We start from the raw sequence: 53937 nt of genomic DNA on the forward strand, positions 1-53937 counted from the left end.
TACATTATTACTCATGCATTAATGTAAAAACAGGATTTTACTGTTGTAGCTGGTTGTGGTGGAGCTCATTTTGGATTATTTTATATAGAACTGATTATAGACGAATCTGCTGATCACCTTCTTCTTTAACCGGTTTGTAAATATTGTGAAATAGTGAAAGGCGTCTCCTTGTTGCCAGGTCTGTGCCTTTCCCTGGCTCACCTCAAGTCGGCATCCGCTCGCTGGTGGTGGCTCTGTGCCTTGGCCGGGCTGAGAGAGGAGCCTGTGTGTTTACGATCTACAATCTGTCCCTCCGAGTCCTGTTCAGCACGAGGATAAAAATGAATGCCAGTTCCTCCCCTGCCCTCTGACATTAAGATTATACGTGATATTATGGATCTCTCAGCTGACAGAAATCCTTGGTGGATTGTGGAACGTTTCATTAGCGAGACGCGAGGGTGAAGCCAGTGTGTAAAGTAGCGTGAACGGGGCACTGTCAGCTAGGCTGCTTTGATTTATTTAGCATTCTGCCAACATCCACTCATCAAGTCAAGTTAATAGAGGCCATATCAGACAGCACCAGGCTGCAGTGTTGCCTTATGGCAGTCAGCAGTTAGATGTGTTTGTGCCTCCCACAACAAGCCTGAGGACTGTGCGTGTTTTGTGTGTACTGTATAGGCGTATGCATCTGAGTGTGTGTACGTGCGAATGAGCGAGAGAGTCCTAACTGTGATTTGGCTCTCTGCTCGAGTGCAGATGTCCCAAGAAGAGCACAAAAGTGAGAAAAGCCTTGTGAGGGCCGCTTCCCACGGAGGAAAATTCCACGCTCACGTTGTATCACTACTCCGAGATATTTCATCCATTGTGAGGATCATTGTTGTTATTTATCTGCAGTACATTCCCTCAGCCTGTGTTACTTTCACTCAATTACTTGTTTCCTACATATCCCAGAATGCCTTCTGGCAGCTCCGGGGGAACAACTCCAGGCTTGTTGCATCCAGATGTCTTTTACATGGAAATGCAACAGTAACATCACGTACTGTTAGCAGCTTGAGAGTGTTTGCGGTAGGGAAAAAAGCAATACTCAGAATACAATAACTCTTGCAGGTGTGTGGCATTATGGGGGATTCAGGGTACACAGATATGTAGGCTGTTCCTCTGTTCTACCAGATTTCAGAATCTGAATCTGATGACAGAATATGAATGCAAAATAATAAAAAAGTTCATTAATTTTTAATTGTGAAAGATATTATTAAACATTTAAGACTGATCTTGTGTTCTTAGTGCAACACACATATCTTGCAGTATATGTCCTGTTTTGCTAGTTATCACAAGAAACACACAGTATATACAATACACAAAATGCACAAAAATTGGGCTCAGTAAGAAATATTCAGATCCTTGACTGAGAGTAAACCAGCTATTAAATGTCCCAAGCAACAGTTCTGTATTTAAAATGTTAATGTAGAAGCAGTGAGATGCTTCTACATTAACATTTTATGGCATTAAAATCTACTCGCATAAAAGTACTTACTGTACTTTGAAACATTTGTGTAAGCTGTGTTTAATACTTTTAGTAATCCAGGAGCCAAACATAATACTACATCACATTGTCAGGGAGTGGAATGAATCTTTTTTTAATCTAAAGCAGTATAGCAGATTTCATTTGATCCTCTCATGTTGAATGAACAAAGTAATCAATAACTACAGCCATCCAATAACAACATGGCATCAACATGGTAATGCCCAATAAACTACAGTACTTCAGCAAATGTACTTACTTCACATTTCTCCCAGTAATCCTACATACATTAATATCAACAGCAGTGTTTTATTTGTTATTTCTTTCACCATTTTTGGCATTAATTCCACTCTTCCTTCAGCTGATTCTGTTTCTTTGCCAGCAGTCTTTTGTTAATATTTTATTTCAGTGTAAAAAGGATGTGGTTTAAAGGGGAAAGCTGGTCGGCTCTTCCCACAGAGAAGCCCTGAAGATACAGAACAGTAAAGTGCTCCACTTGCCCTCTTTTTATTGTCTGGTAAAGAGAACAAGATACTCTATTGATTGTACCATGTTGTACCATATATTAGCCAGGTTGTCTCACCTGTGTGAGAGAGTAGAGCAAGGTGATGGAAAACCAGTAGCCATTTTAACAAATGCTGATCACGCTGAGATGAATCTGTTTGGCAGGTACTTATATAATAAAACCATCCATGAGTGATGATGATCATCATCAACACTGTAACCCTGCTGCTTTCCAGGAGGATGCGGACACAAAAGCTCTTGAGCTTCACACAAGACGTAACTCAGACAACAACACACTTTCTGTGTCATAATTCCTCTCATCCTTTCACAGATACCTGGATTTACTCTCAGACCACCAATTTCAAGGCAACACAGTCAAAAGTGGCCCTGATTGAAATCTATTAAGTTCGTCATCAAACTGCTCTTCTCCTGGCCTGTGCTTGTCTTTATGGACACAGGCTGAGGCAGGTGGTCCGCGTCTAATTTACTTTGGATGCATCTCAAGTACACAGGTCAAAATAAATCTCAGTGATGGGATGAGAAAGTCATGGTACACTGTGTCTCAGCGCTTGTCCTCAGGAGGGCACAGAATACTACTGCTTTTTCTATCCTTCCAACCAGATAATTGCATTCACAAAGAATCCCATGTGTGAACTGACCCCTGAGTGCACGACTGGAAGCCAGCAGAGCTCTGAGGACTGACAAGTCAGTTAGTAAATAAAGACAGGGTTCATTAATGGAGAAAAAAACAAACAGATTATTGCTATTCTGAGAGAGAGAGAGAGAGAGAGAGAGAGAGAGGGTTGTTAATATAAGCGCATGGGTCCACCTCTTCCTTTAATTTCCCACTTCATTACCAGTATTGCACTAACGCACAAGTCTATCACAGGCCTCAACGCGAATGTGAGTTCAAACTATTTTTCCTTCAAACCTCGCTCAGTTTATACCATCAGACTAGGAGTAATTCACATTCACGTTGCACCTTTTTCCATTTCTTACTCATTACTAAAAAAAAAAAAAAAAAAAGCGCAGCCCGCGGCGCACAGCAGAAAGCGGAGTAGAGAAAATGTGAGGCAAACACAAGGTAGCTCATTTAAGGTTTCACCCATGCCGCCAGTAAAGGGAACATACGTGCCTGATTTAAAGATGTAACCCCGCCTTGATTTCCCAGTTCTTCACAATCGCCGCGTCTCCTGCCTCCGTCAGTACCGAAGGTAACTCCGTGCGTAAAGCTCCTGGACACCAGACGGACACCGCACAGTTTCAGCCTCTGCTTCACTTCTCTGAAGACCGACGTTGAAGAAAATCACTCCTTCAGCTTTCCGGGAGAAAGTTACTGTTTTAAAGCACTTTTGATATTTTTCATTCGTCTGTATTTTTTTGGCTCTCATCGGCGCAGTTTTTTCCCTGACAGCCTGTACTAATGTCTCGCACACGAGCCGCTGCACCGACTCGGTTAAATTCGAAAGAGTAAACAATGTGCAGAGCAAATGAAGGATACAGTGGGAGCTAACTGTGGATGCTCTTGGATTTAACAGTCGCTGCCTGTAAAAACAAAGATTCAGTCAAACTTATGGCGTGAAGGTAAGACAATTCTTTGTTTTCTGTGTGATGCGCCAAACTTGGCAAATAAACAAGATAACCTATAGCTTCAATGAGTCTGCCGCCCTATTTACTGCCCTAAAATCTACATGTAACAGTATTTCTACCCGGCTGGGATCGCTGGTCCAGTGCAGCCTGCCTAATGGGAGCTCCGGGGTGGCTGAGGCTGCAGAGTGATTTATTGGGTGTGATTCCTGAGATATTAACTTTCAAGGTGAATTTGTTGTTGCCAGACTATTCATCGCTTCACCCTAACGCGCATTATTTGTCCATTTCCAAACAAACACTTTGAGTCAGTCTCGGTGAATTAAGCCGGTGAGTGCGCGCGCAAGCACCCTCACTGCGCGTCAACAAGGTGTGCATTATAGAGATGATTTATTTGTTTAACAGGTAGATTGTTTACACTATTGATCCGGGTTGATGTAAAACAGCTGAAAGCAAACATTTGGCTCTCTCCCGTCAGCCAGCCTCGGAAAAGTGCGCTGAGTGAGACGCAGTTTGATTCTTGGGATGTGGCAGCGCGACTGTCAAGATAACCCACGGAGCGCTGATTTCAGATCTGTTTGTGCCTTCCAGCTTGTAATTAGCACAGGGCTCTCCGTTCTCCAGAGGCAGCGCGTCCTCCACACGGCGCTTCGTGCGGAGCAGGTGACGGCTGCTCTGGCTGCACACACCGTTCTGCATCCAATCAACACGCGCTGAGCAGCTTTAACAAGTTAACACGACAGGCAGTGTAGAAGAGATAAAGAAGGAAAAACGGCTTTATCTGCAGCTATAAACTCTGCAGAGTTTATGGTGAGCTTGTTAGGATTTTAACTGCTTGTGCGTATATAATCTTATGTTGCTGCACTGTTTCATCTTTGTTCAAATATATGAGCTTGGCCCCACCAAACTTCACTGCAATTTTACCCTGTTTTAGTGCGCTTGCCTTTGAGATATTTATGCAGCCTATGCTAAGTTTGCCATTTTTCCAAATAACAAAGACTGATTATCATGATGTTGCTGATACTGATATCCAGATATTCACTTTTGATAATAACTGAAAACAAAAAGGGGTAAAAACATTGAAATGTGAAACCCCCCTCTCTAATAAAAAGTGCTTTGACATTTGGTCCGCAAGTCAGCAGGCATGGACCTCTGAACAGCTCGATGCTCATAACAGTTACCAAATTGGTGCTGTCAATAAAAAGGATGCTGTCAGGTTTTATATGACAAGGAAAACTGATTACGTCAACTCCTCTTGGGCAGAATTAACAAGCTGGATGCTTTCTTAATTGAGGAAAGTGGACAGCATCCCACAGCATCTTTAGTTAAATATCAGGCTGTCTGATGAGACTGGACGCTGTGTCTGCCCAGTGATAGTCTTCGGACTCTGCTCATCCACATAGATTTTGCACCTTCGCGTCTCTGATCCGTCAAACCTCGCTGTGGGTGAAAACAGCCTTGCTAAAGCTGCCTGATGCAGCACTTGCATGTCCAGCTGTTCGACACAGACAGCTTCATTGAATCAGATCTCCTTGACACATCCAGACCACTGTCCATTTTAAAACACACATTATTCTCAGCATGAATTCTTTGAATTAGTATCAGGAAGGACTCCGATTCTGGACCATGCCATATGCAGATCTATTGCTTTACATTCAGAATGATGGCCTTACATGAGAATATTTAAATTAAGGCATTACACAGTCTGGATACTGGATAAATCACATTATTAGCACAATAATTAAGGGGTTTAAAGCCAAATCACTCAATGCAGCTGGCCAGTCAATAGTGATATTTAAATTCAACACACTGCTCCCAAGAGAGATGACATGGATTCAACAAAAACAACACTGTGTCGCAGCCTTTGCTTATTAGAGCCACTTACAAACCCAAACAAATGTTGTTTGCTCATGGGGCTCTGGCACCTAAATTTGATCCAGTCTGTGAAATCACAGCATCACTTATTAAACATCTGAAAGCTTTTCGCTTGAGAAATCCCATTTGCGCCAGACTGGGATGGTGAAAGTGTGCTCAAAGCCATAAGAAAAAAGTACCAAATCGCTTAAACTTGAGACATTGCATCTACTTTTAAAAGATGGTTTAAAAAAGCTACACAATGTACAAAAAGGCAGCTCTTGGCAATGTAATTTTTTTTCAGCATTGTGGCATTGCACGTTTGAGAAAAAAGGTAATTTCCTGAAGTAAAATAAGTGTTTAGTGTTTGCTTACTTTGATACGTGATACTTTACAGGAAAGTTGAAGTATAGAAATGACAAACACCTTGTGATCATGATTCACAGATAAAACAGCTCATACAGCGGCAGTGGGTGTTGCCACAGCTGGAAAAGCAGGAGAGAAAAAAGCTGAGCAGGACCAGACCTGTTTGGACCAGAACTATCAGAGCTTCACTGACCTTTGCGTATGGTTTGTCTTTTTAGCAGGAGCTAAAGCATCCTAACTGGAAGCTCAAAATGGCCTCCAAATCACGGACAGTGTAGACAGAGTCTATTCTGACTGGCAGCGTAATTATTGTACGTCTGAGTAAGATTGCATAAAGCAAATGTAAGCTTGTGTAAAGCACATGTGACAGCCCACCGGTTCCAAAACACCATTACAGTTCCTCCTGTGTGTCTTAGAATACACACAGTGGTCATGTGGCTCAGCAGCCCCATTGTGTTTTGACAAGTAAATCATTTAATTGTATTGGCTCTCTGTGGATGTATCGGACTGGCCTACATTCTCTCTCTCCTGAAACCCATTCCCCAGCATGTCAAATGCGTCAACACTCTAGGGACCAGCATCATCACTGAAAGGGTGGAGGAGCCAATTAGGTCCAAAAGCCAATAGGAGATCCATCATGATCTGGTTATGCTCCAGGTTACAGTTCTATGCTGAGAAAGTTATGTCAGCTGGTTGGTCTGTCTGTGCATTAATGGTGTGTCCATGTTACATATCGATCCACAGTGTATATAAACAGCATGGTGCATTATGTATGAGTAATAAGTGTTACCCTGAATGAGTATGTAGTGCAAGTATTTGCTATTCTAGTTTTGAGAGCCTGCGGTAGTTACATGGTGAGGTGTACTCACACAGCACTGTATTCCACTGTATGTTATCTACAGCTGATAACATTTGAATATCAGTAATTCATCTTTAGATCTGGAATGCGCGCCACATGCAAATTCACAAGGTTGCCGAGTGACTACTTTGACTGTAAAAGCAGACCACGATAACTTCTGCACACCGAATGTTCGCATCATCACATATTTTTAATTAGAAAAACAGCCCATTGGTCGGAAGCATGAGCAACAGGCAGTCAAAACCCAGCGTGCCTAGAAACCTTTCTATGACTACCTTACTGAGCTGATGTGCAACCACACACACACACACACGTTTATCCTTGCGAGTACCCCATGACATAATATATTCCTTAGCCCCTTACCCTTAACCCGAAATATCCTTAATTTCCAAAAATGCCCTCACTTCTAAGGTCTAAAACGCAAATTAGTTCTCACAAAGATAGATGCACAAGAACAAACACACACGCGCGCACACACACTCTCACACACACACACTATATTCCCCGGAGAGGTGTGAAAGTGCTTTAGCTACAGTTATACTGCTCTGTCAGAGAATATCAGGCACCTTCTTGGGCCACGTATGTGTGCATGAATGCACATGTGAACTGCATGCAGACACACATGCACAAAGATTTCATTGGACAGAGAAGCTCCTAATTGGCTCTGGTTTCTGTAGAGCCTGAGAAAACGTCAGAGGTAAATGGCTAAAAACTACATCCAGGTTCTCGAGGGAATTCTTTGAATGATCCAGTGAAAAATCTGGACCAGTGAGGTGACAGACAATGCGAAGCGATGGATAGAAGAAACTTAAATTAGGAGCACTAGCTCCAGATCATTCCAGCTCCAGCAGATGGTGCCTGACACACACACACACATCCTCGGGGCATGAAGAGAAACATTATTTACACCGCTCACTCAAAAGGCTCTTTTAGTTTTGGCCGTGAATCTCATCCTTAAAAGGTCGAAAATTAAAAGGTGGAGATGAGATGAAGTGGGGTGATGACTCGTGCTTCACATTGAACAATTTTTTCTTCATCCTCTCGTGTCAAGTGCCAAATAAAAGTTGGGGTTGCACTAAAGAGCCTTTACAGTGGCAGCTTCCTTGACATTTTCCTCAATAGTCTGGGTGTCTTTTGTTTGGTGAACAAAGCAAGCATAGATCCTTCTGTCTCAGTGACCTTTTGGTCTCAGCTTTGATGAATTATTGTCCAATAGCATACTTTCTCAGCAAATACTAATCTCTGAAAAAGCCTCAGCTTTGAAATAAGCAGCAGCAAGGTCTTCAGTAGATGAGACAAGGGAGTTATTAGCATCCTTGACTGCTATTAATGCTGTGCTCATGATGGTAGCGTCTTACAGGAGCGATAATGAGCTCAAAATAATTTTACCAAGAGTGCAAGGAGTGCAAACAAACCGTCTGCAGGTCAGAGAAAACCACTGGACTATGAAATTTAAAGCCCCATTAACTGATCAAATTCACATTGACACTGAATCAAATGGCTCCTGGTTTGTTTGCTCATAGTGCAGAACCCACTGAGGTTTAACCAATCCTGCAGTTCCGTCATGCTCGTAGACACATTTTAGCTCATTGCTTTGGTTATCTGGTGTCGGTTCTCACAGCTGCAGCCATTTGCAGCACCTTGATGTTTTCCCTCTAGATTTTGTAAGTCAAAGCAGGGATAAAAAAGCTGCGAACTTTGCCAGGTGGCAAGAAACAGGACTCCAGTTGTTCTGTGTCTGCAGGAAAAAATTTGCTGCTAATGATATGGGGCCTTTGCCTTATTTTTAGTAGTGCCAAAGCTCTTTATCAGCATCATGTGTGATGCCACTCAAGAGGCTGCAGATATACAGCTGAAGTGCACAGTATCTTCTTTTTCCTAGAAAGAAGTGTACTGGCAGTGTTAGGCACCCTCTAATAAGGGTTTTTAGGGTGAATCCATTTCACCAGTTTAATGTTATGGCACATGGCACATTCAATTCCAATCACTTGAAGCTCCCACGTACGAGACCCTGCAAAACCACCACTTTAAAAAGTGCCTAGCTATTTCAGTGGGAGCAGTGATTGATTGCTTCTTGATGTATTCTATCAAACCCTCACAGCTCAGCAATTTAATCTATCCTGGAAATTGTGGACTGGTTTTCTCCTCTTTCACATCTGATCACAGAGCACCTTGAAAGCAAACAGAGAGAAAAAAAAGCCCACATGTCTTTCACATACCTGGTAAAAGTGACAACCACGAGACAGGATTACGGTTTCTGTTGTCACTACCGATCCATCTGGCCATGTGACCTCATTGCACTTGTTGCGTCTCAAGTCCTTGTGCGGTCTTGTTGATTTTGTGGTTGTGGAACTGATGGAGGCAGCTGCTCAGAATCTGATTTTAGCACGTTGGGTTACACACTGTGGCCATGAAATATGACACACACACTCATTATCCTACATAATCCCATTTCCCTTTGAAAAGGAAAGCCATATTTGACATATACTAAGTCTTATTAGTTTATACGACAGGCACCTGCAGTTACATGTGTTAAGTCAAGAAACCGACACAGACACTGAAATTTGTGATTGATTAGAACTTTATACTTTTGTGGAAGGGAGAAGACTTAAATAATATTGATGTTATTGGCTGCCGGTAATAGTAACTCATTAGTGACTGAAATTTGTGTGGGTCACACTCCTCTTCCTGCGAATGCAACCCTGTATGTCCGCTATTAATTAAAGCTGACAGCTTTGCTGCAAATATTTTGGCTGGCAAAAATCTCGTTAAAGAACAAGAAAAGCGACTAAATTATGCAGCATTTTCACCTCCTGACTGAGGGCTGAGATGTTTGGCCGTGTGACACATGGCTTGGTCGCAATTTGTGTGCGGTAAATGTAGGGAGAATGTATTGCTCACATTTAGCTAATATTGACACTGCTGCTTTGGATCTGCTGATCACCTGCAAAAAGAATCTGCAAGCTTCACTGCATCTCTTGTCCCACCTTGGCTGACAGCACCGTCCAGCTCGGTGCAGGATATGCAGGATATAACGGCCTGAGATGACTGTGCAGTAAGCCACAGTAAACCACAGTTTTATTAACCTCACTTTTTTATATAAAAACAAGTGCAGCTGCAGACAGGCACAGTGAGGCCTGGTGTTTGATTTACCTGGGGCTTACAAGGCTCTGTTGAACAGAAAAGGCGTGTCGGGAAGAAGCAGGAGCAGTGACGTTGTGTGTGTGTGTGCTTGCGTGTGCACACACCTGCGTGTGCTCCTATATGTGTGTCTGTGTGTTACATGGTTTATAATGGAAAAGGGGTGTGTGTGCAGCATGCAGCCTCACAAGAGACAAGACTGGTTGTTAGGTTGGACCTTCCCCATGACCTAATGAGGTTGATGGAGGCTTGTTGCCAACCTTCCTCTCTGCTCTCCTTCCAGTGGGAGGATGCTTTACCATTTTTACCCGAATGGCTTGATTTGAGTAGGTAATGGCTGAAATCGCCACTACAGTAACCTTTATGTCTCACTGTATCAATAACATTGATGCATAGGTAGGAATTTGTACCCTGAGGGCTCTTGTCTTGGTGGATGATGCATCAGGGCCTTTTATTTAGCCCTTTATGTCCCTCTTTTCTTTATCTCAATAAGACTTGTCTCAAGATTTCCTGGATGGGCTCCAATATTTCATTGTTTTCACCTCTTTCTGACAGCAGTTCCTCAGTGAAAAGTCCCCTGTAAGCATTAAAATTTGTACTGTGAATGCCGTTTCCAGTGATGCAGGTTATTGCATATGTCGATCAAATAAATGACTGAGTGGTCCCTGTTGTACCTTTTTACAAGTCAAGAGAGGGAGTTCAGCATCCTGTAATAACAAAATGCGGTGTTTTTTCTTATTTTTCCTTCTGTCCTTATAGAGAAGTGAATCAGATGGAAGCTCCTTTAAAAGATAGACTTGGCTTATAATTGTAGTTATAAAGACTCCTTCAAACTGTGACTACTGTTGTTTTATGAGGATGTTAGTTCACCGCTGACAGCACAACAGATCATGAATGCGAGTTTTATGTGTCACATGAAAAGGGAAAAACAGTCTAATGTATATTTCTTATTAATCATTTAACATCTTTCCTTTTTTTATTGTTATGTGCTCAACTCTCTGTCTCAGGTGGGAGCCAAGCCAAACTGAGTGCACTTTTACCAATACAGTAAATCATGTCACAAGGAAATATTCGGAACTATAAGTGCAGAGAGAGAGAGAAAGGGGGCATAATTGCAACAGCAAGATAATGACACAGTAATTGCTACTCTGAATGAGCAGGTTTATTTGCGGCACTCTAAAAGTCATAGCAGCTACCACCTACACAGCAAGCCTGTGGAAAGCCGCTCCACAGTTGTGATGACTAACGGGAGCTACTTTTCAAGAAAGGGGATTCACAAGATAGTCACTGATTTGCCAGCATCAATGATTTTGACCTGGAGACTAAGAGGGCTGTGGCAGGTGGAAAACTGATTAGGATGAAGGCTATCGCAGGGGCAATCAACACTTTGACAGTATTGACGGAGTGGTATCAGCTCGAGGTTTTGCTTTTGCATAGGCCGATACTGGGAATTAGAAAAAATAATTCATGTTCCAAGACCTGGAGAGAAACTAAAGGCCCCATTTGTACTATTAGAGCTCCATATGCTTATTACCTTATTACACAAACAGTACATGAGAAAAATCAGGTGTGAATGATAGGCATAATCAATTTAGAAAGGACAATTACCCTGATAGATCATCCATACAAATTCGATTTCCTGTTATATTAGTAGACACTTTCAGCTGGTTTCACTCAGGATAGTTGCTTTTTGAAACAGGTCTTAAACATTTGACATTGAAAAGCAATTTGTGTTGGTATCAGAGCATTTCAAACAAGGCCCAAAACGTAAAAGCAGAAAAGGGAGCAAAACAACACTAATGGGATGTACTGCGTAGTGTAATGAAGGGAACTGTGTGTGTGTTTCTGTGTGTTTTAGGGAGTTTAAACAATCAAATTTCAGGACCCTACAGTAGCAGTGATTCAGTACAACCAAATAGTTGATTAAATGGGGCTTATTGTGAGATTAACAGTGCGGTTTATTGCAAGGTTTAACAAACTGATGACTGCATCACTGCTGCATGATTGGATGAGATTAGTGCTCAACGGCAACATGCCTGATTATTAGTTTTTCTCCGTCTGATGCCAGCTCATATTATTACACAAATATTACGGCAGATTGGACTGCAGTTACAAAAAAGCATCTGTGTGCGAAGCAGTGTTAATGTAGCAATGTTAGAATACCTTCACCTTTGTTGAGTGACATCAAGATGCCCAAAAATGATGCTGTTTTTTGTGATTAAAATCTAAAATACTACAACTACTATAATGTAGATACAGGGAAAGAAATATAATAACAATCTGTGTACTTATGAGGGAATTATAAAGTAATTATGTCTAACTTTTTAAAATTAGTGTGATTATAATTACTGAGTAAAGTCATGCCTCTTTTTCTCCCCCATAGCTAAATTATTGTACCTCATAATTATTATGTACCCTATTATTAACATAATATGCTGGCAGCAATCTCAAACAATAACACTGCAGCTAGTAACTCTAACAAAGTACACCTATATATATATATATATAGACACACACACACACACACACGTTCACAAAGCGGACATCTCTATAAGTAAATCTATAAGTAAATCTCTGTAAGTAACATTACTTTTGTAAATGTTTGTGTCAGAGCAAATGTTGGCTGTTTTCCTTTCGGAATGAAATTCCTGACATCACCCGATGAAAGAGAGAAAGCAGCCAAACCCGACATGGAAGACATGTAGTTACAGGGTACAAGACAAACACCCTCATTTGTGCGTCTTATCGTTTTTCGTGGGGCAGTTGACGTGAGGGAGCTCGCCGGCCTGCAGATAAAAGCCTTGTCAGTACTGTGGAAATCCAGGAGAGCCAGATAATGCCTCCTGCTTTCATAGATCACTGCTGGGGTCACCTGGGAATAAGAAGATGCGGTTATATGTTAGACTGAAGGATTGTGGGTAAAAAGTGAGGTCAGGCTATTTAAGGATTATATTCAGGACAGGTCAACTGCTTGCAATCCAGAGGTCTTCTGGTCAGCTACAGCACTATTTAACCTATTTAATGATGGGAGGTGGATACTCTGTAGCTGTTTCTCTGTGAAGCATCTGTTTGAACATGAATATGGAGGAAAGAATACCATATACATGATACATGAACCGCTGTCAGTGTGGTTATAATATTTTAGTGTCTTTTTTTGATTCTGGTTGTGCTCTGCGTGTGAGAATAACAGGGCATTTCCAGCACATGCAGATCAATTAAACTCACTCCAGCTTTAGCGAGCTAAATAATGGCGTCCAACAAGAGGCGGGACTTCAGTTTGAACTGTTTGATGAGTATTTTTTAATGTGCATTGTTTTCTTTAGCCTTCTTTTTGAGGTACAGTTTCTTTTTTAGGACGTAAACAGTAAATCATGAAAGCTTTATATTATGTTTGTATGATCATTCTTCTGCTCTGGAGGTTGCTGCTTGCTGTCACCCCACATAATCATGTAGTTAGTTAATAATACGGTAATGCTGGTTACTGGTGGTAGAGTGCTTGAAGCTGGGCTTTGCTAGAGTTTGCAGCTTACATTAGAGGACACACACACACACACACACACACACACACACACACACACACACACACACACACACGCACACACAGCGGAACAGATTCCTCACTCCTCTTCTCTTGTGCTTTTTCTCTCCAGTCAGTGGGAGGCTAGTTTCCTAGCTACAGTGCAACATGTAAATAAGATGGTGATGACATTGTCACAAGGCATGTGTTTTCACTTTTGATAGAACAATGGAACAAGCAAGGTTCACTTACTCAGTTGTTCTGGAACTTTTGAGCACATCCCACAGTTTTCACAGGTCGATGGTTTTAGTTGGTGTTGATTTGAAGGGTTTGCCCTGCTCCCAGTCTCTGAACTGAGCCAGGCTCAACATGCCTTGGGTCTATGCACCCTAGTGCTAGGTATACTGTTAGAATATCTTTTCATCCAACACGGAATAAAACAGCAAACAAAACATTTCTCAAAAAAGTGTTCCTGCTGCAGCCTGCAAAGCATTTAGAACATTTTGTAGCTATTTTGTGCATTTTGTTTACAAAGCCTTTATCTGCCCACAGTGAACTTTCCAAACTGCTGTGCATAAATCACCAGTGCTGATAGTTTGAAAAATAGCGTCTGTAAAAGAGCATTACAGTTATTTCTTGGAGCCACTTCGGACAATTTGTCTGCACACGTATTAAGAATGCTTGTAGCCTAGACTGCCTTTTTTAATGAATTTTGCAAGTCCATCATTCTAAATATTGTCATGATGTTTTATTAAAGCATGGCATTTTGTGGTCTGTAGTCTGCAGCCTTGTTTTTCCCTAGCGAGTGAACAGGCCACATCTTTGCAACCTTTCCCATCTTCTGTCAATTAGACTAAGAACAAAACACAACAAATTAAATTGTGGAAGTGGATTTTATAGCACACTGCTTGCACAGTAGCAAACATTGGTTCTACCATGTTTAATCAGTGCATGTGCATGCATTTGCGTGCATGTCTGTGCTCCCTGATATTTGCGTATGTACGTGAGTGAACCTAAAGTTAAACCGTTATTTAAGCTGGAAAGAAAAATACTATGTGTCCGATTGTGCTGCATATTTTATGACTTTATGGTTCTCCAGCTGGCAGCGCTGATCTCCAACACACAAACCCACAATGCCTGAAAAAAGGTCCAAGAGCTGAAGCCAAAATAAACAAAGCACACACTCACACTTGTATTACACATCAAATAACTGATGCAACTGGCGCAACAATTTTCACATAATTTCAGCAACAATAGTCCATTTGAAGCATTTTTAGCATCGCTTTCACACTTTGCTTAATTTGCTCGCTGCCAGGTTTGTTTAATAGGACATGAAGAACACCCACTGGGCTACTTCAGTTGTTATCCATGATTGTAAACTCCACTTTGAAGTTAAAGCCCCCAACTGCATCCTGGTCATTTTATGCGTCCGAGTTTGTGTGCGAGTGTTTTCTAAACCAGCAGCTTATGGACTGCTGTTATATTTACACTCTGCATGACACACGGCAGGGTCTGAGCCGAGAATAATGGAGGATTGCGACACCACTGACAGGCGCCTGGCACTGCTTACTGCGGCCCCAAATAGTCACGACTGAGACAGTAGACACAAATGTAAGAGTCAGAGAAATGTAATTACTGGAAAGCCTCAAAAGATGACTCAACACAATGGACTACAGAAATATGTGTCGGGACAATGGTCGCCTGTTTTTAGCCCCGTCCTCTTTGTTTAAGAATTAAAAAGTGTTGTGCTTGTTCTAAAGCAGAGAGCACAGAGTGAAAGTGTGTTTTCAAACCAGAAATCACAGCTCCTAGAAAAATAATTACAGCGAAACTGGTATTGATCAGCAACACAGTTAAACCTCGGCAGATATGGTAAGGGCAGTTTGAGCTCCGAGAGTAAACCTTCCATTTACTCTCGGTTGCTTCTATAAAATGGCAACATTCATCACGATTATTATTTCGTTTTCTAATTTGTGTATCATTTAAACCTTTATTTGACAAAAAACAATTGACAGCACCAGGACTTGCTGTTGTAAGTGTCATTTTCATGCAGTGATGGTTGTCTGCTCCATAGACATGCATACATGCATACATACATACATTGACGCCGCCACTATTTGGATGTGGCAAAAGCGAATGGTTGGTGCCTCGGTGTGTGCCGTGGTAGCTTGGTGACTGATGTGTTCAGCACAGATGTTTAATGTAAATATTTCAATATTTATCATCACAATAGCAGTGTTACCTACATTGGTAGCAGTAAATCTCATAAAATCTTTAGAAAAATACATACGTTGGCTTGGTGCTTACCTATGTCCTCCTAGTTAATTTAAACACAAGATACTTGTGCTCAAAAAGAGGATTCATTCTCAGTGAAGAACCTTGGAGCTCTAATCTGCCTCTATACCTGCCAAAGAGCAGTGATTCCTAACACGTCTCTGGGGGTCATCAGGTGGAAACCTCCCTTCAACAGTGTTTCGCCTACTTAGTCCCACTACACCTCCAGGAGGTTAGGCAGTGAACTCCGGCGTCCCAGAGTCACCCCCCCTAGTGCCAGTTCACACTGCTCCTACACAATCCAAACAGCACCGCCACGTTCAACTGACCCAGAGATGCTCCAGGTAGTGGCCAGTACCGATGCTACCATTTAACTATTGCTTGTGCTAATGCTAACCGCTAGGAAGAACAGAAGAAGACAATACAGTTCCGATGCTACCATTTAGCTAATGTTACGTGCTAACCGCTACCTGCTAAGAGGAACAGAAGAAGACAATAAAGCTAGATTCACCTATACTGTTAATGTTAATTGCTAGCTACCAATACTAACTGCTAAGATACTATCATACTCTCACCGCTTTAGCTATTGTTAGCTGCTACAATGCTACCACAGGCCTAGATGCCACATGTAACTGCCGATTGCCACACTACCATCATCTACCCCTGCCTCTCACCAACTGCACCAAGAAAAAGCGGGGTGGGAATACAAACCCTGGTTCGGGTAGGGGATAGAAAATAAAGAGGTAGAGTCAAAAGATGGAAGTAGGGATTGGATACAGACCCTTGTTCGGGTAGGGGGTGGAAAATTTAGAGGGTGCTGGAGGTGGAGGCCTAAACCACAGACTAGATTTAACAGCCTCTTCTAACATTTCCTTCAAGAAGCAGCAAACCCTACCATTTCCTTCAAAAAGCAAACAGAGCAGGAAAACAAACCCTAACATTTCCTTCAAGAAGCAAACAAAACAGGAAAACAACCAAAAAGATCAAAAAACAAACCAACTCTGTATCTTACCACGCAAACTCACCTGAACAGGCCGCATGGTCCCAAAGAGAGACTCTAGCTGGCCACACCCCCACCTTATCTAAACTTCCTGGTTCTCTTCCTATTGGCAGAGCGAGAAGATGGGGCGGGGAAAGCAGAGCAGAGGAGAGGTGTCTTGTTAAGACTTTAACCTCTTCTCTTGCCGGGTTAGGCATGCATGTCCTCTGCCACCCCCCCCCCCCCCCCCCCCCCCCCCTCACCGTCCCTATTTCACCCCCCAACTACTATTATTTCTCCTGATCCATATCCACTGACTAGACCTAGCAGCCTCATCTGACATCTCCCTCACTGTCTTCCTTAAATTTTGCCCATGCACTCCCAGCTCCCTCAACAGTGAAACAGCTGACCCTGCAACAAAACCTCTACACCCCACTTCAACCGGACAGACCCTGGTCTTCCATCCCCTCTGCTCAGATTCTGTCTTTAAATCTGCATACTTAGTCTTCTTCCTTTCATAAGCTGCCTCCACTGAATTTTCCCAAGGGACTGTTAACTCAATAAAATACACAGTCTTTTTACTCATGGACCATAAGACAATGTCCGGCCTCAGATTACTATAAACTATTTCCTGGGGCACAACTAGCTTTCCTCCCAAGTCGACCTGCATTTGCCAATCATCAGCCCCTACCAGGCAGCCACCTACCTGCTTTCTCCCTGACTTAGCAGCTCTATTTTTCTCCCCCTCTCGAACAAACTGCACATCTAACCTCTCCTTTCTAGAACTTCCAGTATTCACCTGCTTCCTTCTCTCCTCAATGCCTGCGGCTAAGCTTCTCAGCACCTGATTATGCCGCCATGTATACCGGCCTTGTTATAAGCTAATTCTACAACCTGACAAAATGTGCTTTAAACTTGCTGTACCTGAGCAGAGTGGGCACGATTGATCGCCCTGTACCCAGAGACTTAGGTTCTGCGGGGTTGGCAACACATCGTATGTCGCCCCTATCAGAAATTTAATACGGCCTTCCTCCATATTCCACAGGTCCCTCCAACTAAGTTTCCTCTTCTCAACACCTTCCCAATTCAACCATTGTCCCTGCTTGGCTTGACCAACTGCTTTTGCCCCCCTTAACAACTCCTCCTGCCTACGCACCTGTTCCACTACAAGCTTTCTTTTCTCCTTTAGACCTACTTTATTCCACACTGGTTTGCCTGGGCCAAGCCCCAAGCCTCCCCGGCCAAATTGAACATTTCCTACTATTTCTGCATGCCTAAGAGCTGCCTCTGCCTCCTGCACTGCTGCCCTTGGGTTCCATTTCCTCCCCCCAGAAGGATTCGGAACCACATTGCTAACTAACATGTCCTTACTCCCAGATAATAAAAGTTCTGTCCTAACCTTAGTGCATTTAAACTCCTCTGTTAGACTGGATACTGGCAGCTGAAGCATTCCTTTCCCATACAAAGCTACATTGCTTAAGCACCTGGGAGCACCCAACCATTTTCTAATATAAGAGCTAACTAGCCTTTCCATTCTCTCTGCTACAGATAATGGGACTTCATATACTGACATTGGCCACATTAACCTAGGATACAAGCCAAACTGCAAGCACCACAACCTCAGTTTTCCTGGGAGCCCTGATTTATCTATTCTCTCCAGCCCTTCTGCAACATCCTTTCTAAATTGCACAACCTGTTCAACATCATTCAGGTCCACATTGTACCACCGTCCTAGACTCTTAACTGATTTCTCCCTAATTGTTGGGATTTCCTCACCATCTATAGCGAACTTTCTATCACTTACTTTCCCTCTGTATATTGAAATTCTCCTTGACTTACTAGGCCTAATCTTCATACTAGCCCACTTGAGATTCTGATTGACTTTATCTAACAACCTCCTTGTACATGGCACTGTTGAAGTTAGCAGTGTCATATCATCCATATAAGCCCTAATTGGTGGAAGACGCATTCCATTCTGCCGTCTCTCTCCACCTACGACCCACTTGGAAGCCCTAATAATTACCTCCATAGCCATTGTGAAAGCTAGCGGGGACACTGTACATCCTGCCATAATACCAACCTCCAATCTTTGCCAGCCTGTTGTGAGCTCTGCGATACTTGCACACAGTCTGATGTCTTGGAAATATGCTTTCACCAAGTTAACAACTATCTCCGGCACTTTAAAGTAGTCAAAGGAACTCCAAATAAGGTTATGTGGCACTGACCCAAACGCATTAGCCAGATCTAAAAATACAACATTCAAGTCTCTTTTCTCCCTCTTAGCTGTCTGAATCTGATGCCAAATCATGCTAGTATGCTCTAAGCATCCCGCAAATCCTGGTATCCCTGCTTTTTGCACTGTCGTATCTATCATACCATTCCTTTCTAAGTATTTAGCCAGCCTCTGTGCTACGATACTAAAGAAAATCTTTCCCTCAACATTTAGGAGAGAAATCATCCGAAACTGGCTAAGGTCCGATGACTCCTTCTCCTTAGGGATGAAGACACCTCCTGCCCTGCGCCATGCTCTTGGAATACTTTGTTTCTCCCAAACTATTCTCAGGTATCTCCATAGTGTCCTTAAGATGCCAGGTGCACTCTTATAGACACGGTAGGGGACTCCATTAGGCCCTGGGGCCGAAGAAGCCTTTGCACGCCTAACCACCTCCACCACTTCTCTCCACCTAGGTGGGCTCACATCCATCTCCTGCTCCACTTCCCCTAATGGTGGCATGTCAGGTGGAAGACCTATGTTCCTATTCTCCTTTGAATCTGAATACGTCGACTTCAAATACTGTTCAATCTCTGATTTCGTTGCCTTAAGTTGCCCTCCTTTTTCTTGATTAAACAAGCCTTTCACAAAATTAAAGGGGTTCCTAAAAAATGCTGACCTTGCACGTTCCTTCTTCTTTCTCTTCTCCCTAAGGTGTTCTGCCCTTCTGAGTACTGCTAACCTGCTTCTCAGTTCCTCCTGCAACACCTTAATGCCCTCCCTTTCTTCTTCTGTCGCCTTCCTCCACTGCTTTCTTAACTGCCTCCTTTCCTTTACTAACTTCTCTATTTCTCTTTGCCGCCTAGACTTGCCGACCTGCACCCTCTCGCCTTTCCTTTTGACAAGCACGCCAAATCTCTCTCGACCATAGGAGTAGATCACATCTCCAATTTTATCCAATTTCTCCACTACATCTCCTCTAAGCCTGCTTAATATGACTGATAAATCTCTATCAACTGCCTCCCACTCTTTGCTATCATTAGCCCTCGGCCACCTAACTCTAGCTTTCTGCTCCATGCTTCTCTCCTTGGCTGGCCTGTTGACCTCAACACCAACTGCATCCCCTCTCCATACCTCCTCCTCTCCAGGGATAGTGTTACTGATATCCTGCGAACTGTGGGTTTCTACCTGTCGCTGGACTTCATCCGACTGATTCGACTGACTTCTCAAGAAATACTGGTCGATGCGGCCACTCTGCCCTTCCACCGCTAAACACTTCCTCCTTCCCTGATGGGTTCTAAGGCCTCGGATTGATGTTATTTTCTGCCAGCCACATGGGCAAACTTGAAGCTTCTTATCCTCTGCTGCACAACTTTTGCTCTCCTTAGTTGCCTTCCCTGTCACCTGAGTACTGCTACCTCTGGTCCTAAGAGATGGGTCCGTGCCCCCATCCCTCACTGAGTCATGTATCCAAGGCATAGTCATATCCGTTATCCTGTTCGTTACCATGCAATCCACCTGTGAGTCATCTTCCACCCCTGCTCTCGCTGACTCTTGGGGTATTATCCTTATAGACCTAGACCTAGACCTAGACATATAAGGAGTAATCATTTGTAATCATCACATTAAACATTACATACATTAAAAGTTACATAAAACATTTTTATGAACTTGAATCACTTTGTAGAAAGGCACTTTATAAAGTCCGGTCCATTTCCTTGCATTAGTTTACGGGGCAGGTCTGCCTCATCCAATATGGAGGACACGCAGCAACGGGCCAACCCGGTTGATGAGGCGTCTATGTTTATATGTCTATGGTCTGCCCTTCCTGCAGCAAAGGTCAGGATGAAGTCTGTTGACTCCAGTGCATCTTTTTTCAAAAAGTAAAATAAAATCAATAACGTATGATATCAATGAGATGAATTAAATTTCTACCACATACTGTGAAGATGCTGTATCTGTTGTTTCATTTGTGAGTTACGGAGCAGCCTTAAAGACCCTTTGACACCTCTAATTATATGAGGCAGTTTTTTGCATTCACATATTAGCTCTTATATCTATCGAGGTTCTGGTTCACTTCGCTACCTCTGGCATTGCACCTGTAAATGTTTTCCACCTCCTTAAAGTGGTAGTAGTTTAACTCTGATCAGTTTGATTTGTGCTGCTTGAAGTCTAGTTTCACGCCTTTATTGTTGGCTCAGTGCCATGACCTAATCATGCAGACAAAGTGACACCAGACTGGACAGAGCGCCTTTTGCTCAGACAGTCGGGATCACTGCAACTGAAGGATGCATCAGCTCTGACAGACTCTGATCATTACGTGGAAGGATGTAATGAGGTCTGAGATAAAAAAAAAACTGCATGTTCTTCTAAAAACTGGGAATGAGGACCAGGTGGTTTACAGTGTGCCGACCGTGTTACTCACTCTGATGAGATTTTAACTGTCAGTGATTTCAGTATTCAGTTGAATAAGTCTTTCAGTCCTTGTCTTTATGGCCTCCGTGGTGTTTCTGCTTTCACTCAGCTTGTGCATGAACCTGCTCACTACCATGGTAACACCCTTGACTTGATTTTATCACACAGGATTTCTGCTCTGACTGTCTCACTTGTCACATCTGTGGCGTCAGATCGCTTTCTTATTAGATTTGAAGCAACACTAGCTTGTCCTTGTAATGTCCGTGCTGTTGGATTTACCACCCGCTACAGTGGTCAGTCCACTTTAACTTCACTTGGTGAGCAATTGCCCGTGGTCCTGCCTCGTTTCACTGCGGCGACAGGCCCTGCTGAAAATTCTGTCAGTGACATAAACGCAGCCGTTTCTAGCCTCAGTTGGGTCACTTTCTACAAAAACAATACAGTCAAAGGGGTCTGCAACCTACTGAAGGAACGCATGCTCTTAAGCAGGTCTGCAGATGATTGGAGCACAAATGAATCGATATGTTGAGTCCCTGATTGTGTCCGTTCAGACATTTTTGAGATTATCTCTCTTGAAACATCTCAGCTGGTGTTTGCTTCCAAAGCAACTTTCTTCCTCCTCAACCTCCTACCAACTCAACTTTTTAGAGATTACTGGCCAATTCTGGGACCTAGAATGCTGAATATTGTTAATTTCTGACTGTATAACATACCTAGAATTATCCACAGACCTTAATTGAAGCCTAACTTTGTAAAAACAAATTGTAGCTGGGCTCCATGCTTCATACCTGTCTGATCTCCTTAAACTGTATATTTCAGTGAGTAAAGAGCTCCTGTCTGTACCTGGGGTTAAAAAGAAGTCCTCCTCCCCTTAATCTGGAGCAGTCGGCCTCTGTTGTGACCTTCTAATTCAAACTTCAAACTCTTTTCATCTCAACTTTCAGTTAGTTGCTTATTCTTGGGTTATTTCAGGTCATGTAGCTGTTACCATTATCCTGCCAGTCGGTTGTTCTCAGTCTCAGCGCATCCGTTAAACTCAGTGTTTATAATCAATGAGATGAGGTTTTTCATGCACCTTCCAGCAAAATGCAGCTGAATCAGGTGCTTCTCAGCTCGAGGACAGCAAGCGTCCAGAGGACAAAAAGGACTGGAGCGCACAGACTGATTCACAGTGCAAACAGACTAACGCTGGATGAGGACATGGTAGTGCTGAAATGCTGCTCTGTCTGCACTGTTGAGGGCCGTGAATCAATTAGTGTGCTCCAGTCCTTTGTATCCTCTGGTACTTATAGTCCATGTTTGTACTGCCGACGATAATACCATAAGCTTTGTGAAAACCACTGCATCTCTCTAACCCTCTGTTTGTTGTTCCACAAGCACAGCTTAGTGCCTCTCTCTCTCTTCCTGCCTGAGCTTTGCCTCTTATGTGTTTGTGTCATCCTTGTCATAGTTTTGTGTTTTAGTTTCGTCATTACCCGTTTTATGTTGAAAACGCTTCCTCATGTGCTGTGTTTTGTTTCACTTCCTGCCTTTGTCTCTTTCCCGCCCATGTGACCGCACATTAGTTTCACCTGTCCCTCGTTAGTCTTCCCTCTCTTGTGTATTTAATCACCGTGCTTTCCCTTTTCCAGTTGTCAGGTAATCTGCGTTTGTTCCCTTGTCCTGCATTTGTTTCCTGCCTGTTCGATCCTGGTTTGTTAGTACTTTGGTCATGTCTATTTCTTCTTTGTTGTTTAGGTTTTGCTCCTGCCTGCTCCTGCAGTTTTTTACCTGCCTGTTTGGTTAGTGTGTGTTCAGCTTTGGTTATTAAATACTGCTTTTTTCCCTTCAACTTGGGTCTTTTTGAGCTGTCAAACATACCAGTTCTTCCTCTTTCTGGGTCTCCACGGTGGAGTCCTCCTCCTCCTCAGTTGCTCTTCCTGAGGTTTCTTACATTTTTTTTCTCTGTTAAAGGAAAATTGTTTTAGAGGGGAATTTTTCCTTATCCGACTCGATAAAGAAAGTGGTACGTATGCAATTTCAATGCACCCTGAGCTGTGGAGCTGGTAAGTTAAGCCTCGCAGCTTCTTTTCCTAAGTCCTCTATCACGGCAATCAAAGGAGAAACAACTAAAAGCACCAAATCCTCTTAAATTATTTTCTCAAGTACCACATTTTAATTTAATTAAATGTAAGTTAAATTAATTTAAACAGCAAAAACATTGTTCGAGCACACACTTTCTTTTGTCTTCTGTTTTAAAGCCTCTCTTTCAGTCAATCAATTTACAGTAGCTGTGTACAACTGGCACCAGGACAACAGCCATTCATGAGAGCAATATTAAACATTTCAATCATAATTTCAGGTGGTGGCAGTTAATTAGAGGTCGTTAACCAGGCTAGCAGAACTGCTGTCTGATGATCAGCTCTTTACCTCATCCATCAACCGGTGTTTCCTGCGTTGTATCTCGCTGCTTGCGTGACAAATAGCTTAATCATGAAGGAACGCTCATATAATCATAGACAATTTCTGCAAGCTAATTTTATTTCATTTGTACAAACAGAAACAGCAGAGGATGCTGCACAGGGCCCTGGGGAACCCCACAACTGATCATGATAAAAGCCCACCAAACTCAATCCACTTATGCCCTCCTGACATATTGTCATTCACAGCATATGACTGTGACTTAATGATGATGATAATGATGAAGGATATCTGTGAAGTCTAGTTAAACAATAATTTCCCTTATGGAGGGAGACAAGTTGAACAAGATTTTTCAAAACAGATTTTGCACCTTTTGCTATATCCTTGATGGTCTTTCTTCATTGTTATTTCACTTTACTTTGGCGTAGTTTCTCCATCTTCCTCCTCAGATCTGATCATTTATAAGGAATGAATCTAAAGAAAGGGAATGAACATGAATGGTTGCCCTGAAAGAACCTTCTTGCACACTTTGACGGGAGAGATGCTGCTGCTGCTGATTCAATGCTTATTCACCGCATCACGTGATATGTTTGCTTTTCAGGAGAATAAAATCAACAGAACTGTAGAATTTGTCACAAACAGAGGCTGGCTGGTTGGGTCAGGCCAAATCATTTCTATAAATTTGCATAAGAAATGTAAATAGAAGAGTGCAGCCCCCAGGGCAGTAGGTGGTCTGCTCTCTTCAAATATCAAAATATATTGAAAAGACAAAAAAATAAATAAATAAAAATCATGAGCTTACCCCTATAGACCAGTTACTTGGGCCAGGTGCCCCTGACTATTAGAACTATTCATGGGTGGGTGTTCTCGAGAGTTTAGCACTCGCTATTCCAACTGGATGGTAAGTGCCGTCAAAGGCGAAAGGGATTTGGGTTACAATAGTATTCGGAGGAGCAGCATTAAGGTACTGGGCAGCCAGTGCACAAAAAGTAGAAACGCTGCTAGAAGATTGCCATGGTGACACTGCATTTAAACAGGGGACAGTGGTTCACGTTTTAGCATTCATCAGGTCTCCACTTTGTTAGAGAGTCCTTGTTAAATCTATGGCGTTGTTCTGCTCGCACCCTCTCAGAAACATTTCAAGGATTAGACCATTCTTTTGCACCAACAATCTGGAAACTGTGCCGTCAGTCAACTAGACGACTGTGGTTCCTCACTGTCAGGCATCAGGAAACAATCCCTCTCCCCAGTCCATCTCATCCAAAAGTCTGCTGCCAGGAGTCTGACGAGGAAACACAGCTTTAAATGGACCATAGAATCATCAGATCATCCACAACACTCAATTTTACACGCAATGCTGTCAGGAAAGTTCAAGGTTGGAAAAAGACACAGACAGGCAGAGTCAGGTGCAATTCTTAGGCTTACTCTAAATTCAGCAATGTGCAGCACAACCGACGCTGGTTCATGAACACAGACACTGAATCAGAACACACCAGCTTATCCCCCCTCAGTGAGGGGTCTCTCCAGGGTCTCTCCTCTTATCTGTTTCTGGGAATTTACCACCATTAGCTTCTGACCTTCTATTAACTTGCACTGGATTCCGCCCACGGTGACCTCACAGGTCGTCAGTGATCCGATATATTTTCCTAAACATAATGGTGTCAGAAAGCTGCTACATAAAATACAGGCCATGAATCATACACATCAAATCTGGCTGACAGTTTTTGACATCTCGATTCTCATCAGCTGTGCAGTATTCTCCGTGTTCTCTGTGTTGACCTACAACCTTTGTTGTTTGTGTCCATCAAACATGATCACATTTCACCGATCCTGGCTTCCTTATGTGGCTGCCTGTTGCTTTTAAAATTGATTTAAAGCTTTTTTTATGACTTACAAAGCCCTGACTCGCCCCAAGTTATTCATCAGATCTTTTATTGCTCTGAGTCCCTGAGATCCTCTGTTGCGTTGCTCCTTGTTGTTCCAAGGTCTAGATAGACAAAGGTGACAAAGTGTTTGCAGTTAGTGCTCCTAGTCTTTGGAATTACCTGCTTAAAGATGTCAGGCAAATTCTGTCTCATCTTTTAAATCACTTTGAAAAACCCACTTAAAAAAAACTGTCTTTCAGTTATGTGTTTTCTTTCATTTTTCTTTACATTTTACTCTTTATTTCTTTATGATGATGTGTTTAAATGTGTTCTCTGTGCGTAACACACCTTGTAACTGTGTTTTGATAGTGCTAGAGGTTTATTATTGTTATTATTGTCAGACACAGGTCATGAAGGATATCATTTGAAGAACAGAAGATACTGAAGGCAGCAATGAGAGAGCAGAGGTTCATGTTTATAAGCATCAGGCCAGCAGTGAGAACAGTCTCAAGAACTGTAAGTAAGGAAGTAGAGCAGGCAAATAAATAAGATTAGACAGCACAGGGCATCTGCAGGGTACACAAACAGACTGGTGCCCCAGAGCAATGCTTCCACATCCTAACAGGGGCACTCTTCCCTAACTCACTCCTTTACCCCCCTCTCTCTCTTCTCTCACTACTTCTCTCTAACCCCTTCTCCTCCTCCTTCTGCAGAGGAGGGCAGAGGCTTTCCTCTGCCCTCCTCTGCAAACTTTTCTTATTATTTTAGCTGTCTGCTGAGCTCAAAGGATGCTCAGTCTTTGGTGCTGCAGCGTACTCTGTGATGCTTACATAAACGCACTGCACAGTATGGGCATAACTTAACCGCCTCTGCACAAATCCAAAGCAAAATGCATCTATTTGTGTACATCCTTCTGTTATGCATTTACCTTTGCACGTGGTTTATGCACAAAGGAGTTACACGTACTCATCTTTAGTTGGCCCTAAATTGTGATCGGATCATCTCTGTAATGGCAATCTGAATTAAAACCAGCAGACAAACAATAATTACTTTTTTAGGTTTTAACGTTCACAATCAAAGCTGGAAGTGTGAAAAACCTTTGCGAAAGTGTTAATCTAATAATAAGGTTCGAAGGTAATCTAATAAGTGCACTGACATTCAGATGTAGTGTAGGTTAGATTTACCGACCCTATTAAAAAATCACAAATTGCCAGCAGAGTCTGTCCTTCGCAGGTGCAGTCTGTCCTGAAAATCCTTGAGGTCCTTGAAAATCAACAGAGATTGTCATGGACGTCTGAATAAGAACACTTATAGGTCATACAAGGCAGGAAACAGTACCTCTAAAGAATTTACCCTTCACAAGTCAACTGTGTGGCAGATAAAATAACAGATGAAAATGAAAAGAATCAGCATTGCTTCAACACTCGCTCCAAGAGCTCCACATTAAGGTGGAGGAGGGGGACAGAAAGCTGCTGGGTTATCTACAATAACAATAAAAACCTGAGGAAGATATGTTGTTCATGAAGGATACCATAAAGAGAAAACACTGCCTGAAGAACAAAACATGGCTTCACATGTCAGGTTTACTAAAGATAACCTGGATGTATGTCCCATACTGCCTTCGGTGGTATAATCTGTGGATACATCATGTTTTAAAGAAAGAACCCACAGCACACAGGGACTTATGGATACATTAAGTCTTTTTTATTACATACTCACATGCCCAGTTCAGCTAAAGCAAGCATGAGGATTTATCAGCTTCGTTTTACTAAATAAAGAGGATATCATCCTGTAGTACAACATCCCCTCTGTGCTTGCAGAGACAGTGCTGTTTCCTTGCTGAGCTGAGCCGTAGTAACACAAAGAAATTTTGTTTTAAAGTAAAAGTCACACTGGAATTGGATTAGGATGCACAGGCTTCATGCTCCATATGGAGAGCAATTACAGCTGCCAAACACTATTTTGAAACAAAAAAAAAAAAGGTGAACTCATCCTTTAATCATGAGGCATGAAGCAGGGAGTAACCTGGTTTGTGCCTTTTTTGGCTTCCCCTTAGGGATCAATGAACTTCAAATTAAATCAGAAAAATTTTCATTCACTCTCTAAATGTATTCAGATTTTATTTGCGGTAATGCGCTCGTTTCCCAACAACTACAGCAAGGTAAAACTGCTAAGACTAAAAGGATCTACAGAAACACTTAGAAGGGTAAGAAAATAATTGTCAGGTTGTGGAAATGAAATTAGGTGCAGAGATAAAATGAGTTAGAAGAAGATGGGGATTTGAAGTAGATTCTAGTCAGCGGCGACGGCGGCGGCGGCCTGGAAGCTGTAGAACCAATTAAGGTGTGAGTGAGCAGGAAAAGAGGGAGTGAGAACGGAGCTGGGAGATGACATCCACATTAATCTAGACAAGTGAAAGGCGCCGCTAAGAGTTTTGGAAAATAAGATGTGTCTGTGTATTTCTGACGGGATTCTCAGGAGGACGAGACGTACGGCTTCATCAGGTCTGCAACGGTGGCGTTACAGTGGCGAATCAGAGAACGCGCTGACATGGACTGTCAAATCTGATATAGATAAAAACTGAAGAGTCTTGTGTGATGCAAAATATAAAACAAAGTAAACAGACTTCAAATACTGAAAACTCAGGAACATCCAGGCTGTAATCACGTCCCAGTTGTCACACTGTCATATACATTTATATACATTTGTATAATGTAAATAATGAATGCGTGGTTTCGCTTATCATTGATAAGACAAAATGATGTTGTGCTTTTCTGCCATAATAATACTAATTAGGGTTTTCTAATATGGTGATCTGACAGACAGCCCCACTGTTCATTTGCCTCACCAGTACTGACACCTGACACTGCTTTTGTCTCTTTGTTTGTTTGCTTTTAAAAACAAACAAATCTGGCACTGAGATTTAAAGGCACTAATTGCAGTTTTTAAATGCAAACCTGTCAACTACAGCCCCTAAACCGTACCACTTATCTTAAATATACCCCGCAGAGTTTTTTAACAAGCGTTTGTTGAGCGTGTCCCCGTTTTGTTTGTACCTCACGCTGTATTAGCATGCACACGAGGATGCATGTATGCACACGGGCGACGTGACTCAAATACCTGCAACCTGCAGAAGGCTGGAAGACAAATTTGTGGTGCGTTCAATCTCACTCATCCACTGATCATCAGTCTGGCTGCTACAAATCCTAAACCTGGATGTAAACAGTACATATTTCTACATATAAAAATATGTTTAGCCAGTTTTTATGAGGAGATAAAAGCATTTAGCATGTTTGCGAGGTCTCAAGGATGCACAAAATGTGCACACACAAGGATGCACACTGAGGGAACGCAACTGTGTGTTTCCTGAAATCTCTTTGGTGGATTGCTTCTTTTTTCACCCACTTCTGTTCTTACACAAAGAATGATATGAAAAGCACATTTAATATGCGTGTTGCAACTTCTTGATAGCTGCAAAAGAAAAAAACTGCGTGCCGTGGGAAATACGTAAGTGTAATACATCACAATATGTTGTGGTGAATGTAGACTTTGCATTTCAGTAGTTTTACGCCGCTCGCCGGCAGTAATAGGACGCATTTGAATTCCTGCCAGTTCCTAAAATGAACCTGAAGTCTTGATCTGAAGCTCATTAAAGATGCTCGGGTTCTTTATGACTATAGTTTAAACTGATGGGAATATGGTCGATGCCTTCTACATCATTTAATACACAGCTTGAATCTCCACCATAATTTAAAGTAAAGATGGACCCATTACTAGGTGCAGTGGGACATAAAATATTCTGCAAGGCAATTACTGCAGGAATACAGATAATCCTGAAACATTTATTCCCTCCTTAACTCTATGCAAACATTCACATGAGTACAGCTACATTCCACATGCTGTTTCCTCTCTGTGTGTCTTTGCAGGGCCCGTTCTTGGCCTTCATCACTCACAGCTAATGGATGTCTTTACCCAGTATGCCTACAATGACAGCTTCTACGATAACGGAACATGGAGCTTCAACGGGACGGATCAAGAGCAGAAGCACCCGTACAACTACTACGCCATGCTGCTGACTCTGCTCATCTTTGTCATCGTCTTCGGCAACGTGCTGGTGTGCATGGCCGTGTCCAGGGAGAAGGCTCTGCAGACCACCACCAACTACCTGATCGTCAGCCTGGCTGTCGCTGACCTTCTGGTGGCCACGCTGGTTATGCCCTGGGTCGTCTATTTAGAGGTAGGACAGCAGAGATGCATAGACATAACCCTCCCTCTCTCTATATGTACATCTCTTTTTGTGTTTATCTTTAGAAAATGAAAGTAAGGGATTTGCAGACTTGGTAGACTAAAGAAAATCATCTGTTTGCATCTGTTTTAAAGACAGGATTCAGTCAGAGGTTAAAAAATACAATATATTATGCGTACGACAGGCATTTATATGAAATCTGGTGCCAGTAAAAATGCTGGTGAAAAGGGTTTGAGCTGAGCAAGCTGGCAGCAGTTATCAGCAGGTCAAAGGCTCAAGGTGAAACAAGGGTCAAGGCTAAAATGTTCACATCAGCATTGTAAATATCAGTGCTTCAGTGGTTAACGGCCTGTGATGTAGCAACACTATGTGACAACATCAAAATGTCAGACCAGTCTGTTCAGTCAGAGGTCAGATGTTTATGAATAATTCTTCCTAATTCTGGCATACATCATTTTGCATGTGTGTCCCGTGTGGGACAATGCAGGCCTGTCTTTTTTAAGCGGTAATGACATATCAGTGCCCGCTAACCACCGCAACCGAAAACAGAGCAGAGGCTCGGGTCCAGTATAAAACCATCTCCAATCTACAAATCAATAGCAAGCAGGATGCGGGCTATCTTCCTGCAAAAATATCTCCCCACTGTTGCTGCGCGTTTCTTCTGTCTATCTTCTCGGCCCTGGGGTTATTTCTGACCATCAGGCTTTAGGTCACGCTGTCTGATGTAGAGAAAGGCAATCTAAGACTACAGGGACTCTAATCCTCCTGTGTCTCTCAGTGAGTCATGATGATTATCACTCTGATCAGATTACAGCGTATAAATCCATAGGATGTCAGGGGCTCTGCCCGTGTCCATGCCTTTTTGTTTGTACTGCACAGTTGTGGTAGGAAAAGTGTCTCTCTAACAGTAACCTTACAGCACAATGAATACATTTTTAGTGGCAAGTGGGGTAAATTACGATTCCAAGGCTTTTGCTTTTGCTTTTACCAATAGATGAAAAAAAATGTGATCATTGGCACCAATTATGAGACAGAAGCTTGTTTATTATAAAGTATGCAACCTGCCCACTGTGTTTGTTTTCATCAGAATGATTTACTTTGCCTGTCAATGTGGGAGATGGGTGCACACAGAGCCCACATCAAAGCATTCAGCAAAAGTGGGAGTTGATTTGTAATCAGCCTCCTATCAATGCTCCAAATTATTATTTTTATATCCTAGCAAGCCTCTGATGTGTGTGAGGTGCTGTAATTGTGCGGGTGTTTGGAGAGCAGCGAGCGGTGGAACCACTCATGCTTTCTTCAAATGTTAATCCCAGCACGTCTTTGGATACAAATGTGACAGTGACAATGTTTCCTGTAACTTTATAGCGGCGGAGACGTGCAGACACAGCATCAGGTTACAAGAAGACTTATTCAGCAGTCAGCTGCTCTCTTGTTTCTGGTGGCATCCCCGGCATCTTTGTTTATCTTTGGAGAAAGCCGCTATTGTTACGCAGCCCCATCCACAAAATGACGACAGGAAAAAAGGGGGCTACCTCAGGGTCGGGGGTTAAAGGGGCACACCTGTGATTTACTACTGCAAATCCATTAATTTAGAGGACTCACAAGAACCAGATTTTTAAAAGAATGGTAAAAGCAGCAGCAGCTTAGATTCGTTGACTTTTATTCCCTCACATGGGTCAAACCCTGTTATCCTACATTTCCCATGATGCAAATCAGTAGCACCTGGTAAATAATCATGCTTTTCAAACTCCACGCCCACGGTTTGTAAAGCAGGCTTTAGATTTTTTGTCTCAGACTTTATGAGACGCTCCTCATGACGATAAATTGTTCATCTGCAGCAAAACAATCTTTGAATTAAATGTCATTAAACGTTGAGCAATCTGGTGTTTCTAATATGTTCTGCTGGATAATCCTTGAGATCGTGGAACTGGACACCGCTGAGAATGGACCTACACTCTCGTTTTCGCTGTTTTTGTTGATTTATTATTATTATCGGATGGATAAATTTAGACACATTTAAATACAAATTCTCTAGCAAAATTATTTATGTGAGCCACAGGAATTCAAATCTGGATCAGAGACCGCCATGGTTATTATTTCATTAAGGTTGGTGGGATGCACACCAGTGTTTATGGTTCCCTGCCCCAACTGATTCTACGACAATAACACAACATAGATAAAGAATACTCCAAGCTTCTTCCTTTCTCATTTGTTTTACAGACATTTTATCGCTACACACTAAAAAAAAAAGAAAATGGGCGAAGTCCTCCTCAGATTAATGCGCTGGGAACTAAGTATAGGCTGCTTGTCAAAGTCAAAACAAATTACCCAGCGTGTGTTTGGAGTGGGATGCTCATCTGATTTTGGCCCCCTGCTGATAAAGCGGGAAGTGGGATAAAGCAAGACAGTAGCAGTCGGGCTGGTATAAATCCTTGGAAAGGAGAAATTGCTTGGTGGAGGTGGGAATGTTGAAATTTCTGATTATCTACAGTAAGGTAAACACGGTTCATATGATCCAGCTAAATACCAGCCTGTTATGTGTTGTGAAAGTGAAGGTCACCTTAACTACGCTGTAGGAACAGCTTCGGCTTCGAGGCGTTTTCATTTCACATTCTTCAGATGATGCACATTATCAGATGACAAGGAACACAATGTTTTTTTTTTTGTCTCTTCTTTATTACACCTGTAACCCCACCGCACACACACTCCTCTCTTTTCTTTATCTATGAGCAGACATTTAGATTTTTTTTTAGTTTCACGTCACAGACCGCGGCCGTGACCGAGTTTCTCATGTTGATAAAGCATCCGAATGAACTACAGTGAGAGCTTAGTCACAGAGTGTGGGCAGGGCATTCAGCTTGCCCTTTATTATTAAATGCTGAATTAGCATGAATTACCACGGTTTTCGCTTTCTGCCAAGTGTGACGGATTCTGAGAGCATATGGAGGGAACATTATGCATGACTTGAGGTCCAGGGCTTGTTTTAAGTGAAGCTGAATAAAAATGTCCCTCCCCTTTGGATGGACTTCAGAACTGACTCACAAGCAAATGATGCAGTTCAGATAACATGAAGAAACGTAATCAATAAATGTTGTGTTCAAACTATTCCAGATCAAAAGAAACATTTACAACCACAAAACATGCATACAGAACGACAGAGGTAAAGCCAGACAACAAGCAGTCATGCTACAAAACAGGACTGATAGAAGCAATTAGAAAAATCATTAATACACCAGATAATAATATTGTTGTTATAATAATATTTCAGTGAGCCTCAGCACAGTGTACAGTTCAATTTATTAAAAATATGCATAATACACAAAACCAGTTCTGCCAACATTAGTGTGAGGCCCTTACCCTCTGAATATGACATGATTATTCCTTGTTGTTGGTCATCATGTCCATCCAGCATTGTAATCCAGAGATAAGTGGTATTTGTCATTTGTCATTATGTGTTATGCAGCTGATGTAATATATGCAAATGTGCTTTTTAACAGCTGTGTGAGTTGTCTGGTTTGTTATACTTCATTAGGTTATTTTATGCATGCATTTCTGCTATGAATGGTTCTATATTAATAAAGTTTGTTGTTTATTATTATTATCATCATAAATGCCATAAGAAAAAGCAGAGGTTTACATGAAAGGGCGAAGTGCGTTAGTTTCATTTAAGTGAAGTCTTAAATTGCACTCGCCACTTTGTCATTTCCTGAGCCGCCATTACTGCATTTTCAATTTCACAACACCTCACCTTTGCAAATTAAATCAGAATGCTGATACCATCTGATTTGCCATGCACATATGCACAGACTGAATAAGTATAAATGAAGCTCGAGAAGTGGCTGTGGAGGCAGGAACTGGATGAAATAGCATGGACAAAATATGTATAACCCAAAGCCAACAACTGATCAAAATTACGTCATTGCCTGAGACATGATGCTGTAAAAAGCAATTTAATATCTACTAAATGTGTTTCCCCACACTGACACGAATGGACTCGTGTTGCCGCCATAAGGCCACATAATGGTTTCAGGCTGTTAAATGTGTTACAGCTTGCAGCACTGATGAGAATGTAAAAAAGGATGTTTTATGTCGGTGGAGCTGGTGAGAGGAGCAACCTGTGGACTGTCACATATGGAAGAACAAGAAACTGAGTCAGAGAAACAGAGGCTAGTGTAAAGATACTGAGAAGACAAATGTGTCAGGAGCAAAGGGTTGGAGAAATGAAAAAAAAGGGTGGAAGAAATAAGAGGTTGTGACAGAGAGAAGGCCGCTCATTATGCTGTCAGACCGTTCAATCACCACAACAGCACACAGCTCTTTAAGATGGTGCTAAGTTTGATGACGACACTTGCTGGGGACAAAGATTAATCATCCACAGAGAGGCAGGAGTTGTCCCCCGACGCACACATCTCTCTTACCCTTTTCAGAGCCGTGGGAGGAAGCAGGTAGGATGTAGTGTCAGCCGAGGTGGGCGGCATTGGTCCTGTCAGAGCATCACTGATGATGTTTCATCATGGGCTCTGACCATGTAACAGGGAGCTACAGAGGAATGAGCACAAATAGGTTTCGATCATGCCTTTGATGGAGAACCACCTGGGGCTGCAGAGCAGGATGCACCTTAAAGGATGATTATCTCGCCAACGCCGAGGGTGGCTTTAGTTTTGCGATAATCCATGCCGTTTAATTCCGACTGTTGTCAGTGCCGAGATCTAAAGAGTCATCAAGTCACTGAGCAATCAAATCAGATCAAGTCGGCTTCCAGCATGCCAGGTGTGACATTCATTCATAAATGCGAATGTAATGGACTTTTTGCATACTGTAAAATGTGTATGCCAGCTGTTATTCACCAGCAGTTTATCTGTTCAGACGACCGATTACACGTCTGCACTCACGATTCGCAGCGCTCAGGTGTTCTCTGAGATTCTTTATGCGTATTCATTTGAACCTCATTCCTTCCTTCCTCCCATGGCTCAGTGTTGCTCTTTATTCCCTCTGTGTATCTGTCACCGGTGTGGAAATAATATGAAAAAATACACAAGGAGACTCAAGCGTCAGGATTGCCTTTTGTTGCAGGAGGAAAACACATCATTTCTGCCGAGGTGCTGCCTTTGTTAGGCAAGTGCGTCTTGGTTCTGTTGACTGTTGCTGTAAGCTGCCATTTGTTGATGTTTTTCACTTCTAGGTGGTGGGAGAGTGGCGCTTTAGCAAGATCCACTGTGACATCTTTGTCACTCTGGATGTGATGATGTGTACAGCCAGCATCCTCAATCTCTGTGCCATCAGCATCGATCGGTGAGTTCACAGATTGTTTAGTCCTGCCTGTCATGCTTCCTATATTGATTTTTAATGGAAATCTTTACCGTCTGAATAACAGAGGGGAACTGCTACCTTTTTAATTGCATGACAAAAGCCTGTATGTCTATATACAAACCAAGTGTATTTTCCAGACAAGGATTTCACACCACAAACCTTTATTTATTGTATATTCATATGGAAGCACATACCCATCCTAATTAGTGGCCTCCATATGTTTTAGGGAGTTAGAAATGTGAATTTCTCAATATGACATATGACAAATTGACATTTTGGACCTGAAAGCATACAAAATCTAATGAACACCTGTAAGACATGTGTGTATGAGGATTACATCTAATGGCAAAGTTGTGAACACCTGCACACTGTTAGCACAAATTGATTTAAGTTATAGTGACAAACCATTGTCTGGTATGACACAAGAGGGAAAATCACAGCAAATGTTTACCCATTCAATAATTATTCTAAATGCGTACATAAACTAAAAATTGCATGCTTGAAAGGATCATTTAACACAGCTTGTGGTAAAAATGTGAGATGAGGAAAAGACAGCACAGAAAAGCTACAAAAAGTATTTGTCAACAAAAACAGTAACGGCAAAGGAGAAAAGATGCTGTATTCAGTTTTTGGTGGTGATGGTATAAACAACAAATGCAGTGATAATATCACATAATAGTAACATATATAATGGCAGCTTGCAAGAATTGAGTGCATCATAGATCACTTAAAGAGAAGTAAACATAATTGATCTAATTTTCATATATTGAAAACGACTTTTTAGCCTGGCGTAAAGTTTCTCTTTAACAATGACAGAAAGTAGAATAGTTAGTAAGGGCATGAGTACACAGCTCCATTCACAACTAATGGAAGCAAGTTTAATTATACAGTCAGCAGACAACAAATTAGCATTCATATGCCTCTGGATACCAAAACCGACTCTCTTTTCAGTTCTGTTTTCCTCGCTCGCAGCTCCTGACTAATCCTGAGTATCTGGCTCTTCAGCTGCTAAATGCTCCACTGTGTTCACGAGCAAGTCGCTAACTAAGATGCTAAAACGCTCTGTCGAGCCTCTGTGAGTTTGTCATTAAGAGCGCCCCCTTGCACTTATACGTGGTCCTCTGATTTATTGTGAGTACAAACATTAGATCACAGCAGCTATAAATATGTAGGCTACACAAATAAACAAAGTGCTATTTAAAGCACCAGTTCATGACAGCGCCTGTTTTATCAGAGGACCTCCTCCTCCTGGATTCATTAATGTCATGTCCAAAAATAAATTCACTCATTTAGTTGTGTAACTGGCATGATGACTGTGATTAATCACAATGCCTCTATTAAAGTAGATCACAGAGCAGGGTTACGCTGGCGAGCTGTGTGTCTGAAGGGCATGTAAAGCTCCAGCGTTCAATAAAGAAGTGTAGGAAGTAATCATGTAATGCTGACAGCCAGAATACGTATTGAAAGCATGAGAGATGGGTGTATTCTAAATGAGGCACTCATGGACAAGTCTAAAAAAAGCCAAGGACATGACATCAGCCATATTTTCATTTTATAGTATTCTGTCAAGTTTCATTTTACGTGATTTTCTGCTTGGCTGCGTTTTCATCTTAAATCCACATGCAAAATAAATACTCACCTCGGTCACACACGGACACAATTTCAACTCCTACTGAAGTGATTGAATTAGAATGCAAATGTGACTCATATGTGGAGAAAACCTTATTAGTTTGAATAATCCCACGGTAGATGATTGCTTGTGTGTATTTGAAATGAATGCTTCAAGCAGAGAGGAATGACAGCGGAATTAACATTTAGATATTATGTATCTGACTCGTGCCTTCTTACTGCGTATTTGTGAATGCAAATGGAAAGGAAGGATGAGCCTTACACCATCCATAGTGTCCACCCTTATGACGCTGATTTATAAAAGTTCAGATGAGAGCACAGATAAATTTGCAGTTTCCTTTTATCCGTTCAGCAGCTCCAGGCAGCATCGTAATTTATACATCAAAGGATTGTTTTTCTCTCTCTATGAACTTTCTTCTTACTCAACAATGTGGAGTAAATTGAGAGGGTTATCATAACATGGGCTGTTTTGGGGGTATTCAGCACATACGAGTGTCAACAACTGACCACAGGGCACGAGAGACAATAGCTAGTGTCTGCACTGTTAAAGAGATGAATATATTGCAGCCTCCAATAATGGCCAATCAAATCATCCGCTCACATCCTCTGTAAAAAGCCGAAGATGAATAGGTCTAAAACACCACTGCTTTGGTGTAGGAGGTGATATAAATAAACACATGCCAAATGAGATTTAACAGAACTCCAATTATGTTGCCAGACTGTTTAAGTGGAAGCACAAGACATTTCCCTGCTGCGATGCTCTCAGCGAGTCATAATGTGCACTAAATGGTTTTACAACACAATGATGTCAGAGCTGTTAGCCTTCAACGGTAGCGACACGCGGTGAGGCAGAGACTTTTTCTGTCATTTTTGTTCATTCAAATACAGAGAGAAAAACTCAAGTCTGAAACTGTTCACATAATTACATAAAGTCACAGCTCTCCATAATAATCCCATCAGTTGGATATAACATGTGCAATTGATGGGAAGAAAATGGGTTTGGAGAGAAAAACAGATATCTATGCACTTATTGCACGCCAATACGTAACAATGTATCGATTTTGCCTTTAAGGTACCAACACTTGATGCAGCATGCAAAATTAAACATCCCTTTAATTAAAAACTGCCGCTGTCATATCATCCCTGCTGCCATTTATGGCCTCTGTGATTTAATCATCAGAGAGGAAAAGGCCTTTCTGCACATTTTTATACTACTGGTAACAATCAGCCATTAATCTCACGCAGCGCACATTCTTCCACATTAAATTATGCTTTGATGTGCGTGTAGGTCTAAAAGGGACCCAGTGAAGTTTTCTTGTTAATAAAGTTTCCATTCAGTGTTGCTCACCAAAACCCATCATGTGTAACCTTGAGGCCTCGCAAATGTGCTGAATGCATTTCCTTTCTCATAAAAAACATTCATGAAGCTGATCTTATAGACATTTTCTTGTTTAGTATTCTTCACTGCCCTTGTTGGCATTAACGCCTGCAATTGTCCATCAGCAGACTTGTTTTTCAGTTCAGTAGTAGTAGTAGTAGAGGAGGTACTGACCATACTCTTTGCAAAGAACCAACAATTACCACATGAGCAAGCACTTGGCCATGGAGGAGAGGAAATAGAGTCTGGCTGTAGGTGGGCAGCCCTCAGAAAACACACTGAATAGTGTAAAACTGGCAGCAGGAATGTGCATCACGAGCATGCATGATACATGCAAAATGCATGCCCTCTAGTAAAACCTTCCTCCACAGTGCTTCTTGTAACTTCACAGGGTTCCTTTAAAGACAGATCTGTATACATGTGAAGGAGACAAAGCTCAACATCAAGGCCTGTGTGATCTAAGAGAGATGTGTGTGTGCAGCCCTACAAACTAAAGCCATGGCAGAGCGACTTTGTGTTAAGTTTTCCTCTTTGCGGGAAATCTGGGCTCAGTTTAGCAGTTTAATGTGGTATTTTTTTTTCTGTCTTTCATCTTTTCTGAGTCTCAGCTGTACTATCTTGGTGCAGCCAACCCTAACCCAAAAATATGATACGGGAGCCAAAGGACAAAAAAAAATGTATCTTAACTCCCAATGAAACCAGACATATTTGGAAAACACGCTCATTTTTTTGGCCTTGTACCCGCATTGTGCACCATCACTCTTGCGACAAGCCTTGGGTATGGAAAAACCTCTCCATACCAGTTGCTTACATCTTGGTGCAGTGTCTTGCATAATCCACAATAACAAACATGGAGTAACAGAATTGCCTGGCCATCCCCGCTTCCCTTGTGTGTTTGTATGAAAAAAACCTGATCGAAGTAGTCTCTTAAAAGCCTCACCCACTTGGCTTGATGTCAAAAGTCCTTCAAACTGAATTACACAGAAATCAATGCATGGGACACTGTAAAAAGCTGTGCATTTCCCGGTGATTGCAGCAAGATCACTAATAAGGTCAACTAATGTAGCAAGGTTAAATGATAAGGTGTTTCCTGTGAGACACAGCCTTCCTCACAGCACCCTCTCTTCATCATTTGCCACTTGTACACTTCATGTTCTTTGTCCTCCTCCAAGTGATAATGATGAAGAAAAAAAGCTGGTAACAAAAACATTTTTATTGAACTTGTCACACCTCTTGTAGAAAGATGTCATGTTTTCACAGATTCCAACTAAAATTTTGTTTTTTTTTTCTTCTTCACCCCTAACAGTTACACAGCGGTTGCAATGCCAATGCTGTACAACACTCGCTACAGTTCCAGGAGACGGGTCACAGTAATGATTTCTGTGGTGTGGGTGCTGTCTTTCGCCATATCATGTCCCCTGTTGTTTGGCCTGAATAACACAGGTAAGAAATGCATGATGAACATCGGCTCTACTGTCTTTGAAACAGATGTTTTTCATGTTATGTGACTAATGGCTAGTACGTATGAACACAGTTGCTTTCTACATGATTACACATAAATGTACAGTTACTCTTCCGCTACATCGAGCAGCAGAGGCGTTAGAATGTGGGGCAGAGGTCACCGTTACAGAATCAGGTAGTTACAGGTAAAAATACATATGTATGTAACTTGGTAGATTAACAGTGGCGCTGTACTGTATTATTCAAGGGTACATCCGCTGCATGCAGTACATAATGTATACTGTGGACTATCTTTCAAATGCTCGCCCACATTTAAATTAACATTGCATTAAAGCAGAATGCCAGTGCCCATTAGCAGTTATAATACAGTACAGCACTGAGTGATGAAAGTGAATATAAGCTATAAACAGGCAATTGCCCATCACAGAAAAAGCATCACTTCATACTGACAAGCACCTACTGTTAGCAAGCCTTTGCCCTTTGGGTTGCTTTTTCGACAGAACAAGGGCTTGAACGGGGGATTAGAGTTACAGCGGTTTCCAATTGAGGGCTTTTTAGACTTGTTGCTGACCGGCTCCTGTGGCTCACAGCCTGTCACTTTAAAGCTCCACTCGTCCCTTTGAGTGTCTTGATGTAATGTCGATTCTGCCAGGACTCAGACGCTGAGATATGTGAGCCCCACAACTGCTTTCAAGTGAGCAGCGGCTGCAGATCTAGCCAGTGCGAGCTGCGGGAAACATGAAAGCAGAGACCGCTGTGAGGAACCGCAGGAACGGAAGCAATTTGAGATTTTGTGTTTTAAGCTGAAATATTTCTAGCATTTGATTGAAAGCTTGTAGAACTGTGGAGGACAGCGAGTTTGTCAGAGTGTCTGTTGATCATTTCAAATGTAGATTATCATGTCAGATGTGTGTAAATTGAAATAGACTGCACTGTGCATAAAACAGGATTTCACAGTGCACCTCACACTCACGCACACACACACACACTCACACATATGTCGTAATAGGTTTGAGTGCCCGAAAGTGAAAGTGTGTGCCAACTGAATTGGGGTTCAGTGACGTCTGCAAGGACTCTGCAACATGTGGACATGAGATTGAAATGAAATCCCACCAATTTAGTGTATAACCTGCACAAAGATGGGGGCGTGCCAGAGGCGGATTTACAAAATAATTGAAGCTGCGGAAGCTGAGATATCCTGACTTTTATTGTCTATTGTGGGTCATGCTCCAAAAACACTGGATCCTACATTTCCCATAACGCCCACTTCTCCTCCACCTCCAGCTCTTAACTCGGTTATTTTAGAGGCTTACTTGTCAGGCTTTTGAAAACTCCTTCCCGAGCTACAGAAGATATTACACAACTGTTTTCACAGGCTGCGTAGTGCTCCTCCTCGCAAGTAAACATAATGTCATATGTCAAATTGTGATGCCCTTTTAATGGCCAGGCTCTACACCCTGAAGCACAGCCACCTTGAAGTGTGAAGATTGCAAGTTGTTAACATGACCCACACAATTACTGTGACATCTACTGTATCCATGATGACTCAGTTGTTATCTGTGCCTGTGCGCAAACGATTGTTGCCTAATCTGAAGCTGCCTCTGGGGTCTGAACTTGGCCCATTTTGGTAGTGAGTCCAGGACGGCTCTGTGCAAAGGCTGTCACCTCAGTGTGTCCGTTCTGGTGTGAAGGGGGGAAAAAAGTCAGTGATGTTGCTCAGGGCAAATTTAGCTGGCTTTGAGAGTCAATCAGTGAAATGTAAAATTAATAAGCAACCAGTGCAAGGAGATAAGAATTCGGATGATATGATCTCTGCATCTGGTACCAGAGAGGAGCCCCGTGGCAGCATGTGTGTGACCTCCAAGTGAGGCAAAAGGTGGAGTGAATTTTCAAGAGATATAAATCAAAGAGCAACCCTTTGTTCTGACAGTGGCTGCAAGTTCAAGCCAAACTAAATTCCCCATTTTATTGTAGAAAGTTTTCCAAGAGTCACATTGACAAAAACGGCAAATAAAAAGGATTTTGAATGTAACATAACATGCAGCCCGAAGCCTTTATTCACCCTGTGCCTTTCTCCACAGCTACTCGTGATGAGTCTCTCTGTGTGATCGCCAATCCAGCCTTTGTGGTATACTCTTCCATCGTGTCCTTCTATGTTCCCTTCATCATCACTCTGCTGGTTTATGTGCAAATTTATGTGGTCCTGAGGAAGCGCAGGAAACGCGTGAACACGAAACCAAAGCAGCGCCTCTGTCAGGCCGTTGACACTGATGTGGCCACTTCGCTGAAGGTGAGCTGCTGTGGCTACACGGTCGCTGTTTACGACCGCTTTTATGACTTCAATATGAAACCGAGATTGATTTATGCTTTTATTATAGCAGAGCTCTTTATCTCTCTGTACTGTCTGAACACTTAAAACGATGTCTAAATCAACATCTGGGCCAACGCATGTCATCTAAGAGAGGGCTGTGTGTGTGCATTCCCAACATCTAAGGCCATGAAAGCAACATGGCAACATTTAGAAATGCATATTATTAAAACATATTATTATGAATAATAGTCTCTGAATGTGTTAAAATAATATCCTCTTCATCCAGTGCAAAAAAAACCATCTTGCCCTTTTAGTTTGTTTGCTTCTTTATGAAACTGCAATCAATGATTTTCTCAACCCAATTATACTTGATGGGTTTGTAGACAGGTATTGTATTACAATACAACATACCGTGAAGGGGAAAACGCAGACAAGAGGAGAATTGATTTTCTATGAAAAAAGAAAAACAATGGATAACATTCAAAGCAAGAGATTAAAAGGGCAATGCTCAGGTATACCTAAAGCATTTTAAATGTCTTTTCTCCCCCGCCCCAACAAGCAAACGACTCATTAATGACTTAATATTAATGTTGCGTTCACTGGCAGGCCTCAGTGTCAAAAGCCGTCACGCAGCTTTAGTTGCGATGGCCCTCAAATGACCTTTTGCTTTTCTGGTTATTGATTTTACTGACATACTGAAACTCAATGGGATCTGCACAGGAAGCCAAGTAATGCTTTTGATCCAGCGCACAACATTACTCATGTTCATGCATGGCTTTACAACATGGTTTGTGTGTGTGTGCGTGTGTGTGTGTGTGTGTGTGTGTGTGTGTATTATAGATTAAGGTCAGGAAAAATATTTATAACAGGCATGAGACTTTACTGGGAATTTAGATTACACATTTCCATATAATTTAATGATCTGTGAGGATGTTATATGGCAGCATAATGACAGATTATTTTCATGGAGTAAAAGAACATAATTTCCATAAAGTTTCACTTGTACTGTATAATGTTGGATGGGTTTGTATCGTCTTGGTGAAGCAACCTCTTTGTGCCAGAGCTCGACGTAGCCTCATATGACCTGTTAGGCAGTCCGACCTGTGCTGAAACAGCCCTTTTGTCAGTCGTGCTTTCACTTTCTACCCTCTCCTTGCCTGACACAGCTGTTTTCATTCCAGGATAAGTGCACTCATCCAGAGGATGTGAGGTTGTGCACCATGATTGTGAAATCTAATGGGAGCTTTCCTGTCAACAAGAAGAAAGTGGTGTGTGCTCTTTTTTTGTTCTTTGTTTACAGCCTTTTTTTCCTTCCGCCTAAAACGTTTAATTGTTTGAAACATATTTGTTTTGCCTATAAAAGATTCAGCAAGGTGTCACCTTGGAAGTTTTCCTCAATTTCTTTGAGGAAATAAAGCTTGCAAAGGCACCTTTCTGCCTCTGTGAGCACAGAAAAACCTAAAGACTGAAAGCGTGGTAATCTTTTTAATACCTTTTATTTCAAATGTCACCCGTTGTGCAATAATCTGAATGAAAAATGACCACATGAATCCATGTGTTTCTGCTCATTCTGACCTTGCTCAGATATTCATCAAAGATGGAGTCAACGAAGGGGAAGATCTGGAGCTGGACGAGCTGAACAACAGCGGCAGCAGCCAGAAGCAGAAGCAGCAGCCGCAGTGTGCTCTTGGGGACACTCCTGCCACCAGCCACCAGCTACTGATGCCCAACAAGGCCAACGCCAGCCCCACCTCCACACCTCCCACACCCCCTGAGGAGGGCCAGAAAGCAGAAAAGAATGGAGATCCTTCTCCAGAGGGTCTGGGGGATCCGGCTCCCGTCGTGGCCAAAGCCTTCCAGACGCAGGCGTTACCTAATGGCAAGACTCAGACCTCTGTAAAGGCCATGAGCAAGAGGAAGATCTCCCAGCAGAAGGAGAAGAAGGCCACTCAGATGTTAGCCATCGTACTCGGTGAGTTCGTTCACGTTATTGAATTGAAAAAAATGTTTTGGGGTTTTTTTTGGAAATGTGAATCGAAGTGGAACTAACACTGTGTTTGTTTATTTATATATTCATTTATTAGTTTATTTGTCCATGTATGCATGTGATCATATGAAAATGACACCACATTACAGTCATTTTACATGTGTATGTGTGCACATGGGTATATTCCCTAATTTTAGGAAATATATTTGTATGTTCATAATGTTTATGCGTGTTTGTGTCCATGTGAAGGCATGCACATCGTCCTTGTGCGTATGCATGTATGTCTGTCTGCGTCAATCTGTTCCTCTATCTGTATGTCCATGGCCACACATGTGCACAAGTACAATGTCAGTGCTCAGTGTTAACAGTTTTGTTTTTGTTTCGCTTTTTCATCATTCATTGACCGTATTACAATTAATCAAAATCTTCGTTAAGTTAATCATTCATACGTCCAAATAACTGTGATTCACGCTGTGACTACAACTTGAAATCAGCGGGGGACTCTGAGTATTTGTCTCTGTTGTAACTTACCACAAGCTAATCATGAAATGTACAATTTAGAAAACTGCTTTCCGTTTGCACAAGCTCCCAGCCATGTTGGGTCCTTGGCTGCCTTTGCATGTGTTTTTATTTCCAGCTCAGATTTTTTGGGAGGACCTAAAACTGAGCTTGAAAACACGACCGGCTGTGATGCAACAGAAGGAAATAGTTCTGATACTTATATCAGTATTTTAGTCCAACTCCTCCATACGGGACGTCGCCCATATTTGGATGTCTAAGATAAGAGCTTCGTTCTTCAATTTTGTGACTGTCTCTCTTTTTCTAATCTAATTCCATTTTTCCTGTATTTCCTCAGGTGTATTCATTATATGCTGGCTGCCATTTTTCATTACGCATATCTTGAACACCCACTGCACAAAATGCAAGGTTCCCGCTGAGATGTATAATGCTTTCACTTGGCTGGGCTACGTGAACAGCGCCGTGAATCCCATCATATACACCACCTTTAATGTGGAGTTCAGAAAGGCATTCATTAAGATCTTGCACTGCTAAACGGCAGCATCCCTTGTCCGATCAGACTGAGGGAAGAATGATGAAGCGAAGCATCTCTTCTGGAAAATACCTCATCCTGTTAAGGAAAATGCACCACAGGGGGAAACTGCAACGTGCTTTTTAAAGATATGGAGCTGAGTGACTGACAGTGTCTTATTGCAAGGCATGTTGGCTCTATATGTGAATTGTTTGTGGAGTCCCTGTTCTCCAATTCACTGAATGTAAAACAAGGAATGTCTGTAACAATGACCTGTTTCATGGCGAAAAGAAAAAAAATGTAACATTGTTCTCTAGAATCATTGTGCTTGTCACGTAAGGAGCCATCTGTGTATACCACACACATACAAGTTGCAAACTGCTATATATTGTGTGTGTATGTTATGTTTTGATGATGGAAATATTCTGCAAATCTTATTGATATCAAGTCAGTGTTCATCGCAGTGTTCAAACTGATACGTGAGCTCTTAATCTTTAATCTAATCTTAAAATTATTGATTGGAATGTGTGTCAAATACAAGAGACAATTTACTTGCTGTTTAATGTGGCTATGCCAATATCCACATATTTGCAATTTTATAAATTGAAAAATCATGTTATTATTATTACTATATTATTATTATTATTGTCATTTGCTGTACATAGTCTTTCTTAACACATTAACTGTGACTATATGCCTGCAATGGAAATGTGATGCATGCTACACTGCTCCTCTACTTGACTTCTCATGAAATGTATGTTTAACAAAAAAATGACAAAAGATGTCTAATAAATGAAATTATGAGACACTGTAAAGTGCCACATGAATATCAGTGTTTGCCGTGTGTACACAGATACACCCATAAATGACTTATCATTATTCTGCAGCCTCTCTCTTATTCCCAAGACCGGTTTGCAGTTAATGTTGTTTACTGGAAGTGATTCTGAACACTGCTGCAGTGTTCCATAGCAAACTAATGACCTGTATGTGGACTTTGCAGCTTTCCAGGTATAATCATGTGGACGTGCGCAACCCCTGAAGCAGCTCCCCGGGGGCCTTTGCTGAGTGAGAATGAGGTGAACTTGGCAAAACCGAAATAATAGTTCCAGCAATACATCTATCTGTGTTTATTTGGGCGACAAGTCCTGCATTATTTTCAGTTCAACAATGAAGACATCATTATCAACAGAGATATGTTAATGTTTTGATGAATATCCACCTCAGAGTACTGTAGCTTAAGTGAAATCACAAAACTCTGTAACTGTTGGGCCCTATATTAAGATCTAGACAAGAAAATAAAGTCTGTAAAAAGTGGATTTTGTTATGATGGAATATTTGTGGGAAATCAATGTGCAAAACACACGCACATGTCCAAAGCTTTCCAATGACTCGTAATACTGTCGAATGCTCCCTTTATAAAAGAACTTTATTACATTTGGAAAAAGTGGGTCCCCAACATGTGCAGCAGTATCAGAGTAACAGACAGTGCATTTATTTGATGACACACACCTAATTAAATAACATAATTTTTTTTTTTAAAGGGAGCATTCTGCAGAGTTGTGAGTCTTTGGGACAGAGAATATTTTATCTAGTATTTGTGTGTGTGTGTGTGTGTGTGTGTCTGTGTCTGTGTGTGTGTGTGTACTGAGAAGTGAAGAGACAGTCTTATTAGTAAAGGTCATTTTGTTGTTTGCGATGGAGAAATAAACATGGCTCAGGTCTACGTGTTTGACGTTGCCACTCGGACACATTCTTCACACATTTTACAATCTATCTATAATTTTGTCCTCCTGATTGTCCATGCTGTAATTTTACTGTATTGGTCTATTATGTGCACATCTATTGCATGTCTGCCTGTCTTAGGGTCCTTCCTCTGTTGCTTCTTTCTTTCTTTCTTTCTGTGTTTTGGGGAGTAGAGAGTCCGAATAGAGTCAGTCGTATACTGTGCAGATCATAAAGCCCCTTCAGGCAGATTTGTGATTTGTGAAAATGGGCCATATAATTAAAATTTGCTTGACTAGACTTTAAACATTTGAACATAAAACCTTACAGTCTATGTGGTGTCATGGAGGCATAGCATACATCAGCATACACTGTCAGTGGATGGATATCACTTACACATGTCTTAGACAAGCCATGATGCAATGCCTTTGTTGTGGCTGTGCACTGCAGTTTTTCATGAGCAGTTTGAGCATAACATCAGTCTTTGTGATGACCGATGTCAGACCAAACAGCACTGCATCAGTTTCTGAAAAAAAAAATCAGTATTACAGCGAGTTAACATGAAGGACAAAGCCAGCAGCAGCAGCAGCAAAAACAACAACATGATATTCCTGTAATGCCGTTAGCAATCACTGAGTCCAGCCTCAGTGACAAAGGTAACAAAATGAAAAGTTCTTCCTTTTCAAGGCAATTCATCACTCTGGTGAAACTGCTGCTGGTGGCTGAGGATTCTCAGGAAATGCCACCTGTTTTTCAGTGCAATGCAGCTGAATCCAAAGAAACTAAATTGTTTTCCACTGCTGGCAGAAGACAACAGTTTTCTCCAATATAGCAACAGTAAATGTGTCGTGAAAAGCAGCATCAAAGTGAATATTGATTGTTAAAACGTGAATGTGTTGCATTCGTCTACATCGTGGAACATTCTCTGGAGGTATAAGGTGATTACAGATGGTAGCCCGCAGAGTAATAAAACAGTTTGAAATTTCTGAAAATTTTTAGAGAGAGTTGGGTGAGGAGATGAAGCTCAAGATTAATCCGGTAGATGCTAGATTATTTTAGGATAAACTATGGAAATGGGGGAACAGTTAGCTAGTAAAAATTCAATCACTGTAAATCTCACTCTAAGTCTCATTGTGCATAAGATAAGATAAAAATCTGCATAAAATATGCAGAAAAAAATATGTATTGCCCCAATAGCTGTGGAAAAAGACCAAAGTAAACTGCCTTCAGATTAAAAATAATAATGAATTGTATTACTACTATTGCACAGGAGAATAAAATGTACAAAAGAGTAAATGATATGTAATATTGCACAAAATGTATGGATATGAGCTTAAGTTGTCAAACAACATCAACACAGTCTTATGTTAAGTGGTGCTGGAGTTGAATAATCTGCTGTTGGAATGAAGGACCTGCGGTAGCATTCCTTCTTACACACTGGATGCAGCAGTCTGTTACTAAAGGAGCTGCTAAGGGTCCCCACTGTGTCATGCAGGGGGGGGTTGTCCATGATCGATGCCAGCTTGGCTAACATCCTCCTCTCACCTACATCCTCAGTGGTGTCCAGATGGCAGTCCAGGACAGAGCCAGCTCTCCTGACCAGTTTATTGAGTCTCTTTCTGTCCCTCTCAGAGCTTCCGCAGCCCCAGCAGACCACTGCATCAAAGACTGCAAATGACAACCACAGAGTCATAGAAAGTCCTCAGTAATGTCCTACATACTCCAAAGGACCTCAGTCTTCTCAGTAAATGGAGACAACTTTGGCCCTTCCTGTACAGGGCATCAGTGTTCGTGGACCAGTCCAGTTTATTGTTGAGGTGTACACTCAGGTGTCTGCACTCCTCCATGATCTCAATGTCAAATCCCTGGATGCACACTGGTGTAGTTTGTGGTGCTTTCCTGCGGAAGTCTATCGCCATCTTCTTGGTCTTGTCGGCATTGATGTGCAGGTGGTTTAGTCCACACCAGTCGACAAAGTTAGTGATGACTTCCCTGTATTCCAAATCGTTCCCCTGCGATACACAACCAACGATGGCTGTATCGTTGGAGAACTTCTGGAGGTGGCAGTTGGTTGTGTTGTGTCTGAAGTCCGATGTGTAGAGGGTGAAGAGGAAAGGAGAGACCACAGTACCCTGTGCCACATCCGGCACACAGTCGCGAAGCCTCACATACTGTGGTCTGTTGGCGAGGTAGTCGATGGTCCATGCAGCCAGGTGATAAAAACAACTCAGTTTTATGGGGGTTATGTTCCGGACTATTTCTTGTCAAAGAAATGAGATATAGCGAGTTAATCTGTGATCTTAAGTGGCTGCCTTTGGACAGAGCCAGGCCAGGTGTTTCCTGCAGATTCCAGCCTTAATGCTAAACTAAGCTACTGCCGCCTGCTCTTATAGCAAATTGACAGATATGAGAGTGATATAGATCTTCTCCTCCACCTCTTGACATGTAACTAAACACACAGTTTCTGTTATATCATATCGTTCTGATGAGGATTATTTGTAACCCGAAGGACTCAGTTTTCTTTCTTCCCTGCTCTTTGCTGGTGTCCGATACCAGCCAGCGGCAACACACAGGGAGTACAAACTGTTGTAAATTCCTGACTGCAGCTCCAAACTTTCTAATCTCGTTTAATTTCCTCTTTCCTTCGTCGAACAACAACAGCATCAGAGAGAGGGTGTTTCGTCAGTCCCTTCGGGCAGCGGCTGACTGATGTGATGTACTGTGTGACACAGCTTAATGGACTTCCACCATCTCCTAGGACATTTGGATTCTGTTTGCCCGGTGGCAAACACTATCAGATGGAAGACCCAGGACGAGAGGTTTTTTTTAACAACAAAGGAAAGAAAAAACAATCACTGCAATTATCGCAGCCAATGGAGTCTGATTCCGTGCCTCATATCTCACTATGGGCGCTCCCAATGGGACACAAGGAGGTACAAATCTTAGTTATCTGAAACATTCATGTGTGAAAAGTATGCCATTTTGCTATGTTCAGTCACTTGCAGTCTTCTTACACCCTGGTTTATGTGTCTGTGTTACTGACAGAGATTCATAGATGGTCCATGTGTACTCTCTCTGCTCGATATTCTCCCTTGTGAGACGTGTATTCATGGTGTTCACATAATAAACTCCCTAGGGAAAATTTCCCACATCTACATACTGGATACTCCATGCTAGCACTCTTCCTTTCTTCATAATAGCTCCTGAATCATTTTAATTAGCAGGTGTACAGGTTGACAGTTTGTATGTATGAATCAATCACAGGGTGCACGCATAAAGCTGTAGCACAGCCCGAAAGCACTCAGTTTCCATCTTTGTTGAAAATTTGCGGTGTCTTGGTGTTTAATCATCAACAAAATTTTACTTGAGATTCCAAACCGGTATCGCATCTGAATTTATGAATAATTAAAAGCTTGTAAATACAGCAAATGCAAAAATCACACACCTTAACGCACACTGACAAACACTGGCTCGCAGACACACGGCCACACACGTATCCAGTATGAGCATGTTAAGTGGTTATTCCTCACAAAGGTAATGCAGCCTTTTTATGCTCTTTTTTGTTGGTCTGCAATTGTCATCGTCGCGGGGCAGCTCCATGTTTCTGATTAAATCGGGGGAAATCCCCAATGTCGCTCCTTCTGCTGCTCCCTGGGGCTCCGACTCGAGCATCGCTGATATACTGAAGAATCCATCCCATTTTGTTGCTCACAACACAGGCACACACTCTGAGAGCAGCACATCCACATACCCTATCTAGACCTCGTCAGTCTCTGGCCTGTCGCTCAATACCGCGTCTGAAACGACACAGGACCTGGCAGTCATACTCTTAAGTGATTTATGACGTCTCACTCCATATCAGTGATTCTGCTGCAAGGAATATCAACAAAGATGTCGAATAGAGGTAACCTTAGCACTCAGTTTTGCGAGACGGGAGATTTGTTTCTTTTGTTTGTTTATTTGACAAAAAGGACATTGTCAAGGTGTGTGCCCATACTTACGTGTGGAGATGCATGAGTCATTAGCAGCGTACACAAGCACAAAAAACATTGCACAAAGCATGCAGATGATATTCTGACTGTGCATGAACAGGCATTATTCAGCAACAGGGCATACACACTTCTGAAACTAGTCTATTAAACCCTGCCTATGTCACAACCGAACTAGGACTAGAATCCAAAAGACAAATAAACAATCTTTAATGACAAAGTATCAAAAGAAAGTTACAAGAATCGCTCTCAAGGAGGAAAAATTGTAACCAAAATCACTCTTTCGAGGAAGACAACTATGACAAAGGAAAAGGTAAGGCAAAGTATCAAAATAACAGAAGGCAAGACTATGGCAAAAAACAAAGTATCAAAAGAATACAAAACCTGATTTCACAAGAATGTGGCATGGGCTGGCATGGGTTCAGACTTCACAAGACAAGAAAAACTGGCACAGGACAAAGGGAAACACAGACTATACATACATGAGGCAACAAGGAACAGGTGGAAACAATCTAGGCGGGGTAGACAGTCAGACAGGCGTGAAGGTTGCAGGAAGTCAAGGGTCTGAAACGAGAGGCGAGTTAGGTTTCACAATAAAAGAGGAAGCCAGAAGACAACAAAGACACAGGACAAAAAAGTTAAACATAACATAACAAGATTTCTTGGACATGACAGCCTACACAACTGCCTTTACATGGGTATGTCATGTAAAAGCCAGTGTTTCAGTTTTGCCTTAAACATGACTGGGTTTGTAGCCTGTTTAATGTTGTATTAATGCGGTATTCCAGTCCTGGACACCAGCACATCCTAAAGAGCTTTTACCCGTCCGGCTGCTGATTCTCAAGTGTCAAATTTGCTACACTGGTTTTCTCTCTGACCTGCAGGAAGTAGTTTAATAAGTAATTTGGGGCTGCACCATTTCCAGTTTTGTGAACCTGACAGAGTTTTAACTCTGGACTCCACTGGGAGCCGCTTTCGCTGCACGAACTGCCTCCGCCCTATGTGTTCTAGCATGCTGTAGCATGATACACAGGGTCTCTGAGGAGAGTCGTCCTCATGACCGCCTTCCCCTGTTCTTTCCCCTTCAAACTGCAGTGGGTGTTTTCCATTGCCGCCTCTCTACGGTCTCTGGCGACGTACAGCACAGCGATAGGCATTGCAAACAGAGGTGGGGTTTCATGCACTGCATGTTCAAGCAGTAAGGTGACTCTTAATTAACTGACTCATGATAGCCTCCCTGAATTATTAAAATCTGATAATTATACAAGGGAACTGCATCTTATGTGTGATTACTGCTGGACCATCAACCAGCAACATTTGTTCTCTGCCCAGGCCCTGAAGGTCATGTGCTTAATGAGACAAAGTGGTACAATATGGCATACCTCTTGGAGTAATTAGTAGTTATCCTTGAAGGTAAAAAGAGTTGCAAACACCATTCTTCTGCCGCCTCAAGAGACACAAAGACGTTTTGTGAAATTCAGTCACCATTTATATGCATGTTTTCTGAAAATTAATTAATTAAAATAAAAGGTTTTGACTTTTTTTTTCATTGTTTCCCTAATTTGTAAATGCTATTTTGTATCTACAGAACATGCTAACTTTGCAGTACTGTGTTAGTTGTGGCCTAATGTTCTTCCACACATTAGGCACTGGCATTGAGTGGTTTTGGTCCTTGAGATCTGTTTGTTTGTTGCAGTTTTCACGAGGGAAACTGTGAAATGACAAAAATATTTCTGCATTTTTAATAAGGCTTCTGAAGTATTTCTCAGCTTAGCTTTTCTCACATGCTGAGACGCTATTTTGGTCCATGGAGTGCTGCCCTTGCTAACTTAATAATAAGCAATAAGAAATATAAAACAACAAGGAATGGATTATATTAACTTTTACTGTTTTTACCATGTGTCATGCTTCAGTTGTTCAGTTTTTTGTTTGTATCATAAATGGAAAATGACTGTGTTTTCATGGTGAAGAGGAAAAGGCAAGGTGATCACTGAGATTGGAGATGAAGGTAACTTTACTGTAGACTCGAGTAAACAGACGTGCAGTTCGTAAAACAGATATACATCACACTAGCCACACTTTCTATTCTTGTATTGTGAACATTTAGAAAAGTGTGTCATGGTTTTTGCAACATGTCCGAACACCAGACTCCCAAAACAACATGAAGTAGCCCGTGTGACTGCTCTTCATGATCGCTTCATGCCAGTGATTGGTGTAGTTTACTGGACAAACACGTGGTTAGCGTTGTGAAGCGGTCGCAGTTTGGTTCGGTGTAGACAACAAAAGTAGTTTTCATTTTTTTCAGCAGTCTTGTATTTATTCAGATGTCAAATGTTTTTGTTAGTTTTTAGCATATTTAGTCACCCTCATCCTGTTTTAAAAGTCTGGCCATTTTAGTCTTTTCTTCATCAAAAACCCCACCCTAACTATTTTAATGTAGTTTTATATTCAACGAAATCTGTTGACATTTTAGTCTTTTTTAGTTAGCAGATTATATTAAACATTTCAGTCCATCCCATTGAGCCAAAGCTGTTAATTCGTTGTCGTTTTAGTCAGTGCTTTAAGTAGAAAAAAATAAGTGCTGGTACTCCTCTTATTCAACTGTTGCTAGGCGGCCCTCAAGATTCAAATCTGATTTATTTGGAATTTTTGATTTGAATGTGAAGGACAAAAAATCAGCATTTTTATGTCAGCAAGAACATGCCAAAATACATGAATTAGTCAGTTACCTGCTCAGGTGTACTAGCGTGTTGTTTATGATCACAAAACCACACTAAACAAAACTACTTGGTTAGGAAAAGATCATGGTTTGGGTTAAAATAAGGATGTAAATTTGGTTATGTAGGTGAGTTAACGTAACATAAGTTAAGTATGTTACGTAAGTGAACTTATGTAGGTACGTAAAAAATAAGACAGTCTTGACATTCGATTTCACACAGGTCTCATGGGTGAAAGTCCTGTGTTTGACCGATCCTTCCACCCCATCCTCCTTCCTGCACAACATTCAATAAACCAACTTTCTCCTTTGCTGCGGTCATAGTTAGTGTGTCCACTAGAGGGCGCAGCCCAACAGTAACCATAAATATAGGTCACAATGCATAGACAGTGGTGGTTAGCCTTGGCATGGTAACTCGAGCTGCAGGACTTTTTTGTGTGCTTGCCAGTTTAAAAGACAACAGGCATATTTGGAGCATCTATTATCTTCATTAATGTTAATTATCTCAGCATCGGCATTGTTAAAGTATGAATTATTTATTTACGCTGCGTTGCTGTTAGGGAAGCACTCAGCTGGTCTGCCCACACTAATCGTCAGTATGGCATTTGAAGAAGGCCCTTTTGAAGCACTGCAGCCCCTGCACTCTTATCTTCCAGCTGAGACACTCATACCGCTCTGAAG

At 41.9% G+C, this 53937-nt stretch overlaps 1 protein-coding gene across 1 annotated transcript; it reads left to right on the forward strand.

The window, feature by feature from the left end:
- The first annotated feature begins 3475 nt into the window (after window positions 1-3475).
- Window positions 3476-45500, forward strand: drd2a (dopamine receptor D2a). Its single transcript, XM_041940390.1, has 8 exons — window positions 3476-3589; window positions 29401-29711; window positions 34906-35015; window positions 39347-39483; window positions 41583-41791; window positions 42994-43080; window positions 43397-43784; window positions 44656-45500. Exons 2-8 carry the CDS (start codon window positions 29433-29435, stop codon window positions 44850-44852), a joined length of 1407 nt encoding a protein of 468 aa, XP_041796324.1. The 5' UTR covers window positions 3476-3589; window positions 29401-29432; the 3' UTR covers window positions 44853-45500.
- The last annotated feature ends 8437 nt before the right edge of the window (window positions 45501-53937 follow it).

The sequence above is a fragment of the Chelmon rostratus genome, chromosome 7 (genome assembly GCF_017976325.1).
Source record: "Chelmon rostratus isolate fCheRos1 chromosome 7, fCheRos1.pri, whole genome shotgun sequence".
Lineage (NCBI taxonomy): Eukaryota > Metazoa > Chordata > Actinopteri > Chaetodontiformes > Chaetodontidae > Chelmon > Chelmon rostratus.

Excerpts from the sequence above, each read along its gene's own strand:
- drd2a (XM_041940390.1), top strand. The coding sequence starts at position 29,433 with ATGGATGTCTTTACCCAGTATGCCTACAATGACAGCTTCTACGATAAC. Across the intron at positions 29,712-34,905 it reads CCTGGGTCGTCTATTTAGAG|GTGGTGGGAGAGTGGCGCTT; the intron begins GTAGGACAGCAG and ends TTTCACTTCTAG. Across the intron at positions 43,785-44,655 it reads GATGTTAGCCATCGTACTCG|GTGTATTCATTATATGCTGG; the intron begins GTGAGTTCGTTC and ends GTATTTCCTCAG.